Raw genomic sequence first — 70,710 nt, 5'->3', positions numbered from 1 at the left:
GTGTGTTTTGAATGATAAAAAAAGCTGACCAAAGTACGAAATAATATTTTTTTAATCAGGAGAGAGAACATCCATATTCCCGTTGCTCCTCTCTTTCCTTCTTTATCCCTTCTCTTCCCTGAAAGCAGAAAACCAAATCCACGCACAGTCCTCATCTCCATCGACGCCAAAGAAGATCCACGGCTGGGCTTCACGTTCCTTGGATCTCATCTCCACTGTCAGCACTCCAAGACCCAGCAACTAATCGAGCTTCTATCGCCACCAAGTCGCCAACCCATCACTCCAAGATCCAAGTTCGAATCTCACTTTCACCGTGCTTGTCAATGGGTTTTTGTCTAAAGACCGAACCGTTCCTTCTTCACTCACAGATTTCTCACTTTTTTGTTTTTTTTTTTTTTCCTGTTTTCCTCACCAATCGAGAAAACCCCCAATTTTTTTACTCTTTGTTTGCTGTTGAAACAATATTTGATTTACAATCCAAACATACACGCCCTATATTCTCGAAATCTTTTAGGTACATTCTCATCCTTTGCTGTTGAAACAATGTTTGATTTACAACTCATTCGATTTTTCATTTTTCTTAACACTCTGTTTGGTTGCCAAGAAAGCTGATTATTAGTTTCGTTTTATTGTTAGTTTTAGTTTATTGGGTATAATTTAATTATTCATGAATTTAAGCTTGGTGAATTTGATGATTTTATGGTCGGTTTGACTGAATTTCGTTAGTGAATTTTTACTATTAGTTTTAGTTGATTGGGTTTAGTTAATTATTCATGAATTTAAGCTTGGTGAATTTGATGGTTTTGTGATCGGTTTAACTAAATTTCGTTAGTGAATTTTTACTATTAGTTTTAGTTGATTGGGTTTAGTTTAATTATTCATGAATTTAAGCTTGGTGAATTTGATGATTTTTGTGGTCGATTTGACTGAATTTCGTTGAATTCAATTTGGATATGATGGATATAATGTGGTGTTGTTCGGGCCAATTCCTCAATTATAGTGATGAACAGAAAGGTTTTGTGAGGTTACTTTTGGTTTTCTCTGTTCTAGTTCTGTGAATGATGGTTTTCTAATTCCAAATTTTGAAAGTTTGTATTAATCTTGCACCGAAAATTGAAAACAGTTATAGGAAATTGCATAGCCATAGGGCTGCTTGGATATGTTGCTATATTTTTTGTTGCACGAATTGATAGCATGTTCAAATGGTTGTTTAATAGTGTTGATTACATTCTGTAATGTGTAAGAGAGTAGGTTTGTGGCTTCTTCTTGCTGATGTCGAACGTAATGCATGAGAATATTGACGATGGCCTTCGGTTCATTAATTCCAACTGTTTTTGTGGCTTGAGAGCAAGTGTGAGGATTTCGGATAAAAGAAATGAGAACCGTTACAGGCTATTTCAATGTTGCCCAAAGGATGCATGTGGGTTTTTTCAATGGTGTATTCCCTTGAAGACGCCATTATCATAATGCAAAGGATTTCCAGCTACTACAAGAAGAGTTGTGTGTATTGCGAGAGGAATTGAGGGTCATGCATGACAAGGTCCACTCCTTAGATCAAACCAAAAAAATTGTCAAGATAATGTTCATTGGATGGTGTTTGTTATGCACCGCACTTGTACTACTGCTAACTATGACAATGGTCTAAACCAAACTATTATGATGATGTCCTGTAACCATATTATCTTATTATGTACTACCGACTCCTCATGAACTTGATGCGCTGTGTACTATTTTTGGACAATCTTGAGTCATCCATTTTGCTAGTGCTAGGTATATGTATGGGGCTGACTCTTGACTGTTACAACCGTATGTTATTGGCTTAATAGTACTTTTACAATAGTATGTTATTGTCGCATTCCTCTAGCTTTCCTTTTTCCTATATATATATATATATATATATATATATATATATTGTACCAGCACAATAGTGATGCTTAAAATTTAATTTTGTCAAGAAATTGTTAAGTTGTTAAGTTGGAAGCTTCTGGTTAGCCAATTGTTGGAATTAATGTTTTAAACAATAGACCAAATTTACTATCTTTTACCAACAATTTCAGTCCAAAAAACAGTCTCAAGTTAATTGCCACAATACCTATAAATAAAAGAAAACCAACAATGTCAATAACAGTTACAGCTTGCGTTATACACTTTCCAATAAATACAAATGGTTCATAATTTTTGCATCTCAACTGCTTCATTATATATTAAATTGCCTTCACACAACCTAGAAACTATATTACTAACCTTCATTTAGCACTTTTACTGTATCCCTGAACATAATAATTTCATCACAATACTTGATAGGGTCTTACACCCATCTTTCCTTTCAATAGGAATGAGAACCATATCAAACCTCAAATAGAGTACTTTGGTGCCTTGATAAGGGAATAATATCTTATGGGACAATCACATAAGATATGACCTCCCTGACAAGAGTGGTCCAATCTCAAGAGATCTTACAAACCACTTGAGAAGCACAAAATGAACAAACCAAAAGGAAAGAAAAAGCAAAGTCCAGTTAAAAATGCAAACATAGCATGATGTCATTGCCTAATGCCTCCATAACTAGCATCTATTTTTGTCACAACATATTCTTCAACAAAAAAAAGGTTAAAACTTAAAACAGAGTTTGAATACTGTAATATCCACATTTTTTACAGTCTATTCCCAAAAAGCTCAATCACGGTTGCCTGTGTAATCTGCCCACATAGCAGCAGTTATCGCATCACGATACTCCAACATCGCTCGTTGTGCCCGAGTATTAAAAGTTTCTTCAGTGCCCCCACTACCTACATGTGCAGCTCCCGCTATGGTTGTGTCGCTGTTAAGCACAAATGATCCTTCCCACACATGGAACATTTCATTCGCCCGGTTATACATGCGGATAAAGTTGTGCAGTGCACAGCAAGCGGTCACAATCAGTCGTTGTCTAGAGAGGGAGAAGAAGTGCATTTCATTTAAGATCGGGAACCTCGCCTTCAACACGCCAAAGCATCATTCAATCACCATCCACAATGACAAATGCCTATAATTGAACAACTCTTGCGGGGTAGTAGGCTGCCAATTCACACCCCGAAACTCTTGGGCATGGTAGCGTGCGGACTCATGTAGGGGGAGGAATGCACTGCCTATTACGTACCCCGAGTTAACGAGCTAGTACAATCCTGCAATAAGAGTAATAACCAATGGCAATTAATGTTACACAACACAACTATTTTTAAGTGACAATAAAAGAAAAATTGCAAAAGGATCATCATACATAGAAACATAGTTACCATTTATAGAAGTGATGACCCTTTAATCAAGAACCTCCCCTGATATTTACATCTTTATTTATAAACATGTATAATTTAATTAATATTTTGATATTATAATGTGGCCACCCAATTGGAAGAGGGCAAACAATTGTGACACCAATTGATATGAGACTAGATTCAAACGGCTGTGACAACCTTTTGAATTTGGCCTTGTTTTAAAAGGGAGATGATCCTCACTGAACAAATATGAAAGAGGAACAAATGACTATATCAAAATTTATATCAAAACTGGCCTCTAGCCTTTATGGCAAGTAAGGGCCATTAGATTCACTTCTTATCATCAATATTGACAATAGACAAGAATAGTGGGTAAAAAATAACCTCAAGACAATTATATGTTTATAATCACATTTTTTTATATATAATATGTTTGTAATTATTATTCATGTAAAGTATACACAATTGTATAAATATACAATGTTGTGCACATTTAATATTTAGTCTATAATGTAAATAGAAATATAAAACTTAATTCAATGCAACTAGAGATCCCCACACGTTTTGACAACGCCAAATGCATGTACAAACCTCTTTATTACCATCATTTTTCTCGGTAAGAGTTTTGCAAATGGCTAGATTTAATTTTATTTAAAATTTACACCAAAAATACTTCTTGTCCACATGTAAAATGTGTCATTGCTTGAAATTTTTTCAATGCATAATTCTCAATGTTAATTACTACAAACATGATATAGAAAATAATATTGCTCATTTTAGGCAAAGCTGAAATGACTACTTGTCATATCCAGTGCCTGATGATCAACACCAATACATGTATCATCAGTATAGTTTTTGGAACAATTTAAAACAGATGCATTGCATCCAAAGGTATTAAGATTGAGAGAGGAATGGGCCATGTTATGCTCATAAGAGAATGGAACAAAGTGGGTTCTCAAATTTCTTTCATCAAAAGGCTATTGAACTTTTGAAGTTTGTAAAATTTAAAATGATCTTTTTCTTTGACTCTTTTTTTACCATTTCTCACTTGGCATTTTGTAAGTTCATCCACTATGAACAGGGAATTGGTCGAGTGCTGAGGGCATTTCGATTCAAATGAAATAAAAGAAATGAAAAACAAGAATGATTATTGAAAAGTTTTAGTTTTGGATTTTACCTTCCACCATGGAAGTTGTAGAGCTCATATATTTATATCAGTTAGGTACTTTGCTTGCTTTACTGATTTTTCGCAAATATGAAAGAAGAACAAATGGAAGGAAAAACATCTAGATTTTTATCAAAAGTTAAGAACCACACTTAATCAGATGACAACATGCTTAGTATAATGTTTGTTGAGCAGATTTACCACAATAATTACTTCTTCACTTTCAACTATCACAGCAATATTTTGAATTTATAAGAAACAACTCAAAATCACAAGAGTGATAGAATTTTATTCTACATACTGTGGAATGCATTAACCACATGTAGAAACTATTTTAGATATCTCTGGTATGACTTTAGTTCTCATGGTATAAGATAATTCAAATTATTGGCCAAAGATTATTATTATAAGTTTAGCTATCTGTTCAAATTTTTGCAAATCTAATCAGCAATTCTATCAAGTTCACGACATGTAAGTGCAACTCATATATTGAAATTTTGCCAGCCCTAGTTCTGCAATGCTGCGGCTACAATTATGAAAGCTATCATACTGATGCAAATGCCCAAAGAACAAATCCAAAACCAAATGCACCAAAATTTTTTTTTACCTCTAGGCGGTCAAGGGAACTCATACTCAACATGTCCAAGTGCGTCCTGCATGACTCGTGAATCATTCGCACTCCCTTCCCATCCATAATGCACATACATAAACCGCATATCGAAGTTGCATGCACACATCACATTTTGGGTGATGTCACTTCATCTATCTATGAATGCGGTGGTCATACCGGATGGGGCAGAAGTACTTATGTGCGTCCCATCAATGGCCCCCACACATTTCTATTAAAAATATAGGTAGCTCTAATTAGGTAAATTCAACTTATGTGCAATCAGCTCTCTTTCTATTTTCTATTACAAATTTTTTAGATTTTAATCAATCAAAGTGATAATTTATCTAAGAACTAAAAAAAGAAAAATCAAAGCATACCTCAAACCATGGGTAATATTTCTCATTCCCTCGAAGTGAATGAGGAACCTCAGCTGCATCAGCATTGTGTCCGATGATAAATAGCATTGTCCCAATGGCCTCCTCAACTGAAACAATACCAGTGTCCTCCTCTAATAGGTGCAGCCACTTCAACTCATTACACAAGTGCCTAAAAAGGGTCTTGTCCATGCAGAATATGTCGTAACACACTTGGGGATTTCCTTCTAGTACTTCAATCACATATGACCTCCCACTTAGGATACTAGTGCACATAGGTCGCTTCATGTAGTACTTTTGCACGTACTCTATACATAGCTGAACGTAGGCTGTGGCAATCTCAAGTTCTACCTCACTATCGTACTCATCTGAATCGGGATCAGTCATGACTGAATCACGATCTGAATCGGTATCGGCCATAACTGAATCACACCTGTGGGCAGCCAAAAAGTTCACATCAGCCACTATAAAGAAGTACATATATATATATATATATATGTTGCTATATGTATATATATCTATATTGTTGTATGTATATATATATATATATATTGTTATATCTATATATATAAGTCAGTATATATATAAATGAGTATATATGGCTGTATGTATATATAAGTGAGTATATATATTTCTACATAAGTGAGGAAATAATTCTACATAACAATTTTTTTTTTTTTTGAGAAGTGATTCTGCATAAGTGAGTATATATAAATGAGTATGTCAACATAAGTGAATCTATATGTTGCTGGAAGCACTACATATATATATATATATATATATATAGATGTTATTGTGTGTACCAAAGAAATTTTATAAATATATATATATATATATAGGTGTTACTGTGTGTACCATAGAAATTCCATCAAGAACACATCTGATTTTCTAAAATATATATATATATATATATATATATATATATATATGTCACCAAACAAAATAGTACAAAGCCACAACAAAGCAATTGCAATTTAAATAGCACAAAGCCACAACAAACTAATCTCATATTTCTTACATAACTCGCATAGATGTCCAAAGCATTATATAGCACTAATAAAGAAAGGTTGCATGCAAACATTGTCCAAAATATTAACATAATACAGACTTTGCTTATTCACATTAAAGCAAAATAACTAAACTAATTAACTTCCTACCAGCTCTTTAAACATCGCACATTCTCAACCACCCCCACAACTATTGCAATCCAACCCCAATGAACTCAATCCAAGCCCTTCTCCTATTGACCGTCATAGCAAAAAAAGCAGTTCTACTCTTGAAGTTATGAAGCTCCTGCACGACCTTGCAATATGTGACATGATCCATATTGGTGTACTGGTTGAGCAGTGTTATAGCTTCTGTAACTGACTCAGTGTCACCCCCCACACCAGAGTCTTCGGTGTCAATAAACCTTTTCTCCCTCCGGTTCCTCATGTCAATAAACCCCCAAATAGCTTCAATCATGCTTTCAAGGGAGTGCTTTTTCTTCCTTTTTTCGCTTGAATGAGATGGTTCAACTGGCCGCTTTTCAGCTTGCCTCCGGCTTTTGGCTTCACTTGGTATGGGCAGCTCTTTCACATCGTCCACACTATCGGTATTGACGTTGACATGCACCCTCAATGATAGGAAGGCTGCATCCAGCTCTCTCTCTTCATCACTGTTGGGAGCTGGTTGGGCAGATGAAATTTGGAGGAAACTCGTGGCTATGTTTGAATTGAAAAGCCTGCCCAATAGGTCGTAGTTGATGAAGCGTGAATTCGTTAGTCGAGGTGGGCAGATGGAACTTCTTGTCAGCGCGAATGTATCTTCTATGAGGGTCACCGGTGTGGTGCCTGCCACAACGCCTCTGATGCCAAAATTAGAACAGAAAAGCACTTTGTGAAATGAAAATAGAGGAACAAGATAATAATGGGTGCTTTCTTAGAGTGTGAATATTTGTACCTTCTGTTAACAATGTGAGGGCTTTATATATGTGGTTTTGGTTGTTAGCCGTTAGGGTGTTAATGTCTTTCTTAGTAACACCTCCTGCCCAATAATGGGGCTTTTAATAGGCTCCCAACGGTCTGCTTGGCTGGTTTCGTAACTACTCGAGTCACTGGCTGGCTTCATTGAATGATTTTCCTGCCCTCGTCAGTGAGGACTGGTTTCCTCGTCACTAGGGATGACCTTGTCATTAGTGTTGACTTCATCAAGGAAATGTAATATCGTCACTCCCATCAGTTGCCCCCCAGGTTCTGTGATCGTCTGTGACGTGTCATGAGGACCATAGAAGATAAAAAGTTTTCCTGAGTTGTCTGTGACTCTTGGGGTTCTACTCCGAATTTAATGCATGGTGGTGGTGCAACACGCAATGTGGCCACGTGGCGCGTGCTGATTGAGGGCGTTAATGGCATGACCCTTGGGTTTCCCGCTATTTTTCAGTTTCCTTGGATTTTTGGTTTCAAAACTTTTCTTTTCCTTCACTTTAATCATTTGCTCTGAGTTTTATTTTTCTCGTTTATTCCTACGATCGTTCTGACCCTGCTCCGGCGACGTTTCTCTTCGAATTTTCCTGGCTTCAATCGTTTTACTCTTCAAGGTACTTTTCCTCTTCTGTTCCCCTTTCCTTAATAATCTTCTTATGAGTTCCTGATTTTTCCTTTGCCCTTTGCTTTTGTTGTTGTTGTGTTTGATTTTTGGGTTTTTAGGATTGTATTCCCTTTTCATGGTCAGTTCTTCTGAGGTTAGAGTAGCTTGCCCCTTGGTCTCTTTCTTTTTTGCTCGCTTAGGGGTGGCTTTGGGCGTTTTCGGTGACTTTTTCCCTTTGGTTGGGGACTTTATTTTTGAAGGTTGTGGGTTGAGTGTAGTTTTAGGGGAACTATCTCCAATATTAAGCCAGTCACTTGCTTGGTTTGAGGGTGAAAGGAAGAGGATGTCGGAGGTGAGATCTAGCAAACTAGAAACTGGGTTGTCGTCCAGCGAAGGCCTGGTGGAGGGTGATACGGCCATCTCTGTCCCTTGTCCGATTAAGGCTTTTTACGCCCTTGGGGAGGAGTGTGGGCTGGACGCTGACACTGTGGCTAGGTTCAAGGATAGATTTCAGTTTCCTGCGCGAGTCCGTGTTCGTCGGCCCGGTAGTGAGGATCGGGCCTGCCACTTCTTCCCTGGTGAAGTATGCTTCTACGAGGCTGCTTTCACTTGTGGGCTTAGACTACCCGTCCATCCGTTGGTGATGGAGCTTTTAGGTTATTTTGGTATTGCTCTCAGGCAACTTATGCCCAATTCATGGAGGATAGTGATCAACTGTATGGAGATATGGTTGGCCGCTAACGAGGATATGATCAAGGTGAGCGAGCTCGTCTACCTTTACCGTCTAAAAGAGTCAAAAGAGTATGGGTATTATGAGTTAGTCCCATGGGCAAGGAGGACTAGAATCGTCAAGGGTTTAGCCTCGTCATTCAGGTATTGGAAGTCCCATTTCTTTTTCGTGTCCGGGGACGATTTTGAGACCCCTTCTAGCGAGGCTTAGGGTGATATCCCAAAGTTGCTCCGTCGGTGGGGAACCCCAAACTTAGGTGCATCAATGTTTCTCCTCGTCTGTTAATCTTCATCTTGCATATGTGGTCATCCCTAACCCCTTTGGTCATTTCTTTTGGCAGTTAAAAGACGCCCTAAGTTAAAAAGCAAGTACCAAGGTCGTCTTGAAAAGGCGATAGAATACACCAATTCGATTGAAAGTTGGGAGGACCTTGTGGACCCGCGGACGCTTGCATTCTATTGCTTAGGCTCGGACCCATCTCCCTACGTCTTGCGCAACATCAATATTGAGGAAAAGAAGAGTAAGTATTGACTTCGTCAGTATTGATTTTCTCGTGTGTACTTGGATTTCTAAGTTTTTTTTTTTTTTTTTTTTGGTAGAGATGACGACCAGGTTTAACAAGGACATGTACGCTAAGATGAGGTCCAAGAAGGACGAACCTTTGGCGAATATTGGGAAGAAGGTGGTCCGTGTCACGGGGAAGGGTCCGTCCGTTCTCCCAGCTACAGACGCCACTCCCATCGTCTCTAGAGTTGAGAATGTACGGACGGCTTCTTCAGCTACCTCGGTTGAGGAAATCCCTACCCCTTCCTCTAAAAGGCAACGAGTGTCGGGTAAGGAGAAGGAGAAGGAGAAAGTTGGTTCGTCTGTCTGGGATAACGAGGGTGTGGCCGTGGAGCGGGCACACGGTGCTGTGAATGCTGAGGACCTCAAGGTCTTTTTCGGAGTGCCCCTCAACGTAGTTGCGAGTTAGCACGTGCACAGGATCGTCCAAGTGAAAACACTTCTGCATTCTCTTTGTTCCCCTTCTTTTCTTTTTTTTTTTTACTAACGGACTTAGTTTCCTTCATCAGGTGTTGGGGGAGAGTCTTCACCTTACTTCAAAGTGTCTTACTCAAGAGGCTAAGGTGGCGTCTCTGGCATTCAGGATGGAGGTTTTGGAGAAGGAGAACTCCACGTTGAAGAAGAAGCTTATCGATTCAATGGAAGAAACTGCCACTTTGAAGGAAAACGTCAAGGCCTTGAATGCCGATCTTAGGGTTGAGCGTCAGCTAAACCTGGAGAAGGACGACCAGCTTTAGGCGGCCAAAGAAAAGCTCAAAACCATTGCTGCTAGGTCCGTCGAAGCCTTCCAGCAAATTGAGGAGTACTCCACAGTGCTCTTTAGTTGGTACTTCAAGGGTTTCGAGCTCCTACGGAGGTACCTCATCAAGCATCCTACTGGAGTTAACCTACCGAGCCTGGACCTTGAAGTGGTGGATCAAGAGATGGCTGTGGACAAGGTTGCCCAGTCTTCGGCCCCTGAAGGTGATGCCCTTGTTGATACCCTCCCATCTGGTGACGTTCCTGCTGCTGATGATCCTTCTGCTGATGCTCCTACTGAAGCCCGGGCCTGACACTTGTGTAAAATTTTATCTTTTTGTGTATGCCCGTTATGTTTTGGGCTTTTTGATAGCAGTTTTTTTTTTTTTCATCTATTTTGAGAACAATGTTCCTTGGCCCAATGTTTATGGGTCTTTAGAAAGAATAAGGATAATTGCCCGCTGTTTTTGGGCTTTAATTGACTTTATGATTTCGCACTTACCTGCTTGTATGATTGTGCACTTGTTGGTACCTGACATGTTTGTGGTGTTTTGAGTTCATCCATATCTTGCCCTTAGCAAAACTTTTAACTGTGACCCTTTCCCTTCTTTCATCACTGATTTGGTACTTAATCTGTAACTTGCCATCCTACAGAGAGGTTTCAGTACAGCTTGAGTCTTATTTTGATTTGTTGCAAGGTTCTTGTCCCTTTTTTCTTTTTCTCTCTCTTTTCTTCTTTTTCTTTTTTACGTGGATTCGTCGGTACTTGTGCTCGCCAAAACATTCTGCCTGCGTCAATAACTTACATCCGTCAAGGCGGAATCTTGTTACTTGCCCTTTCAAGGGATTTCGTCATGCCTGTGGCTCCTCTAGTAACTTACATCCGTCAAGGAGGAATCTTGTTACATAGCCTATACCCATTTAAGGGGTTTTGTTAGGTTTATGGATTCGTCAGTAACTTACATCCGTCAAGGCGGAATCTTGTTACATGGCCTATATCCATTTAAGGGGTTTTGTTATGCTTGTGGCTTCGTTAGTAACTTACATCTGTCAAGGCGGAATCTTATTACTTAGCCGTTCTGTGACCTTCACCCATTGTAGGTATCGTCAGTAACTTACATCCGTCAATGCGGAATCTTGTTACTTAACCATTCTGTGGCCTTCACCCATTATAGGTATCGTTAGTAACTTACATCCGTCAATGCGGAATCTTGTTACTTAGCCATTCTGTGGCACCCATTATAGGTATCGTCAGTAACTTACATCCGTCAATGCGGAATCTTGTTACTTAGCCATTGCATGTCATACGATTGATTAGACCTGCTTATACAAAGACATTAGAGGAATAATTCTTTTATTAATTTCAAGAATGAACATATTCGTTTGTTACATCTACTGGTGGTACTTTTTAAAATGCTCAATGTTTCATGGTCGAGGGAGTCTTTGTCCGTCCATGGTTTCCAGGTGGTAACTGCCTTGTCTTGAGTAGTGAATGACTCGGTAAGGCCCTTCCCATGTGGGACCCAGCTTTCCTTGGGTAGGGTCTTTAGTTGCTGTGGTGGTCTTGCGCAGGACGAGGTCTCCTATGTCCAGTCGTCTGAGTTTAACCCTCTTATTGTAGTATTCGGCCATCTTCAGCTGGTACTTCGTCATCTTGCTGGAGGCATTGTCTTTTACTTCGTCCAGACAGTCTAAGTTGAGTCGCAGTTCATCGTCATTACACTCTTCGTTGAACGTCCCTCGTCTGACGCTTGTTACTCCCACTTCAACCGGGATTACTGCTTCTGTGCCATAAGTAAGCCTGAAGGGGGTCTCTCCTGTTGGGGTTCTTGCTGTGGTTCTGTAAGCCCACAGGACATTAGGTAATTCTTCTGGCCAAGCACCCTTCGCATCGTCCAACTTGGTTTTGATAATCTTGAGTAGCGTTCGATTTGTTACTTCCATCTGTCCGTTTGCCTAGGGATGCCCCGGGGATGAGAACTGATTCTTGATTCCAAGGTTTAAACAAAAGTCTCTGAAGCCTTAGCTGTCGAACTGCCTCCCATTATCTAATATAATCGTCAAGGGAATCCCGAACCTGTAGATTATATTCTTCCACACAAAACTCCGAATTCTTGCCTCGGTGATCGTTGCTAGAGCCTCTGCTTCAACCCATTTTGTGAAGTAATCAATAGCAACTAGTAGGAACTTTACTTGACCTTTACCTTGGGGTAGTGGGCCAACGATGTCGATCCCCCATTGTGCAAATGGCCACGAGGAGGATATCATCGTCAGTTTCTCTACTGGAAGCCGTTGTACATTCCCGTATCGCTGGCACTTATCGCACCTCTTGACGATTTCAACAGCGTCCACCTGCATAGTCGGCCAGAAATAACCTGTTCGTATTACCTTGTTTACTAGGGATCTGGGGCTAGCATGGTCGCTGCAAACTCCTGCATGGATCTCTTCCAGTATGTATCTAGCTTCTTCTTCGTCAACGCACTTCAAGTAAGGCATGGAGAAGCCTCTCTTGTATAAGGCGTCATTAAGGATCATGAACCTGGCCACCCTCTTCTTGATCCTTTTAGCTTCTTCTTTGTTCTGAGGGAGGTGCCTGTCCTGGAGGAAAGACATTATGGGTGTCATCCAGCCGTTTGCGCTCTGGATGGGAAATGTTGGGACCTCTTCAATACTGGGGTGTTTCTGGACTTCCATCGCCAAATCCATGCTAATCTCCCCTTTTTCTGACAATGCTAACTTCGAGACTTCGTTTGCCCCCATATTCTGACTTCTTAGGATTTACACGAACTCCACTGTATCGAACTCCTGAGTTAGATGTTTCGTCAGCCTGAGGTATTTCTGCATCCTCTCTTCCATCGCTTCGTACTCCCTTCTGATCTGCCCGATTACCAGCTTTGAATCATTTTGGATTAACAAGTTCTTAGCTCTAAGTGCCTTACCAAGCCTCAATCCCGTCAGTATCCCCTCGTATTCAGCTTCATTGTTGGTAGCCAGAAATTGTAGTTGAACCCCATATTTGAGCGTCTCTCCGTCGGGGGTGGTTATGACAACCCCTACTCCCCCCCTCCTTTGGGCTGACGAACCATCAGTTTGTATTATCCATCTCTCAACTACGTCGATAAGGCTATCTTCGTCTGGAGGGGTGAACTCTGCGATGAAGTCCGCCAGAGCTTGCGCCTTGATTGCTGTTCTGGGATGGTACTCGATGTCAAATTGACTAAGTTCAATTGCCCACTGGACCATTCTTCCGGCTGCCTCAGGTTTGTTCATTGATTTCTTGATCGGTTGGTCCGTCATTACGAGGATGGGGTTTGCCTGAAAGTATTGCCTTAGCTTACGCGAGGCTACTATTAATGCAAATGCGATCTTTTCAATCTGTGGATACCTGGACTTAGCCCCTTGGAAGGCCTGGCTGACGTAGTAAACTAGGAGCTGCTTCGTGCCTTCTTCTCTAATCAAGGCTGCACTCACTGCTGAAGCTGACATTGCCAGGTATAAGTATAGGTCTTCCCCTTCTTTAGACGGGCTTAAGAGGGGTGGACTACTTAGGTAACGTTTTAGTTCCTGGAACGCTGCTTCACATTCGTCGGTCCAGGCGAAAGCTTGCTTCAAGGTCTTGAAAAAGGGTAGGCACTTGTCTGTAGCTCTGGAGATGAACTTGTTTAAAGCTGCTATCCTTCCTGTGAGTTTCTGAACTTCCTTGACGGTCCTGGGTGATGCCATGTTGATTATAGCTCGCACTTTCTCTGAGTTTGCTTCTATTCCTCTTTGGGACACCATGAATCCCAGGAATTTCCCTGAAACTACCCCAAAAACACACTTACTTGGATTCAACCTCATCTGGTATTTTTTGAGGGTGGCAAACGTCTCCTTCAGGTCGTCCAGATATGTGAGCTCTTCCTTACTCTTGACGAGCATATCGTCCACGTATACTTCCATGTTCCTTCCAATCTGTTGGCCGAACATTTTGTTCACGAGCCTCTGATATGTGGCTCCGGCATTTTTTAATCCAAAAGGCATGACCTTGTAACAGTAGAGTCCTTGGCTCGTGATGAAGGCGGTCTTCTCCTGGTCTTCCTCAGCCATCCTTATCTGGTTATATCCCGAACAAGCGTCCATGAACGTCAGTAACTTATGCCCGGCTATAGAGTCCACAAGCTGGTTTATTCTCGGTAGAGGGAAGTTGTCTTTTGGGCACGCCTTGTTCAGGTCTGTGAAGTCTACACACATCCTCCATTTTCCACTTGCTTTCTTCACTAGGACGACATTCGCGAGCCACTCAGGATAGTACACTTCCCGGATGAACCCTGCCGCCAATAATTTGATAACTTCGTCTGTAACTGCTTGATCTCGTTCTGGGGCAAAGACTCTTCGCCTTTGCTGGACGGGTTTCCGCTCCAGATCCACATTCAACTTATGCTGGATGACTTCTGGAGTTATACCCGGCATGTCCTCGTGGCTCCATGCGAAGACATCTATATTCTTTTTAAGGAATTGGATAAGTCTTGTTCTCATCTCAGGGCTTAGCATCGTCCCTATCTTTGTCGTCCTTTTCGCTTCTCCTTCAGCCAGTTTCACTGTTTCCAGGGCTTCCATTTTGTCTTCGTCCTTCTCTTCAATCATCCATGTGTGGTTCTCCTTTGCAGCCATGACAGTTTGATAAAATTCTCTGGCCAGGACTTGATCTCCGTTTACTTCGCCGACACCGTTATCTGTTGGGAATTTCACCTTCAAACAATAGGTGGACGTGGCCGCTTTCCATTTGTTGAGCGTAGGCTTGCCAATGATGACATTGTAGGATGAGGGGTAGTCCACCACTAGGAAGTCTAGCTGACGGGTCAACTGCACCGGGTAGGCCCCCACCGTCACTGTCAATGTCATTATGCCCTTGGGGTATACCCTGTCTCCGCTGAAGCTGACGAGGGGAGAGTCAAATGGGCACAATCTCCTTGGATCTAGCCTCAACTGCTGGAAGGTAGGGAGGTAGATGATGTATGCGGAGCTACCGTTGTCGAAGAGGATCCTCTTGGTATTGAATCCTTCTATATTCAGCATTATGATCAAAGGATCATTGTGGGGCTACTTCACTCCCATGGCGTCTCCTTCATTGAAGGACATGTCCCGGTTTGTTCGTCGTTGCTTAGACGGAGGTATGGTGTGGACACTATTTACTTGCCTCTGGTATGCCTTCTTGAGGGATTTAAATGATCCTCCTGAATATGGCCCTCCTGTAATCGTCTTTATCTCCCCGATCACCTTATGCGGAGGTTGGGACGGGCGGTCGTCATCCCGGGAAGAGGACCCATGCTGGTTTTTATTATCGTCCCTGAACTTACTATATTCTCCCTTCTTCACATATTTCCGTAATTTTCCTTTCCGTATCAACTCCTCTATCTACTCCTTTAGGTCTCTACAATCTTCCTTGTTGTGGTCGTGATCTTTGTGGAACCGGCAGTACTTGTTCTTGTCATGGACATTGGGGGATGAGTGCAATGGTCTGGGCCATTTGAGATAATGCTCATCCTTGATCTGCGTTAAAATTTTGTCAACAGGCATAACCAAAGGAGTAAATCTTACCGTCTGAGGACTTTTATCATCTTTCCTCCTATTCCCGTCATTGTTCCGAGGGCCTGGGTGCTCTCTCTTTTGACCCCTACGGTCGTCTTCTTTCTTTGCCTTGTCTCCTAGCCTCTCTGCATCCTTTATGGCTGCTAAAGCATCTTCAGCATTCATGTACTTCTGTATTTTCAGGAGCATTTCTGCCATCGTCTTTGGTGGATTCTTTGCGAGGGAGGCCACGAGATCTCTGGACCTCAGTCCCGCTTTGAAGGTCGTCAGCTGCATCTTGTCATCTGCTTCATCCACCTCCAGAGTCTCCCGAGTGAAGCGTTTGACGTATGACCTCAGAGTTTCTTTCTCTCCCTGTCTAATGGTGAGTAAGTAGTCTGCCGGCCTCTTTGGACGTTGCCCCCCTATGAAATGGCGCAAGAAGGCATTACTCAATTGCTCGAAGTTGTCTACGGACGAAGTCGGCAACTTTATGAACCATTCCCTTGCAGCTCCTTTGAGAGTGGTGGGAAAGGAACGACACAGTATCTCGTCAAGTGGCTGTTGAAGACCTAGAGTCGTCTTAAAGGTATTAAGATAATCCTGAGGGTCTCTAAGTCCGTCGAACGGCTCAAGTTAAGGTAAGCGAAATTTCAACGGTACAGGGCATTCAAGCACCGCCGTGGTGAAAGGCGAATCTATGGCCCTTACCATCCTATCTACACTCCGATTCGTCTTCTCCTTAATGGCGTTCCTCAGTTCGTCCATCTCCTTCCTCATTTCTCGAAGGAGATCTGAATTCTACTCGTCCAGAGTGGTTGGCCTCTGATGGGTACTCCTCCTGTGGCTATCCCCTTCTCCCTCCGGGTTATCTTTGGACCTGTTCTCTTCCTATTGGGCCTGTTGGACCTGTTGGAGTCGTAGCTTCATTTCCTAGTTTTGCTTGGTGAGTTCTTCAATGGTGGCCACAAGAGCTTGAACTTGCTGGGCCAAGACTGCGAAATCTGGATTGGGTTCCATCTGAATGTAAAAGGTTGATGGAAACTATGTTCTCAAATATGAATTTGAAAATGTCTTTCCCACAGACGGTGCCAAACTGATGAAGCGTGAATTCGTCAATCGAGGTGGGCAGATGGAACTTCTTGTCAGCGCGAATGTATCTTCTATTAGGGTCACCGGTGTGGTGCTTGCCACAACGTCTCCGATGCCAAAGTTAGAACAGAAAAGCACTTTGTGAAATGAAAATGGAGGAACAAGATAATAATGGGTGCTTTCTTAGAGTGTGAATATCTGTACATTCTGTTGACAATGTGAGGGCTTTATATATGTGGTTTTGGTTGCTAACCGTTGGGGTGTTAATGTCTTTCTTAGTAACGCCTCTTGCCCAATAATGGGGCTTTTAATAGGCTCCCAAAGGTCTGCTTGGCTGGTTTCGTAACTGCCCGAGTCACTAGCTGGCTTTATTGAATGATTTTCCTACCCTCGTCAGTGATGACTGGTTTCCTCGTCACTAGGGATGACCTCATCATTAGTGTTGACTTCGTCAAGGGAACGTAATCTCGTCGCTCCCATCAGTAGTATTTCGGCCCCTTTTTCTTGAACTCCTTGAATTTATGATTGACCTATTAACAACCATATATATTGGGTTAGATGACTTATTCATATAAAACCTAATACAAATTAGATGGGTAATTATAATAACCCTATAATAACCATCCACTCTTAGATACCAAAAACAAAAAGAGTAACAATAATAATAACCCTATTAACTTTATACCAAAATCACATTTTTGTTTTCTACAGTAATAAACCCCTTAGATCAGATTTTATTCCATTCCTAAAAGCATCATCATGAGAAAATGCTACAAAAAAACTATTTGAACACACTATTTATTAATACACCATTTAATAAATCTCATATTCTTGATATGCAGGGAAAGGTAAACAAAGATACGTATACACTTACAACATAGTGCTGGTCCATATGTATGAATTTTTGTTTTTGCCTTATCACTATCTTTTTTAGTTGTGAATACATTCAGTGTTTAAAAGATGGGCAATGCTATTATAAACACAAGGTAGATTTCAACATCATTTTAATTACAACCATAAACTATGCATATAACTAATTGTAATAAATTTTGTTTGGAGTATGTTAAAGGACTTACCGCAAATGCAGCAGCCCAAGCTTCCTCACTAGCCGTCATAGTATTTGAAATGGGGTCCCATTCCATTCCTGTACGTGCGATGAGCTAGGAGAATGTGCAGTGTCGACCTTTCATTCGTTGATATTTTTGTGTAAGTTGTGTCTTGTTGTAATTTTTATTCGCGCATTTGTTAAACTCATTCATAACGACTGTCCAAGTTTCAGTCTTGAACTGGCCTTGGGGCATATTCCCTTTAGCGTCCTCTTCTAACAAGATATCAATGAAATGTTTCTCGACTGCTTCAGGCCACAACTTCCTATCCTCAACATCAGCTGTTCTCTCTTCCATCTAAATAAATTTTGGTATACTTACATAGACTCGTCATTTGAAATTGTATGATATGGATTAAAAAACATTAACTTCCTACTCACTAAAAGACCCAAGCAACAGGCATATAAGAGAAAATTTAACAAAACTAAAGGAAAAATACATAGGTATGCATTGTATACGAATCAGTTTATCATACACTTGCAGTGGCATTGTATATTTATATAATTGTAAGTGATTATCCCTAAGAAAAAATTATAGTGATGTCAATTTAATTATAACATCGACCCTTTTATTTTTTACTAACTAAAATGATAGTAGAACTAATTCAACCAAAATCCTTGTACAAAAGGCAAGAGGAAATTAGGACAATCTCTATCCATATTATGTACTATATTTGACACTAGCCTCTTATTTTGGCAACACAACGTACACAGAGACTATAATAAATACATATGAAACGTACACTTACACCTACTGATCTCAAGTTCACATCAGCAACAACAGAGAGGCCACAAAATGAAGAGAAAATGCATGACCTAGGTACAAAATTATAATAGAACAAGCAAAAATGATTCACTATAATTTTGTCAAATGAAACTTACACTTACACCTACTGATCTCAAGTTCACATCAGCAATAACACAAAGGCCACAAAATGAAGAGAAAATGCATGACCTAGGTACAAAATTATAATAGAACAAGCAAAAATGATTCACTATATTAGACAGACCTACCAGTAAGGGAACATGGTGAGAGGAGGAAGCAGATGCTCTGTATAGCACGAGAGAGGTGGATGAGGATGAGAGCGAGGCTTCCATCTGAATGAAGATGTGGGATTAAATAAGCCCTAAGCTAGATTAATGTGAAATGGTCTGAATTAGATTGGGATGTGAAAGAAAGTTGCAACAAGTAATTAAGAAAATTACAAATCTTTACCTGACCAAGCCCTTCGGACTGTGTGAGTTTGGCTTTCTGTTAGCAACAGAGCTTCGTAGGTGAGGAATTAATTCTGAGAAAGGGATTAATGTGATTGATTGAGGTTGGTGATGCGGTGTGTGTAGAAGATGCGTTTATGATGGGTTGGTGAGGGGAGTTATGGAGGTGAGGGGAGTTATGGAGAGTTCTGGGTTGCTCTAACTGTTGTGTGATCTTCGTACTAGGTAAAGAGGATTCGGGCGTGAAGAGATGAGAGTAAAGAGAGGAGACAAACTTGAAAAAAAGCTGACCAGGTGGGCCCCATAAGAGTGTTCAATTTAATTACCGAAGTGCCACTGAAACTGCATTTTTGTTGTTTAAAATTAGCTCCAAGGTGATTCCAAAAAACTATGTTTAAACATGGGTTGTTTGAGCAATATTTTTCAAACAACCCTGAACAAAAAAGGGCAACCAAACACGTTTTTTTTAAATTTTGGACACTAGTGTTCAGTGTTTAAACACTGAACACTATGTTTTGAAAAGGGTGACCAAACGGCCCCTTAGAAGTTGTAATTTGTAATTTAATATCTCTTTTTTCTTATATGTTTTTCCTTTTGCTAAAATATAATTTATTTCCTTAAAATTTAGTATTAATTTTGATATGTAATGGAGATATCCAAATTTCAAATTTCCCTCCCAACTACCAAGTTATCAAAATGAATAAAAGTTAAACTTACGATTTAGGCCTTTGACTATTACACCTATATGAATGTATCTATTAACATTAGTTAAAATCTAGTCTCTGACCCAAGCAAAAACAATGTTGTTTTCATGCGAGTTAATGGCAAAAATGTGACGAACCATAGTGAAAGATGTACATTGATATTGTTGTAATAAACAAATGTGTAAATTAATTGCAAGTTTTGAAAGTTGAGTGACTGATTCAAGGGCAACCCCAACTATAGATGATGTAAAGTGCACTTTTAATCTTTTAAAACATTTTATAGTAGGCAGGCAATAAACTTAGGGTACGTTTGGTATATTGAATGAGGATTACGATAGGAATTGTAATTTTTATTACTAGGAATAAAATGTATTGTAATGTAATAACTAAACCTATTAATTAGTTTGATTGTAAGTTATAACATTAGAATGAAATTTAACATTTATTTTAGGAAATTTCTTACTTATACAATTATATTTCCTTAAAAATTGTTATTTTTAAATTTAAGAGAGATATGTATTATTTTTTATGATTTTTTATTTTTATAATTATTAGATGTGTATAGAAAGTTTGTTTACTTGGAAATATATTAAGTTTTGAAATTATTGCACTTACTAAGGAATAGCTAATACAACCTTTTAAAGATGAATAATTATTCCTTATTTTGAAGAATAGCTATTCATAAGGAATAATTATTCCTTGTAATAAAAACATAACCAAACTAAAGAATAACTAAACCATAGGAATAACTATTACATTACAACACCTATTACAGTCTACCAAACATACCCTTATATGTACTATTCAAATAAGCTTAGGGTTACAAGCCTATTGAAGTGAAATGCTGTGGTTGTCGACCTGTCACCAATAAAACTAATGTTAGTAGTGGACTCATATAAAAAAGGATATTATTCCAATTCTTATTTTTGTGAAAATTATTGTGTTCTTTGCATGATTGTTAACTGTAGGGACACGGTTTGCGGCCAAAGCCCAAGTTGTAGGGTCTTGGCCTAGTGAGCCCAGTACAATGAATTTGTAGAGATTGGATCAAAGAACTAGGCCTTAGTGAGTTTGGACAACGGCTAATGCTGAATTAAATGACAATCAAACACTAATAAGAGATCCTGATATCAATAGACTTATAGTCCGAGGAGGTCTCCCTTTTATAAGTTGATCACAATTGGATACAAATACAATTTAGATTGCTACAGTACTTTCTCTGATGAATTTTCCGATCCTTTCTCATGGAGGGTCTCTTACATTATATAGCTTTCATTGGACCATCTTGATCCTACACTTGTTGACCATATGAGTCCTTACTTAAGTACTTATCCCATCGAACACCCTCTTTGGCTTTTCTATGAGTTGTGATGGCCAAAGCAGTACTGTTCAGAGGTCTTCTCCACATAAATGCGGCTAAAAAAGTAGCTGCAGTGTATTTAATGTGATGGTAGCAGCTTTCCCTTAGATATTTTTGGGTTTTCTTCTTTCTCGTATGTTCATGAGGCACATATTTATCACTAGAGCTTCCTGGAAGGTCATTGTGATTGTTGGAATACGTATTTGAGACGAATTTATCATATCCGAGGAGATATTCCTCCTCGGACTATCCTCCTATCTGTATTTCGCTCATTGAATCCTAGGTTTAAACCATTCATTATCATTCACTCATCCTCGGATTGCTCATGTCCTCGGTCAAGGCCCAAAGCCCAATACATGATTTGGGCCCTTAACCCTACATTAACTATTAAAAGTAAAGATATATACAAAACATGATTATTCCACTATTTTTTTATGCTTAAAACGACCGATATGTACAATTACATCAATATATTTTCTATATTCATGCACAAGTGTGTTATCTTCTCACAATAACAATTAATTCAACTATGAGATTTATTGGCCAATGTACAACATGGTTAAAATTAATTAATGAATTGTACCTAATTTTGTCGTATAGATTTGAAGAGGTTTATGCCACTATAATATAATGTAGTCTCCTTTTCAAAAGGATCAAGATATAATTAACATTCATTATCTTTTTGTGTAAGAAAAATCTATTTCTAGTCCGTCAAAATACAATGACAAAAAAAATTATTAAAAAAAAAAAAAAAAAAACAATGATAAAAAAAATTCAACACTCTTCTTATCCGTTACTTTTGTAAATAATACCTTAATTTTTATCAGAATAAAAACCAAATGTTTATAGACATACTTAAAATATGATAAATAAACAATATCCAAGCATTTTTCATTTTTGTTTATAAATCAACTTTATGGGTATAGATAATTTTGATTTTTGATCAATGAAAATCTTCAGATTTTAACACATAAAATTGGAGATCCTTTAGCAGCATATGGAGACTTTAACTTTACATTTTTATGGGTGTGCAATAGTTAATTTTAAATTTGAAGGTTCTTCTAAAAGTATTCTTCCCATGCGTTGGCATGAACTTAAAGTTAGTGGTTACAAAATTGCATTTCACAGTAAGACAACATGATGCTACAAATGATCCTCTGGTTTTACTGATCCATATTTACACCGCAGTGCTTCCTACATAAGACGAAGTTAGAAACTATTGTTGGTTAGAAGTTATCTTGTGCATCCAGCATATGCATCATCTCCCTCACAAGTGAGTCTCACATAGTGTAGGGTCCAGACTTTTGTGACAAAGATGATGCATGAGATAATTATTGTGTTGATGACTTGGTGAAGCCCCTCATGTAGCTCCCTAGTGCCATCTCCCAACATGTGAATCAATTGGGACCTTGTTGAACCAAAGGAGGTGTAAAACTTTATCCCTTTGCTTGTCAATGCATTGATATCTTGTTTCACCATGTTTTAAGCAGCCCTGACTTAGGAACTGAGTGATCAAGAGAGAATGCTCCCCAAGCATTTGATGAAGGATGTAATCCACATGAATCTCCCAATGCTCCAGCCTCGGTATAATGAATCACCAGGGAATCAAGGAATATCAGTCATGCAGTCGGAATTGAATGGCCCTAGAATAAGAAGATTGCATATGCCTGTGGAAGAAAGCTATTTCCTTCATAACTAATTTCTGAGTGAAATTTATCCTACAGATGGTAAAATCCTGGCCTCTATATTTCCACAATATTAGAAATAAGTAATCTGAAATAGATGTGCTGAGATTGCCAGGGTGGCTATACTTACATCTGTTTTATGAGGCTCGAACTAGACGAGCTGCAAAGGCCCCATCAAGTAAATGTTTTACTGGGTTGGAGGAATAGAAACCATGTTCCGTTACAAAATCAGGTGGCACATATCTGTCAACAGGATCTACAGAAAATTCCTGAGACCCAAAAAAAAAAAAAGTAAAGATAAACACACTTTTCTAACTCCAAAAAGTACCATATATGAGTGCATGTCTTTATATTTGTATTTATAAACATGCATGCTCATTTTTCCTTTTCTTTTGGTTTCAACTTTCAAAAGTACATATTGAGTTTGATCAATTATCCCAGATATCCAAGGAGAATGATGGCATACAACAGAAATTTCATCCTTGGTACGTTCTCTGACATATTTACAAGGAGTATCTGACATATTTTCTAGGAGTATCTAACATATTTACAAGGAGTAGCTGGAAAAGTACATGTGATTCTTCGTCTAAGCTTTTGATTTACCAAATAAAAAATGGATTTGCAGGGAAGTTCAATATCATCCTCTTGAAACTATGGGGCAGTTTGCACCTTTCTTAAAAGTATTAGCTGGAAACATGAACAAAGCATTTAAAAAAATCATGTGATAAACCTACCGGATGCCTGAGAAGAAATGAAGCCACCCTCTCTTCATTCTCTTCAGGATCTATTGAGCAGGTACTGTATATTAAAACTCCACCAGGATTTACCAATCTATAATGCACAATTAAAACAGATAAAAAAAAAAAAAAGTTGATCAAAGATATGAAAATTTTCTCTTATACACCCTACATGTGTGTGTGAGAGAGAGAGAGAGAGAGGGAGAACTTCTGGTCATACATGGATGCTGCATCCAACAGCTCATCCTGTAAATTCTTCAGCTGTTCCATATCCTCTAACTTCCTATTCCAGCGCAGGTCTGCTCTCTTCAAAAGTATAAGGTACACAACATTTTGGTAAAGTCAAGCAGTCAAGAATTGAAAATATAATAGATACTGAATGCAAACAAACATATAAAGATACATGTGGTTCTTAGACAATCACCTTCGAGAGAACACCCAGTCCAGAACATGGGGCATCCAACAAAACCTTATCACCTTTCACTGGATTCTTTTCCTGTAAAATGGGTTTTCGTAAGAAATTAAATGTTTGAAACAGGGATCCAGATTTACATAAGATAATAACTTACAGCAACAATACGAAGATCACTATGGATGGTGGTGATGACACCATCAAATTGGTGCAACTTGGCTGCCTCTTTAAGGATTCTTAACCGGCCTTTGTTTATGTCAATTGCAGATACCATACCTGATACACCATATTGCATTTTCAGTATTATTTATTATTGCTCAAAAGTGGAAGTAAAGAAAATAAAAACTTAAACTTTTGTCACTTAGATCAAGCTATTCCACCATCCTGGTATAATTTTTTTATTTTTTATTTATTTTAAAAAGTCCAATTTATTATTACAAAAATAAGATTGTAGATATTTCTTACTACAATACATTATAATAACAACAATCAAAATAGCCACCAAATCAGCTATACTGCAGCTTGAACTTGAGCTTTAAGGAGGCTATCTTCCATCTATAACTGGAATACTCCAAAGTGAAAAATGTAAATTGAGGATCTAAAGTGCTTCACCTAAGAACTTAACTCAGTTTAGGAAATCTGAGGTGTGAAAAAGGTTCTGGGTTTGAGTCTTCCAATTAAGTTCTCATTTCTCACATATGCCCCTCTCTTCACCCCCCAAAGAAAAAAGGTTCATCTAAGCAGTCAAAAAGGAATAACATGATATTTCGTGTTCAATTGTAAGAATGACTGCAAACCTCTCATGAATCATCTTATGATAGAGTCAATGGTTTTGCTATAAAAAAAATAAATAAAAAACAATGATTTTCATTTCTGCTCTCTCTGCTGAGAGAAAATGAATAGGCATTACATGAGTCCTTATTCAAGCAAAAAGGAAGATTTTAAATAATTCATATGTAGCAGAAATCACTTCAACTGACCAATATGACTTTTCTTTCAATGAAGAATACCTTGGCCACTTAATTGGGATGCAATGTAAAGAGTCTTTCCTCCTGGAGCAGCACAACAATCAATTATTCTGTCACCGGGTTGAGGATTTACAACATAAACAACCATGCCTGCAATGAGTTGTAATATAATATTAGGGGCATCAATTTGCACACTCCACACAGTTGAACGGAAAAGTTAAAGTCAAATCCTTGAACTTTTCCATACACTGTTCCCAAGAATTGAAGAAAAATAGTGCATGGTCTAATACGAAAATAGAAATGTATCCATGTACATCTAGGCATGATCTATAAATATATAAACATGGACACTATCGGTCTTGGAAAGACTATCAAACACCCATTCATCTTTGACCAGATCCATCATATTGGCCACAACATGTCAGGGAAAGATATATTTATGAAACTCCACTTCCTTTTTTTAGTGGAAGCCATAATTTGACTCATCCCAATTAAAGTTAGGATAAAATGACCTGCACTCTCATCCTGAACAGAACATAAACCTTCTTTGAGTAAGCCAGCTTGTATGACAATCTGAAATGAAGACATGTAAGTAATTAGAAAATGAAACAGAACTTGAGCGCTTCAGTAATGACTGATATTAATTGGGAAAACATCACCATAGTTCCCCTTTCTGTAGGAAATCTTTTAATCACCCCCCCCCCTTCTCTTAACACACACAATATGCACATCAGTTTTTACACAAAGATTGGTGATTGCCTACAGTTAAGAGACAACCAAGAGAATGCCACATGGCCGCATAACAATTAGAATTAGTGAATTACTGATCTACATTGGGCCCCCATGAATTTTTAAGAGTAAAAAATTATGTTAACCACAATTGTTCTGCCAATGAAATGTCATCATCTAGCAACTTCTCAGTAACAACCCTAGTTGGCATCAACTTGACAATATAGCAGGAACACTGAGTGACTGTCCTCCATTTAGATAAATCTATGACTGTTTGAAAGAGACCATATATCAAACTCAAACCTGCATCCCAGTTTGAATACGGACAAAATCATCCAAATGCAAAGAGAGCTCATGTGGGACCTGTAGCTCAAGAGAAGAAAAATTATCAATACATTTCTAGCACGAAACACTCTAAAATACTGTGTTGTGTGTGTGTGAGAGAGAGAAGATCTCAAAATGAGGATTAAGTAGTTGTAAATCCAAACTTCAAGGAAAGTGGTCCATCAAATCATTAGTCAGGAGGTAATACAACACAAAGTGGTATACATAAAATCATTAAGCACCTTAAATCATCTGTAAGGAAATTTCAAAAAGTTATCAAGCACCTTCAATGAATTAAGCTGCATCACAAGGTCATCTCTTGAAACACCTTTCCCACTGTTTGCCCTGACATTACCATCAAAAGAGGCAGCTATGATATCTGTTTCACATCAAATACTGAGGAAGAACAAAATATTGTAGCCAAAAACCTCAAGCTGAAACTGGGATCACTATTGTTCCAGGTCATCAATTTAATGGCTTCTTCTTGCCCAATATACTTTGTCCATCGCCTTACCATCCACTGGAAAGGAGAAATTTAATGAGCACTAAGAAAACATACATCGATTGTTGATAGCCTTTCATTCTAACATTCCAATTTATCTTCATGTTTTTTAGAAAACAATAATAATAAGTTTTGTACAGTAGTACAATGAAGCATGATTCTCACTGAAACAGAAAATCAAATATGATGCGGCAAAAGGCCTTGACAAGTAGTTAACAAATTGTTCAAAGATATATGAAGCATCGACACATTCATGTGGAAAACCCTTTCAACACTTTTTCCATATAACATGGAATGTCGATATGAGAGTTAAGTCCAGAGTTTGGCCTTTTAGTCCAATGAATTGGTCTTCATTAATGATATAGAGAATGGTAGAATGGTAAGGTTAAAGCTCAGGTTAAACTTGAGTTACCTGCAATTATTTTCTAATTTAAGGAAGTTAATGAAGTTTACAACCAATACTTCAGCTACAGATACAAAATTTGGTCGGCATTAATTTTGCTTCCTTTGGAGAAATTAAATCCTTGAATTTAAAAAAAAAACTTCATACATTTGACTGTATATTGCTCCAGAGAACTTTACTCTGGCAAAATGTAAATCTAATAGAAGGCCCTTTGATCAGGATATTTACTTGTTAATATAGATGGCAATCCAGGTTATCTTATAATAACATTTTTCATAGAAGTAAAAATGTTGCACCATGTACTTACAACAGGATGAGAGTGCAGAATGGCAAGAGCACGTGCTTGTGCACGTTCATCACCCTCCACTTTGGGTAGAGGAAGAGTGTTACTTTCCTGCAAACCAAAGTTTAAGGGATTCAAACACAGTAACCATGTAACAGCAGCATGTATTAATTGATAATGGCAAACCTTAAGCAAAGCAAGCTTCCGCAGAATCCCATTGACCATGTTACCAGCACCTGGTCTAAGGGCAACCTTTGCAAGCCTCACATTCTGCAGTTATACATAACAAATGTGTCAAAAGATAAACAACTTGATGAAACATTTAAACGATAGTTACAGCCAAAAGGGTGAAAATTATGAAGTTATAGGGCCAGAACTGAAACTAGGTCACACCCAACTAGACAATAATTTGTCATATTCAAAGGTTTGACCCTATATATGATAGGTGCCACATGGGTGATCTTCATGTCAAAGGCAGAATGGTAAGATCATGAAAATAATCAGATCTTTCAGAAAATTCACCAGTCACCAAAAAGGGTCGGCAAAGAGTGATCACTGAATCATTTTCATGTATTTTCAACACCCAGCACACATTTCACAACAAAATGCTCAATCTACATATATGATATATCAACTTTTCATTATTCATAGAAGAAAATGATAAACATATATCTTCAATCAGTTAATCAATTATTTTAATATATCTAAGTCCTAAAAATCAATGGCCAGCACACATGTCACAGCAAAATGCTCGGTCTACCTATATCAACCTTTTCATATTCATAGAAGAAAATGATAAACAGATATCTCAAATCAGTTAATCAATTATTGCTGATAATTATCTCTAGCTGAAATAGATTAAAAAAAACCAACTATAGAAATTAGTATATATTAACCTTACTAAAAGTATTAATTAAATATAAGCAAAAGTTTACCTCGTCAACAACAGCATAATGTGGCATATCTAGCTTGATAATCTCGTAGAAACCAATTCGGAGAATCTAGAAACAGAGATTAAAAACAAAACCATAAGTAATTGAGATAATTATAAGTACAGGGTCAAACTTTCCAAATATAATTTCAAAGAATCTTTTAATGGTTTATATTTTCTTTGCAACCCTGAACCCTCCAATTTGATTCAACAGCATTCAAGCATAAACTCTTTAGAATACAGATGAAATATAAGTCCACATATCAATAAATTATTAGCAAGCATACATGCAACCAGAGAAAGGTATAAATGTAGGGTCAAATTCATAAAATCTGCCCACTCAACTGGCTTTTGTTACACCATAGTTGGTTGGTGCATGCAAAAGAGCCAACAGGATGCGTGCAAAATCAAAATTACCTGTAAGAGAAGAGGCTCCATGTGTCTAAATGTGCTATCATCATGGCATATTGAACAGATTAAATAATCAAGATATCTCCTCCAACGGATGGTGCCGCCAACAATATCTGTAACCTATATAATTTTTTAAAAATAATATCAAAAGGGAGAAGGAAAGATATAAATGGAAGAGTTTTTTGCCAAGATAGACTTTTCAGACTACAAGAGAGTATTATTATCCCACTTTCACTAAGAACATCAAACTTAAACAGTTTAAACCCTTTAGGTGGACCTATTATATCAATATTTTCCTGCATTCCTTTAAATTTTGAAATGAGATTAAGGAAAAAGGTCTTAAAGAAATTTTGAATATTAATAGAAAGTATATATAAAAAACGGCAGATAAGAAATAGAGAGAGAACCAATCTGAGATCCCGATCCTCTAACTCCCGGGTGCGAAACCCAAGAGTTCTTTCAACATATCCCATCTCATTATCACCAGAACCCTTCCCTTTCTCATTCAAAAGGTCAGCAAAAGCACCACCCAGCTCTATTCTCATCAATCTCACTGCAGAAACTATATAAAGCCAAAAACAAATTGACATTAGAAATCCAAAATGGCACAAAAATTCTGACCAACTATTCTTATAGCCAAATATAGATGAACTGCAATATTCCCAAACTTAAGCGCATAACAAAAACACCAATATCCAATTCTATCATACACTAATTCTACAACATACACAGAGACACACAGAGGAGCTACAATTACCAGCCCTGTGAGGTGAGACCTCCAAATTCTGCTTCCGGGTCTTGTTAAAAGAACTGTCAGAACCTGAAATTTTGCATTTTTTTCAAGTCCATCACAGTAACAAGAAGGTAAACTAGAACCAAGTTAAACAAATATTATACTGATATTACTAAACACACACTCCCCATGATTTTTAAGAAAGAAAAACAAAATTTTGAACCACACTAAGCACAATAGTGGCATTACACTCATCTATTAGATGAACGCTTATTGCTTTCCATTGAAAACCATCATGTTCTATTCTATCATTACACTTCCTAAGAAACCAAACCCAAAAGTTTTACCTTTTTTTTTCTCAATTAACATTAAACAAAGCCAAGCCCTCTCTTATATTACTATAACACACCTTTCCTTTGGCCGCTGAGAAAGAAAATACAATTTTTGAAACTTAATTCAAATTCAATGATAACCCATTACACTAAATTAAGTGTTTGTTTTTAGAGAGCCCATCATTTCACTTTTCTTGAATTTTCTCATGAACCAAAAGGAAGGTTCTGAACTTTTACCTTTTCTGGGATTGTAAATAGGTGTCTTGGTCTTTGTCTCCCGGGAGGTCTTGGCAAGCTTCAGTGGCTTTGAAGAAGCTTTGTGGGTCTCAGCTGCACACAGAGTTGCAGTGAGGGAGAGAACTTGCGCCATTGTTAGTCTAACTCCTACGTTTGTCTTGGATAATATGCAAACGTGCCACTGTGCAAGTGTTTTTTTTTTTTAAGAAGATTGTTCCAAGTTAATATTTGATTTTTGGTATTAAGAAAAAAAAAAAAAAACTAAAAATATGGAGTACTATTAGATATTTGGGTCTAACTCCTATTTAATATTTATCCCTAAAATCCTTTCCCAAAAAAAAAAAAAAATTATCCCTAAAATAGTAAAATCTGAATGGTTATATTTTATTCATTCATATTTGAAAAATATTTTAAAGCCTTTTCCTCTCCCAACAATCATGAGTTGTTTTAAAATCACAACTTTTTTTTGTCACAACTTTGCCATAATCTTGACATGGCAGATTTTGAGTGATTGTCTATCACTTTCACATAAACTCAATTTTTTTCTATTACTCAAAAATCGGTCACATAAAAATTATGACAAAATTGTGATTAAAAAAATTATATTCCTAAATTTTCTCAACAATTATAGGAGTGCTATATTGCTTTGTCAAATTTTCTAATGTAAGTAATCAGAATTATAACAACATGATCATGGAAAGACTAAGTATCCGTTTGGATACACATCCACGTCCTAGCGTTTGGCGTTTTGTTTTTTTTTTTTTTTTTTTGAAGTCAGTTTTCACGTGATTATGCACTATTCAGTGGGTCCCATGCACGGTTTACAGGACCCACAAACCTTTTTTTTCAACAAAACTTTCATTAAAAATAGGTTCCACTACACTATTTACATATTTAAAAATTATTTTATTACAAGTTTCCAGTTTTCAGCAAAATAAGCGGTATCCTGACAAACCCTAAACGGTTAACAAAGTGTATTTGCAAATTTTTAAAAGAAAATATTATAAATTTTATTATATAAAATAAAATTTACAAATTAATGTGGTAATAAATATAATGAGTGGACTACCACTTAGTAATTAAATATGTGAATTTTTTATTTGTAATTGGTTATTGATGACATATTGGTCGAAAAGTTAATTATAATAAAAATATGTATTTTTTAATTAAATAGTAAAATTTGTATTACCCCTACCACTACTCATTTTTAAAATAATAAAAGTGAACTCTTTCTTCTTAAAAAAAATGGACTGTTTGAATTGAGGAACTAAAATAAAAAAAGGACCCCCAAATTTTTGGACCAACTATATATGTTTTTTTCTTTTTTTGAGAAACAAATATATGTTTTTTCCTTGATTCTGTTATCAATATTTTATTTGTCTAAACGTTTTACATAATCATGAAAAATAAGTTCAATAGAGGACCTTTCTTTAAAAACTTTTTAAGAGAAAAAAAATATATTCTCAAAATATTAGATACTTTTAATAGACCATAAAGAAATTCCCAAAAAATGAAAACAAGATGTCAACTTCTCTCTTCCGCCCTTTCTCCAAGACCAATGTTTTTTTCTTTTCTTTTTTAATGAAACTCTAAAGAACCATTTTTTTTTTCAACTTATGAAGTCCGTTATTGGTGATAACTTTATATCTCTATAATAAAACATAAATTAATTTTTAGTATAGTCAAGGACTAAGCCTCAAATACCTTATTCAACGATTAAAAACTTTATCAATTAGGTTAAATGTAACCCATCAAAACCAATGTCTACCAAGGTATTCTTCGCTCATTCCTTTTTTTTTTTTTTTTGAGAAACCTCCCTTCTCAGGGAGGGAAGAAAAACAACTACTGCAAATCTTTAACAACAAAGCTGAAAACATTTGGAGGCACTTCCTCCATCCAAACTCTTAAAGGAAAAGAAAACCTAGCATCCCTAGTTAGAGCATGGACTACATGATTGCCCTGCCGCCTTACATGGATGATAGAGGAGGACTGAAAATACCCCCTTATAGACATAAAGTCTTTTACTAAGTGCCCTTTTTTTATTTTTTATTTTTAATTGGGGTAAAAAAAATGTCCTCAATTGTCCATCCAAAAAGGTAAAAAGGGGCGAAACCCGACCCAGCAAGTTCTATGTACAGGTATGAATGTACATCTTTTTCTAAAGGCATTTATAACTCATTGCCTTCTCTTTTGCAGTTTCTCTCTCCCTTCTTCACAGCTCTAATGGCTGCTTCTACTGTGGAAGTACCAATCTTCACAGAAACTAACTTGGGCACTCGCATAGCAATGGCTGTCCCTCCAGATATCACTGCAAGAGACTTCAAGAGTGAGCAAAACTAAATTATCTCACACCCATTACCCTCTTTTTTTTATATATCAATTTTTCTCTTTTTATACTATCCACAATTTTCTGTATAGCACAATTTGCTTTTAAAAATAATGTAGCTTTCATGTAAAATGAGCAAAATAATCTCACACCCATTACTCTCTTTTTATCAAAATTATATCTTTTCTCCTCATTTATACTATCCACTCTTTTCTGTATGACACAATTTTTATTTTTATTTTTTGGTAATGCATTGTGAAAAAACCATAAGGTGAATTATTCTGGGTGGTAGCCATTTTTGTTTCCAAATTACTTTCTTTGTATTAAAAAGGCTTCCTTTATTTGGTTATCTCTACTTGGCTCTCTGGGATTGAGTAGAGTTTTATACATTAATATAATTATTTATTAAAAAAAATTATTTATTGTATTTTATTAGCTGATTGGTAAGATTATAAATTTTTTTTGGGGTCTAAATCATTTTGCTTTGTTTTGATTAACTTAGATTTATTGGTTTATAACATTCCTTAATAATGCAAACCATTGGTGCTATTGGAGAAGGTTAAATGTGATATCCAAGTTAATCTCTTTGAAGAATTACTTGTATGAGGATATTAGTACTGATCAATTTAGGGAGTCTTAGGTTTGCTGGTGAAGATCCTATTAATATGGTCTTTGAGAATGTGTGTGTGTGTGTGTTTACTTCCATATTGTGAGTTTGTATACTTGCCCCATGTTATGTTTCATAGAAGAGCTTCTAGTTCATTTGTATTGTGTAAGCTTGATAAATGATGGCCATATCTAGTTTATGGAATGATAATTTAGTCCAACGTCTCTCTGTAGGAGAAGCTGAAAGAGTGCACTTCAATTGTTTCCCCAAGTCAGGAGAGATCATGATCCAAGGATTAATGGTGCCTTATCATATTTATTTTACTCAATACCCATTTCTTGTTTTCAATTATACTATTGAATTCTTTTCTTTATGATCTACTTTTATTATATAAAAAAATGCTTCTAATTCTGTACTCCATGTTCTAGTAGGTGAAGCGAAAGTCATTCTTTTACCATCTGCCTGAGTCAATGCCAATGAAGTATGCTTTCCAGGGTAAGAAAGGAACATGGTTTCTGCATGTGGAAGCACAACCTTTGAGTGATTTAAGTAGGTCTGGTTTACCCAAGGGTGTGGCTACTAAAGTTGCAGAGCATGTATTATACGATGGTAGCAAAGATACCGTTTATTTGAAACCACCAAACTTCCTTACAAACAATGTTCAGACTGATACTAGAGGAGAAGGAAAGAAAAGGAGTTCAGAAAGATCAAACTGCGTTAAACCTTCCCTACAAGAGCTTCAGAGCACCGTCTTTATTCCAAAGGAAAAGACAAATAAGAGATTGAAGAAACACCATCTTTTGGAGTGCAAAGCAAGTGAAATAAAGAAGGGATGTAGTGGTAGAAATGAAGACGCTCCTGGTGTTACTGCCAAAGAGAGGTCTGATATTTGTCCATCTGCACATGAAGTTGAGGCTAGAGAAGGATTGAGCACCAGTGCAATAGTGAAGGCGGCCGCAAGTGACGTGTCATCAGAAGTAGTATCAGTTACAGCTATCATTAAGAGGTATTTCCCAATTTCCAATGAGGTGAGCAGTTTTAGCAGCCCTTCAATCTCTGATATTGATGTCACACATAGAACCTTTCAAGGTCAAATGGAAGAACAATTGAAGACTAAAGCAATTGATAAATGCTCAAGCATACATGTTGATACCCTCCCTGGGTTTGCAGTCAAAACACCACCAAGGATGTTGCCATTGCAAACTGCTAGAACTCCAGACTGTTTGGGGAATAAGCCTGGAAGATATAAAGTTGGAAAACGTCTCATTCTGGCCTCATCTAATCTCAGGACTTCTGGAAGCAAGCAAAGACCTGCAATTCCACTTTGCAGATTCAAAGATGGAAAAGTGTTAGAATCCTCTATGGTTAAAAACTCAGTCTTTGAGATTACTGACAGTGATGACTGACACTACTTGGAGGCCTCTTGCTGATTGGGACTACTATTGCATTAAAATATTATGGTCATGCTGAGGAGAAGCTACTAGGCAGAAGGCTCATCCACATGGTTGGGGCAAGTTATTTGCTGAGCAAGTGAAAAACAATGAATGGATTATGAGCAATTCTTTCTATGAACTTGGATAACCACCTGCTCATCGACAATCAGAGTCATGATTCAGTTCAAGCAACAACAACAGAATACTTTGAGAAACAAACTAAAGAACAACGAAACTCATGGTTTAGGTTGACCAGCAGTTTTTGATGCTGATATTTTACGTGAAGATGTTGGTCATCCATGTAAGCATTGCTGGGATTGCCAGGCATAGATGAAAATAGAAGATAGCTATTGTAAAGGCTTTTTGAAGAGAAACTGTCTTCAGCAAAGAAATGCATACTGGAGCAGGTAATTGAAGTGAATCAACTTGCAGTGGTACATCTACAGTGAGATCAGTAGTAAGTTTACAACTAAACGAGATTGAAGACAGTTCTTTCAAGTAAAGCATTAGTTTTTAATACTCTGGTGTGGTGTGGTGTGGTGTAAGATTGCAATGTCTTAGAAATTTATTTCAATTTTCACTGTGTTGGTTCTAGCGATAAGAGAAAGAGTGAAAGTACTTTAAATTATTTTTTTTTTTATTTATATATATGAAGTATTCAACGATGAAGATTTATTCTGTTCAACTGCATGAAGTTAATTATATGCTTTTATCCGTTGGAAAACAAAGGAATAAAAGAAGCAACAAAATGAACAAAGAACAATGGCTTAGAGGCACAAATGGATGGTGTCCTTAGACAATATTTGCCCCCACGCAAGTGGAATTGCAAATTTTTTTCCCGAGATACAACTAAGTCTGCTGAGTTCTACAAATAGCAATTTTAGAAAAACCCAACAAATTTCTTGTGTTTTTGAAAATTTGATTATCATGGGATAATAATTATTCTTACTTTAATAATGAGAGTTTAAACAATATATATAGACCATGAAAAGTCACAAATAAAGTAATATCACGGTTAGAAAACAATTAGATACAATCTCATAATGTCCACGAAAGTTTAATTATCAAGTGATGCAACTCTTGAGTTTTGACAATAAGTACTATAAAAAATGCAATTTTGCATAATCTCGTCTGCTACTCATATCTAACAAAACACTTTAAACCGTCAGACATAGAGTTTCGTTAGTTCCTTATTAGACACAACAAATGCATTTTACACATACTTTCTTTTGTTTCATTCACTCTATCCCCTCTAAAGTAATAACAACACTCTTCCTCTTCCAAAGTGAGATCAAACTTGTATTACTAATTCAACCTCCTGCTTTGATATATAAAATATCAAACTTGTATTACTAATTCAACATAGATAATGTTGGATAAATAAAATATCCAACATTATCTATGTTTTTTTTTTTTTTGAGAAACCAACATTATCTATGTTGATTCTTGATGTCTGATGATTTATTAGTTTATTGGTGTCTTCAGCTGTTTGCCTTCAATGGCATTACAAAACACTACTTCAGGAAAAATAATCCAAATTCCATTTTTGTTAGTGTGCAAAATTGTAATTGTCAACCTAGTTCCCTTTTGGTTAATTGTTTCTCTTTTCCTCAAGTCAATGAATTCCTTTGCCGATATTCTGCAACATCAAAAGCATAAAAGAAAACCCACAGTTTTCTCGGCTTTATAAATTATAATATAATTCTCAAAGTTCCAATCCAAGGGTCAGGTTAACCAAAGTCCTACTCAATATGTTTGTAAAAGAAACTTAAAGCCCAGGGCTTGTCCAATCAAGTTTTCAGATTATTTTCCTACCCCAAAAAGAAAAGAATGGAGAGTAACTATGAATTGGACCCAAAGAAAGGAATAATTTGCTTTAATTTGGTACTCCTTTCTCTCCCCTTTTTCACTATAGGATGAAAGAGAAAAGGATTCTTTTGAGGATCCTCCTGCTTCCCCAAAGTGACAAGAAACCTTTGGATTGGTTAAGAAAATCCTAAATATTTTTTATGAGAACTTCTTTTCCCATTGTTAAAGCTAAAATCAACAACTTTGCAACAGTTAGCAGTAATTAGGTAACCTTAATTGTTCCTTTATAAAAAAGCAAGATGGAATATATATATATACTCTTTCTTTTGCTATTCATAAAGGCTGGTTTTGTACTTCCCTATCACAATATGGATTCTACATATGTCAAAATAAAAATTATATTTCCCCATTGCTATATTGTGTAAAAATTACATGCAAATTAATATATTTATTGTAGCTCAATTGCATGTTTGAACCTTTCCCATTGAAAGAGTCAAGGTATGTTCCAAAGTGTCATCACTTGTTTAATGTAGTCATTAGTCTCAAATAGATGGAATCTCATGACTATGAGTCACATGAAAAGAGAGTTTTGTTTAAATGTGAAGAGAATTAATGAAATTGCCTATTGATGCTGTCCCTATTCATGGAGGAAGTAATGTGCCTTTTCATTGAAAGTTACAATTCTATGGGTTGTTTACCCTCGGCCAAAGCTCCCTTATTCGACAATAAAATAGTTTGGCAATTAAATTAATTAAAACCCACTAAAAACTTATATTTTTGAATACCATAACTTTGCATTTAATTATTTTTTGGAGCCTAGAGTTCTTCTTTTATTCATAAACTTCAAGCTTTATATATATAAAAACAATTGCCCTATCTAAAATTTCAGTTCTTTAAAAAAATAATTATGCGATACTTTAGTAATTTGACTTAAACTTTAGTAAATGTATAAGGAATAAGACAGTGACGTACTGAAGTCTAACTATATGATTTAGACTTTGACTTATAGTTAGAGTTCAGTTACTTCAGTGACAGTACTTCACTGTTGTACATGCAAAGCAACTATACTTCCTTAAATCAGTATGGGACATGTTACAATAACAAAGCAGAATGAGTGTGTGGGAACACAATCTATTTGTCCGCTTTGGGGATTTTCACCTCACCTCAGGCCAAGGGCTTACCTTGTAGCCGATATTTGGGGATTTTCACCTCACCTCAGGCCAAGGGCTTACCCTGTAGCCGATATTGGATTTTGGCTTGACACCCGCACGGCTTTGTTCTCTTAGTGAGTGTGGGCATGCTCATTGTGCAAGAGTCCCACATCGCTTAGAGAAGCGCTCCCCCTATGCCTTATAAGTGGTACCCTATTGCCTTTAGCACAAGCTTATAAGGCATAGGGGGAGCGCTTCTCTAAGCGATGTGGGACTCTTGCACAATGAGCATGCCCACACTCACTAAGAGAACAAAGCCGTGCCGGTGTCAAGCCAAAATCCAATATCGGCTACAAGGTAAACCCTTGGCCTGAGGTGAGGTGAAAATCCCCAAAGCGGATAAATAGATTGTGTTCCCACAGAGTAATTTAACAGAATCCTTTAGTTTTCAAATAAAAATTACAACCTAATTTAATAATAATTATATTATATGAATGGGTAAATTTAGTCCAAGTAATAAAGTTTTTCGCTGGTTTTGCCACTTTCAGTTAGACTTTATAAAGTCCTTGTTATGTTTTTTTCTTTCTTATTTTCCAGTCTTGTCCAAAAGGCATATTATGGTTTTTAATAGGCGTTTTTAATATTATTGGTTCATGGAATAAAGTTGAAGTGGGCCTCAAGCCCTCCAAAACTTCGTCGTGAAGAAAGTCAATCGCATTATTGGTTCATGGAATATTGTGGAGTTTTTAAACATTAATAAAATATTTTGCAAGTTATTTTATGTAAGAATTATTTTTCAAAAATTCTTTTTTCATTAGTTAATTGCATATTTAATGGTAATATTTTTTAATGAAATTTGATAAAATGCCTAAATTGAATAGTTTTGAAATTTAGAAGATTGAAATAAATTTTAATCAAATTTAAATAAAGAACTTTTTTTTTTGGGTAAAGAAATAGAGAACTTTACATCTTAACCTTTCTTTTTCAAAAATAACAAAAATAAATACACCATGGGTCATTAAGAAGTCTTTTTTTTTTTTTTTTTTTAGAATTTCAATTTATGACATCCACTCCTAATGATAACTCTTTATTATCAGATCAATACACCAAATCAGTTTTTGGTGTAGGCGAGAATTGAACCCTATATCTCTTATACAACCATCAGAAACTTTACCAATTGAGTTAACTGAAACTCACCATTAAGAAGTCACGTTAACCATTATTAACACAAGTAAAACTATTTTTTTTTTTTTTTTTGGTTACATAAAACTAGTTTTTTTTTTTTTGACGTGTGCTCAATAATTATAAGTAAGGGCCTTGATATATGCAACTGCTGTTAAACCGTAATTAATTAGTGGGATACATCTGTCACCTACTCAGCTATTACACGTACACAGATTTCAACTCTAATAAAGACTATTTCTTTTTTCTTATTTCTTTTTCTGAGAATCATTAATAAGAAATTAATTGATATAACTAAATCTATTTTTCGTTAAACCAAATAGTAGTATGTATGTCCTTCTCAAATAAAAAATTGTACTAGTATGTAAAGGTTATTGTTTCTCCCAAAAGAAAAAAGAAAAAAAGAGAGTATGTAAAGGTCATTACTCATTAATGTGAACTTTACTAATGCTAGTATTTTTTTTAAAGCAAACATTTATTAATTTATAAATAAAAAAGGAAAAAAATAATTTACATACTTCCTTCAAAAAAAAAACCAAACAAACTTCAAAAAAATTTATAATTTATTTTTTATGATAAAAAATAAATTAATTTTTTAATTTTTTTTTAAAAAAAGAGACAATTTTCTTTGCATTATCTATAACCTCAAATCGTGGAAAAGAATTTCTAGCAGTATATAAAAACCCCAAAAAATCTAGCGATCATTTGAAGGGAAGACCATTATTTTTGTTTCTTAACTTGCAAGAAAGCTTTTTTTTTTTTTTTTTTTTTATTCATTTGAAGGAAGACTGAAAACTTTTATTAATAAAGAATGGCTAAATCAACCTGAAAATACAAAAAGTAATTGAGGTGGAGTATCCTCCATCCATATTGAAAAGTCTGGAATATTACTAGCATATTTAGCCAAATTATGAGCAACTGAGTTACCTTCTCTCTTCATATGAGAGTAAAGTAATTGAACAAAACATTGGGAAAAGAACTTCACATCTTCAACCAGTAACTTGTGGGGGGCCAAAGAACCACCATCATCATGCAACGCCTTTATAACGAGCAAAAAATCTCCTTCTAGCACAGCTTTGGTAAAACCCAACTTTAGAGCAAAGGATAGAGCCTTTGTCGATGCCATAGCTTCAATTTCCTCACAAGTGTAGGCTTGAGGCAATTTTTGAGAGCAAGAGGCAATGGCTAAACCGAAGTTGTTCCTGATGACCACCCCTATATCAACCTTGTTCTCATTGGAAAAAAATAACGCCATTGAAATTTATAATGCTAATAACCCTAAAATGCTAGTTTTATATCACATTAATTTTGGGCCCTTGCATCTAATGTTACAAATGAAGAGTGCTAGAAACCAAAACAAGATAAGTTATTATATTAATTACTAAATTATGAAGTATGGTTCAATTCTGTCTTTGAACTATCATGTTAATTTAGTCCCTCACATCTTAATCGTTTGTTCAACTTATATATATATATATATATAGTTATTTTTATTATCAAAGGTAAGCCATTAATTTTAAAAATTGATGTACAAACAAAATTCAAATTGAATCCAAATTAATTTATAATTTTTGCTTAATTTTACACTATGTGTTCTTTTCTTTTCTTTTATTTTTTTCATTTTTTTTTCTTAATTTTGATGTCAAATGACCCATTCATGATACTTAACATGAAAGTGTGTCTTACACATCTAAATTGAACCACCTCATCATTATTGGTGTTAGTTTTTTTTAGTAGGTACATATACATTGCTTAATTGTTTTCAAAACTTTATGAACAAATTAACAATCAAAATTTTAAATAAAAAAATAAACTCTAAACTACATCATTCATATACCCAAATAATGGTTATTTAAATTAAAAAAAAAAATCTAGAGACACAAAGAATTTCACAATTCACTAATGTGACAAGTTATAATTGGTGCAACGTCTTTTTTATATTAGTGAACTATTGACTGAACTTTTAATACACTAATAAGCCTGACCATTCAATTTCATACTCGACAAAACTCATATTATTTGGAGCTATCCAATTTGAAAAAACATAAAATCCAACTATTGGTTTAATCTAGAGTTTGTTGGCAATGGCACCAATAAAACCTTGATGAGATTGGATTGAGTATCAAGTTTCCTCCATGGAATTTTAATAGACTTTACCTCTTTAAAGAGTTTTCCCAATACCTTGCTTTCTTAGTTATCATCACGTCGTCAATCCTCTCCTCGACTCCATTCTGTGTGTTGTTGTCCCTCGCACTCCCATCTCTAACTTGATTTAAATGAAATATTATAATCTCTATTAGCTTGCTTGCCAGTTAGTTGTATTGATGAAACAATCCACGAATATGACCAATCAAGTCATCAATTTAACCTTAACAAAAACACTCTACAATCCTCCCGTCCATCCGTTATCAATAATTTGAATTCATTCGACTCTATCATGATCAAGTCAAGTCGGATGATATATTACTGCTAAACCCGAGCCCAACCCACTTGTAATCACATATATACCACGATCATAACATACAAACTCAACAATATTTAAAAAAAAAAAATTTAGTGAAATATTTATAGTTTCCTAAAAAAAAAAAAAAAAAATCCCCAAAGCTTAAAAAAAAAGAAAAAAAAAAAGGAGAAAATATCTAAATTATAGTTTCCTTTCTTTCATACTTCTCTCCGAATATATCTCTTTCTAGTTTTTCTCTTCTTATTCTCTTCCTCTTCCTTTCTCTCCCTATATATATATATACACACACATACACACAGCACTTTAGCTCTCTTCTTTTAAGTTATACACAATTCTTTCTCCAAAACTCTCTCTCTCTCTCTCTATATCTGTCTCTCTACCTATTCGATCCTAATAAAAAACCCTAAAATTCGCAATCTTGAAATTTCAAGAAAATTATCGTTCTCTTTCTTCAAATTCCATCGGATTTCTATTTGTACGATCCGATCATTGTGAATACTTCAACTCAAAACCCTACCCTTTTCATCATCTTTTCCTGTTTGTGCGATCGATTCTCGGGTTATTAGGGGAATTGATCGGTTTCTACAAAGGCTTTGGAGCCGTGAAATGCTTTTGATTCAAAGATGAAGTTGAAAAGAAGGAGAGCATTGGAAGTGGTTAGTGTTTTTTTTCCCCAAATTCAAAACTGTTATTCGATTTTTGCTTATTTATATAAATATATGCGCTTTTATGATCAATTTTGTTTTTTGTTTTCTGGGAAATTTTTAATTTTTAGTTGTGTGTGTTTTTTCTGTGATATTGGAAGTACAATGAGTGTGTTTGTATTGGGGTTTAGGCGAATTTGATTGGTTTGTGATGCTCTGGGACCGATTTGGATGGATTAAAGATTTGTTCTTTTATTGGTTTTTTTATGGCCATGCCTTGTTTGGTTGCTTAGAAAGTCCGGGAGAGAGTTCAGAACTTTGAAACTAATGTCTTTTATTTTTTTGTTTTATTTTTAATTTTTAATTTTTAAGTTTGATTTATTGTTGGGGTGTGTGAATTTGAAAATGTTCAGTTTATTGAGCTGAAAGACTCTACTGCTTCAGTGAGAGTTTTGATTACATGGGGTTCAGTTGTTTCTAACTTTGTACTTTATGAGAAGCCCATTAGAGCTTTGATGTTTATAACCATGATTTTTGGGTCATTTAGTTGTTTAAGTTGAAAGGAGTCTTTTCCTGTCATCACTTGAATACTTTCTGATTATTGCTTGTTGTGGAGGTAGGAATGTTATTTGATGGAGTAAGTACATGGTCCCAAGAAATATGAAACTGCCAAGCCAAAAAAAGTGAGAGCAAAAAAAAAAAAAAAAAAAAAAATTAATCCTTTGTATGGTTGCTTAGAAGTTGTGGGAATATTGGATGAGAATGTTTTGATTGCTAATCTGCTACTGCTACCCGACATCTCCCTTTTTTCTTTGTTGGGGGGCAGGGGTGGATGCTAAATGACATATCAATAGGAAAAAAAGAAGAGGTGAAATGGGCGTTAGTGCAAACTGAAATCAAGAGAACCTAATTTGTGTAGAAATGTAAAATTTTCTTATATCAGGATAAATATGATGCTTGATTTATTTTTTTAGTTTTAGATATAAATTAATTATGTTACACAGAGCGGGATTTAAAAAGAAAAGAAAAGAAGTAGGGTTGTTCATGCTTATATAAGAGTTAAATAAGGAAGGTGTCATTCATATATTATCGGTAATTGATAATAGGAAAGCCTTTTAGGACCTCTGGCAGTGAAATTTATTAGCTTTTGATATTGGAAAATCCTTTTAGGAGCTCTGTCTGTGGAAGTTTCATGCCTTTAGCTTTTGATATTGTAGACCCATTTTAGGTGTTAGGCGAGGTTTAGCTCAGGAGTATGTACTTCACAAATTTATCTTCTGTACAATTCATCTGTTTTTGATCTCTAGTTTGCGATGTGTTTATCTTAGTGAGATACAAATACGTTATCCAGTAGTGTTGTGACAACTGTACATTAAATTACTATATTTCTCTGTTGTTTGTTTCAGCCTCCAAAAATTAGATCATTCATCGACAGTGTCACTGCGGTTCCACTCGAGAATGTAGAAGAACCCCTCAAAGGTTTTGTTTGGGAGTTTGATAAGGTGCTTTTTTTTTCCACCTTACTTTTTTTAATGTTATGATTGCTGTTATGCAGTTTGATTTATGTTTATCTTGGTGGTGCAGGGGGATTTTCATCACTGGGTGGATCTTTTTAATCATTTTGACTCATTTTTTGAGAAACACATAAAATTGAGGAAGGATTTGCAGATTGAAGATGATTTTCTGGACTCTGATCCTCCCTTCCCAAGAGAAGCTGTAATTCAAATTCTCCGTGTTATAAGAATAATTCTGGAGAATTGTACAAATAAGCACTTTTATAGTTCTTATGAGGTACGCTTATATTTCTGTTTTAGAAGTATTTTTGCAATTTCTTTTTTAGTCACATTCATGTAAATTAGTATGTCTTGCTTCATGTAAATTTCAGTTGAAGTTCTCTTCTTCTTTTTTATCTTTCCTTAAAATTTTTGCTTTTGGTTTGTATGAAATTGCAGCAGCATCTTTCATTACTGCTTGCTTCCACCGATCCGGATGTCATTGAGGCTTGCCTGCAGACCTTGGCTGCTTTTTTGAAGAAAACAATTGGCAAGTACTCAATTAGAGATACTTCCCTGAATTCAAAGTTATTTGCTCTTGCACAAGGTTGGGGGGGAAAGGAAGAGGGACTTGGATTAATTGCAACTGCTGGACAGGATAGTTGTGATCCAATTGCCTATGAGTTGGGTTGCACACTGCATTTTGAATTCTATGCTTCCAGTGATTTGTCATCTGAACAACCTGCTGCAGAGTATTCGCCCCAAGGCTTACAAATCATCCATTTACCTGACATCAATACTCGCCTAGAGACTGATCTAGAGCTTTTGAGTAATTTAGTTGCTGAATACAAAGTACCCACCAGTTTAAGATATTCTTTATTGACAAGATTGCGGTTTGCAAGGGCATTTGGCTCTTTAGCTTCTCGGCAGCAGTATACCTGCATTCGTCTGTATGCCTTCATAGTTCTTGTTCAAGCAAGCGGTGATGCAGATGACCTAGTTTCTTTCTTCAACTCTGAGCCTGAGTTTGTCAATGAGCTGGTATCTTTATTGAGCTATGAAGATGCAGTTCCTGAGAAAATTCGAATTCTATGTTTGCTTTCTTTGGTTGCTCTTTGTCAAGATAGGTCTCGCCAGCCTTCTGTCTTGACTGCCGTCACATCTGGTGGTCACCGTGGCATTCTGTCCAGCCTCATGCAGAAGGCCATTGATTCTGTCATTAGTGATGCCTCAAAATGGTCAGTGGTTTTTGCTGAGGCTCTGTTATCTCTTGTCACTTTTTGCTGAGGCTCTGTTATCTCTTGTCACTGTTTTGGTCTCATCATCGTCAGGTTGCTCTGCCATGCGTGAAGCAGGATTCATCCCTACACTTCTACCTCTCCTTAAAGATACAAATCCACAACACTTGCATTTGGTAAGCACAGCTGTGCATATTCTAGAAGCATTTTTGGATTACAGTAATCCAGCTGTTGCTTTGTTCAGAGACTTGGGTGGTTTAGATGATACCATCTTTCGTTTGAAGGTGGAGGTGTCACATATAGAAAATGGTTCAAGGCAACAAGGTGAAAGTTCTAACAGTGGTGGGAAGGGAAAGCAAGTTGTTGCAAGCACCTCCAGTGAGCTAGATGACATGCAGCCTCTATATTCGGAAGCATTAGTTTCGCATCACCGGCGATTGCTGATGAAAGCTTTACTGCGTGCTATATCCCTTGGAACTTATGCCCCTGGAAATACTGCACGTATTTATGGCTCTGAGGAGAGTTTGTTACCGTATTGCTTATGTGTAATTTTTAGAAGGGCAAAAGATTTTGGTGGTGGGGTGTTTTCACTTGCAGCTACTGTCATGAGTGATCTGATTCACAAAGATCCCACTTGTTTTCCTGTCTTGGATGCAGCTGGTCTTCCTTCTGCCTTCTTGGATGCTATAATGGATGGTGTTCTCTGCTCTGCTGAAGCCATAGCATGCATACCTCAATGTTTGGATGCTTTGTGCTTAAACACTAATGGCCTTCAGGCTGTCAAAGACCGAAATGCTTTGAAATGCTTTGTCAGAATATTTACTTCAAGAACGTATTTGCGTGCCCTTACCACTGATACCTCCTTGTCTAGCGGACTAGATGAACTAATGCGCCATGCTTCCTCATTGCGTGGGCCTGGAGTGGATATGTTGATTGAGATCTTAAATACCATTTTGAGAATTGGATCTGGGATTGATGCTTCTTACTTGTCCACTGATCCCTTGTGCTCTTCTACTCCTGTTCCCATGGAAACTGATGGTGAAGAGAGGAACCTGGTCCTCTCTGATGATAGGGAAGCATTGAAGATGGAAAATTCAGAGCAGACCACTGAGCCATCCGCTGATTCCTCAATAGTTAATTTAGAGTCATTCCTCCCTGAGTGCGTGGCCAATACTGGTCGGCTTCTTGAAACAATTCTTCAGAATGCTGACACATGTCGTATATTTGTAGAGAAGAAGGGCATTGAAGCTGTTCTGCAGTTGTTTACTTTGCCTTTAATGCCTCTTTCTGCATCAGTTGGTCAGAGTATCTCTGTTGCCTTTAAGAATTTCTCGCCACAGCATTCTGCTGCTCTTGCTCGGGCAGTATGTTTATTTCTGAGAGAGCATCTGAAGTTAACGAATGAACTCTTAGCTTCAGTCGGAGGCACTCAGCTTGCTGTGGTTGAATCTGCGCTGCAAACAAAGGTTTTGAGATATCTTTCAAGTCTTGAAGGTATTCTGGCTCTATCTAATTTCTTATTGAAGGGGACTACTAGTGTGGTCTCGGAGCTTGGCACTGCAGATGCGGATGTATTGAAAGATCTTGGGAGCACATACAGGGAAATAATCTGGCAGATTTCTTTATGTAATGATTCCAAAGTGGATGAGAAGAAAAATGCTGATCAAGAACCTGAGAGTTCAGAGGCAGCCCCATCTAATGCTGCTGGTAGAGAAAGCGATGATGATGCAAATATTCCAGTGGTGAGATATATGAACCCTGTTTCTGTCAGGAATGGTTCCCAGTCCTTGTGGGCTGGAGACCGGGAGTTTCTGTCTGTAGTTCGTTCTGGTGAAGGTTTGCACCGTCGTAGTCGACATGGGTTGACACGCATACGGGGAAGGACAGGTCGGCACTTGGAGGCTTTAAACATTGATAATGAAGTTCCATCTAATGTACCGGAGACATCTTCCCAGGATTTGAAAAAGAAAAGTCCTGATGTTCTTGCTTCAGAGATTCTTAATAAGCTGGCTTCTACATTGCGCTCTTTCTTCACAGCTCTTGTCAAGGGATTCACGTTACCAAACCGTCGTAGAGCTGACACAGGGTCATTGAGTTCAGCTTCGAAGACCCTTGGAACTGGCCTAGCTAAAGTATTTCTTGATGCTCTTAGTTTCTCTGGGCATTCTACTTCTGCTGTGCTCTCAGTAAAGTGTCGATATCTAGGAAAGGTAGTAGAGGACATGGCATCATTAACATTTGACAGCCGGCGACGTACTTGTTATACTGCAATGGTTAATAATTTTTATGTTCATGGTACCTTTAAGGAGCTACTGACAACATTTGAAGCCACTAGTCAGTTGTTGTGGACACTACCATACTCTATCCCAACATCAGGTATTGATCATGAAAAGACAGGTGAAGGAAGTAAATTGTCACACAATACATGGCTGCTTGATACATTGCAGAGCTATTGCCGTGTGCTTGAGTATTTTGTTAATTCTTCTTTACTTCTATCTCCAACCTCTGCATCCCAAGCGCAGCTTCTTGTGCAGCCGGTTGCAGTTGGTCTTTCAATTGGGCTATTTCCAGTTCCTAGGGACCCGGAAGTCTTTGTTCGTATGCTGCAATCTCAGGTTCTTGATGTGATACTTCCTGTCTGGAACCACCCAATGTTTCCCAATTGTAGTCTGGGATTCATTGCTTCCATTCTTTCACTTGTTACACATGTATACTCTGGTGTTGGAGATGTGAAACGAAATCGTAGTGGCATTGCGGGTACCACAAACCAGAGATTCATGCCCCCACCACCTGATGAAGGTACTATTGCTACCATTGTTGAAATGGGTTTTACAAGGGCTAGAGCAGAGGAAGCACTGAGAAGAGTGGAAACAAATAGCGTTGAAATGGCCATGGAATGGCTGTTTAGTCATGCTGATGATCCTGTACAGGAGGATGATGAATTAGCTCGGGCACTTGCTCTGTCACTGGGAAGTTCAACAGAAACATCTAAAGTTGATAATGTTGACAAGTCCATGGATGTCCTGACAGAAGATGGGCAGACGAAGGCACCCCCTGTTGATGATATTCTTGCTGCGTCAGTTAAATTGTTTCAGATCATTGATACTATGGCATTTCCATTGACAGATTTGTTTGTTACTCTTTGCAATCGGAACAAAGGAGAAGACCGTCCAATTGTGACATCTTACCTTATTCAGCAGCTAAAGCTTTGCCCATTGGATTTTTCAAAGGATACCAGTGCATTGAGTATATTATCACATATTATAGCATTAATTCTTTTTGAGGATGGAAGTACACGAGAAATTGCTGCAGAGAATGGTATTGTATCCGCTGCGATAGATATTTTGACTAACTTTAAGGCTAGAAATGAATCAGGGAATGAGCTTTTGGTCCCAAAATGCATTAGTTCTTTACTTCTTATCTTGGATAACATGCTGCAGTCCAGGCCCAAAATTTTTTCTGAGAGTACAGATGGAACTCCAGCTGGGTCTCTGCTGGACTCTTCTGGAGAACATGCTTCCTTGTCAGTTCCTGCACCAGTTCAAGAGAAAAAATCAGCTTCAGATGCTCAAGAAAAAGAATCTGGTTCAGCATTTGAAAAAATATTGGGGAAATCTACTGGTTATTTGACTTCTGAAGAGTCTCGTAAGTTGCTGTTAGTTGCTTGTGACTTGATAAAATTGCATGTCCCTGCTATGATCATGCAGGCTGTTCTGCAGTTGTGTGCGCGCTTGACAAAAACACATTCGCTAGCTTTGCAATTCCTTGAAAATGGAGGCTTGGCTGCTCTTTTTAGTCTCCCAAGAAGTTGTTTTTTCCCTGGATATGACACTGTTGCATCTACTATTGTCCGGCATCTCCTTGAGGATCCTCAGACACTGCAAACGGCTATGGAATTGGAGATACGACAAACTTTGAGTGGAAACCGGCATGCTGGGCGTGTTTCTGCACGAACTTTTTTGACATCAATGGCACCTGTTATCTCTAGGGATCCTGTGGTTTTCATGAAAGCTGCTGGTGCTGTTTGCCAGTTGGAGACATCTGGAGGTAGGACTTTTGTTGTGTTATCAAAGGAGAAAGAGAAGGAGAAGGACAAATCAAAGGCATCTGGTGTTGAAGCTGGATTATCTTCCAATGAATGTGTACGGATTTCTGAAAATAAAACACATGATGGATCAGGTAAATGCTCTAAAGGCCACAAAAAGATCCCTGCCAATCTCACTCAAGTAATAGATCAGCTTCTTGATATAGTCTTAAAATACCCTTCTCCAAAAATCCTGGAAGTTGGTGCAAATAATTCCATGGAGGTTGATGAACCTGCAACCAAGGTTAAGGGTAAATCGAAGGTTGATGAGACAATGAAATCAGAGTCTGAATCTGAAAGGTCTGCGGGGCTTGCAAAGGTGACCTTTGTTCTGAAGTTATTAAGTGATGTTCTTCTGATGTATGTACATGCAGTTGGGGTTATTCTTAAGCGGGATCTGGAAATGTGTCAACTCCGGGGATCCAACCCTCCAGATAGTCCTGGAAATGGTGTTGGAATACTTCATCATATTTTACATCGGCTACTTCCACTCTCTACTGATAAATCTGCAGGACCTGATGAATGGAGAGGCAAGTTGTCTGAAAAGGCTTCATGGTTTGTTGTAGTTCTGTGTGGCCGTTCTGGTGAAGGTCGTAGACGAGTAGTTAATGAACTTGTGAAAGCCTTATCCTCATTTTCAAACTTAGAGAGCAATTCCACTAAGAACATATTGCTGCCAGATAAGAAGGTTTTTGCTTTTGTTGATTTGGTGTACTCTATTTTGTCCAAAAATTCGTCATCCAGCAACTTACCTGGTGGTTCTGGGTGCTCACCAGACATAGCAAAAAGCATGATAGATGGAGGAATGGTTCAGTGCCTGACTGGCATTCTTCAAGTGATTGATTTGGACCATCCTGATGCCCCAAAAATTGTGAATCTCATACTTAAGGCATTGGAAATTTTAACAAGGGCTGCTAATGCTAGTGATCAAATTTTTAAATCTGATGGAATGAACAAGAAAAAAACCATGGGGCTAAGTGGAAGACCTGATGACCAGTTAAATGCACCATCAGCTGTTCAGGCTGTGGAGCATAATCAGAATACAGCTGGACAAGAGGAAGTCAGAGATGTGGTGGAAAATGAACAACAGAATCAAAGAACTTCTCAAGGTGAAGGTAATCAGGATGCAAATTCCAATGAGCCTGTGGAGCAAGATATGAGAATAGATGTGGAGGAGACGATGGCTACAAATCCACCTATGGAGATTGGGATGGATTTTATGCGTGAAGAGATGGAAGAGGGTGGTGTTTTACACAACACTGACCAAATTGAGATGAATTTTCATGTTGAGAATAGGGCAGATGATGACATGGGTGATGAAGATGATGACATGGGTGACGATGGTGAGGATGATGAGGATGATGATGAGGGGGAGGATGAGGATGAGGATATAGCAGAAGATGGTGGTGGCATGATGTCTTTAGCTGATACAGATGTGGAAGACCATGATGACACAGGCTTGGGAGATGACTATAATGATGAGATGATTGATGAAGAGGATGATGATTTTCATGAGAATCGTGTCATAGAGGTCAGATGGAGGGAAGCCCTTGATGGGTTAGATCATTTGCAGGTACTTGGTCAACCTGGGGCTACAGCTGGTCTAATTGATGTTGCAGCTGAACCTTTTGAAGGAGTTAATGTGGATGACCTTTTTGGTCTTCGCAGGCCTTTAGGTTTTGAACGCCGTCGTCAGACAGGTAGGTCTTCCTTTGAGCGATCTGTTGCAGAAGTAAATGGTTTTCAACATCCTCTCCTTTTAAGACCATCCCAGTCAGGGGATCTGGTCTCAATGTGGTCATCAGGTGGGAATTCATCCAGAGATGTAGAAGCTTTGTCATCTGGGAGTTTTGATGTATCTCATTTCTACATGTTTGATGCTCCTGTTCTTCCATTTGATAATGTACCAAGCAGTCTCTTTGGTGACCGGTTGGGTGGTGCAGCACCCCCTCCATTGACTGATTATTCTGTAGGCATGGACTCCTTGCAGTTACCTGGACGAAGAGGGCCTAGTGATGGTCGGTGGACTGATGATGGTCAGCCACAAGCTACTGCTCAAGCTGCTGCTATTGCACAGGCTATAGAGGAACAGTTCATTTCTCAATTGCGCAGTATTGCTCCTGTGAACAGTCCTATTGAAAGGCAGTCCCAAAATTCAGGAGTGCCGGAGAAACAACCAGATGCCCCTCCATCTGATGACAGTCCGGTAGTAGCGGTGGATGGTGCTAACACCAATAGTCATCAAAGTGAAGGGCAGCCTCAAGAAAATGGTGATGAAATCACACATCATCAAGTTAACCCTACTGTTGAGAGTGTAACTTCTGGAGAACAAGTTAATCCAGAATCCATTCTTGAACATGCAGGCGAACTTTTACAGGCACATGAACCTATGTTAATCCAACCATTTTCACTGAACACTACGCCAAATGTGCATGATAGCATGGAAATTGCTGAAGGAAATGGCACTGCTGATGTGCAGGTGGGGACAATGGCAGAGTTTGTCAATTCATCTACAGACTTTCATGCTGATCTACAATGTGATGGGGGTTCTGAAGCAGATGCGAGTCTCCATGATGTTCCAGTTCAGGCCACAGGTTGCGATGGATCTTCAAGAACAGATGATCAGGCCAGTACTCATGGTCTGGCAGTTTCTGGATCACAGATGCTTAATTCAGATGATTGTCCTGCTTCTTCTGTTCGTGCAAGTGTTGATGTTGATATGAATACAATTGATGCTGAAGGAAATCAATCTGAGCAACCTGTGCCTGCATCCGAAGATGGTACAGATGATCCATCATCAGGGCAAAACACACTGCTTGCTATGGACAATAATCAGGCTGAGCAGACTAGTGTGAGTAGTGAGGTGCCTGGCACTAATGCTATTGATCCCACCTTCTTGGAAGCACTACCTGAAGATCTTCGAGCAGAAGTGCTAGCTTCCCAGCAAGCTCAGTCTGTTCAACCTCCAACTTATGCACCGCCTTCGGCAGAAGATATTGATCCAGAGTTTTTAGCTGCTCTTCCTCCAGATATTCAGGCAGAAGTTTTGGCCCAACAAAGAGCTCAGAGGGTTGCACAACAGGCTGAAGGACAACCAGTTGACATGGACAATGCTTCAATCATTGCTACTTTTCCTGCTGATTTGCGTGAAGAGGTTTGGATCTTCAACTTTCCTCCTCATTATAGACTTGTTATGTGTATTTGTCTTTTTCTATTTAATTCTAATAACCCTCATCTTTTGCTTCTGTTTTCAGGTACTTCTGACTTCATCAGAAGCAGTTCTGTCTGCATTGCCCTCTCCATTACTTGCTGAAGCCCAAATGCTAAGGGACCGAGCAATGAGTCATTATCAGGCTCGCAGTCTTTTTGGAAGCAGCCACAGGCTGAATAATCGGAGGAATGGGTTGGGTTTTGACCGACAGACGGTGATGGACAGGGGTGTGGGAGTTACAATAGGCCGGAGGGCAGCTTCTGCGTTTTCAGATGGCTTGAAGGTGAAGGAATTTGAAGGCGAGCCACTTTTGGATGCAAATGCATTGAAAGCTTTGGTTCGGCTCCTACGAGTAGCACAGGTATGCCATGTTCCATTCTTGGGTTGTTTGGGTAAATATTATTTCTAGTTGGGAAGTTTTTGTGTATCTTTATGAGCTTACCTGCAAGTAGTAGTTATAGATTGTGTGATAGTTGAAAATAAATTATAGTTCTTTTATACAAAGGAAATGGTGTCAGCACCTACGTTGGAGGTTGGTTTGTCAAATCAACAAAGCTTAAATGAATGTGTAAAAGGAATTATGAATTTCTGTTGTGATTAGGTTGGACTTTGAATTGATGATCTGGACTTCATATATCAATTCTTATCCTGGACAAATCCAAATGCAAAATTTTGTATAGAAAGAATTTAAAATTGTTCCAGATTTAGTATGTTTATATATCTCAATTTTTGAAGAAAATTCATTACTTTTGGAATTCTTTAAAAATTTGACCCTGAGTAAAGATGATTACAAAATTTTCCTGGCAGTGAGATGTATTTGTGTGTGCTGTGATATCTAGCTAATTGTTTTCTTTTATTGGGTTAGCCCCTTGGCAAGGGCCTCTTGCAGAGACTCCTGTTAAACCTTTGTGCACATAGTGTCACAAGGGCAACTCTAGTTCGTCTTTTGCTTGATATGATCAAGCCTGAGGCTGAAGGTGCAGTCAGTGGATTGGCAACAATTAACACCCAGAGGCTTTATGGTTGTCAATCAAATGTTGTTTATGGTCGATCGCAGTTGTTAGATGGTAAGACTTTCATCTGATGTCACTAGAACTATCATCTTATGTTTTTAACTTATTAATTTTTTTAATTATTAAAGCTATCTCAACTTTTTACCTTAACAGGCCTCCCTCCACTGGTCTTGCGTCGAATTTTTGAGATTTTGACATATTTGGCTACTAATCATTCTGCTGTTGCCAATATGTTGTTCTACTTTGATCCCTCACTTGTTCCTGAGACTCTAAGTCCAATATGTATGGAAACCAAGAAGGATAAAGGGAAAGAGAAGATTGTGGAAGGAGGACTTTCACCAAAACTTTTGGGAAACTCTCTGGATGGGGATGTTCCATTGATACTGTTCCTGAAGCTTTTGAATCGACCACTTTTTCTTCGCAGCAATGCTCACCTTGAGCAGGTTGGTCTGATTTCCTGGTCAAGTGATTTCAAACATCTTAGTTTGCAATCTTACCCTTTTGAATATATATATATATATATATATATATACACACATAGCTTGTTCCATAGTCTTTTTATTAATTTAAGTATAGTAACCTGGAGTCCATCTTGCTTTGATTTTATATAGTGGATTTCTTTATTTTTCTAAATGCTGCAGGTTATGGGTCTGCTGCAAGTAGTTGTTTATACTGCAGCATCAAAATTAGATTACCAGCCTCAATCTGAACATGCAACAGCAAATGCCTCAGATTTGTCAGTGAATGAAGCTTCTGCTGATGTCCAAAAAGATCCTCCCATATCGGAACCAGAGTCTAAGAAAGAGGATAAATGTGCTGGTGCTGACTCATCCTCTTCAGATGGAAAGAAGAGCATAGATACATATAATACTTTTTCTCAATTGCCACAATCAGAATTGCGCAATCTGTGTAGCATTCTTGGTCGCGAGGGGTACGATGCTCTGATTTTCATTTCTCAATGGTTTAGATGTTCTCTTAATTTTTATTACCTTGTAGCCTCTACAATTTATTTTGATGTCCTGTCAACCCTATGTTATTTGTGTTTCACTTTATGTATGCATCCACTTGATGTCCTCTTCTCTTTTCCTTTTGTTAAAAGAGTGACTAACCTTTCTCATTAACTTATTTAGGCTTTCAGATAAAGTTTACATGCTTGCCAGTGAGGTGTTGAAGAAGTTGGCCTCGGTTGTTTCATCCCATCGAAAGTTCTTTACATCAGAGCTTTCTGAATTAGCCGATGGGTTGGGCTGTTCAGCTGTTGAAGAGCTTGTCACTCTGCGGAAAACGCACATGCTAGGTTTGAGTGCTGGTTCCATGGCTGGTGCAGCAATCCTACGCGTGCTACAAGCACTTAGCTCACTAACTTCACATAGCATTAATGAGGGTGCAGGACTAGAGAGTGATGGGGAGCAGGAGGAGCAAGCTATTATGAAAAAGCTGAATATTGCACTTGATCCCTTGTGGGCAGAATTGAGTGAGTGTATAAGTGTGACTGAGACACAGCTGGGTCAAAGCTCCTTCTCTCAGACTGTGTCAAATATAAATGTTGGGGAACATGTCCAGGGGAACTCTTCATCTCCTCTTCCTCCTGGAACCCAGAGACTCTTGCCTTTCATTGAGGCTTTCTTTGTTTTGTGTGAAAAGCTACAAGCAAACCAATCCATCACACAGCAAGATCAGGCCAATATAACTGCAAGAGAAGTTAAAGAATCTGCTGGGAGTTCATCCTCTTTCATCATTAAGTGCAGTGTAGAATCTCAAAAGAAGCTTGATGGTGCCGTCACATTTACAAGGTTTGCAGAGAAGCATCGCCGGCTCTTGAATGCTTTTATTAGACAGAATCCAGGTTTACTAGAGAAATCACTTTCTATGCTGCTGAAGGCACCAAGGCTGATTGATTTTGACAATAAGAAAGCGTATTTCCGATCAAGAATTAGGCAGCAGCATGAGCAGCATCTCTCTGGCCCACTGCGGATAAGTGTTAGGAGGGCTTATGTCTTGGAGGACTCATACAATCAGTTACGGATGCGTTCGTTTCAGGACCTGAAGGGTCGGCTGAATGTGCAATTTCAAGGTGAAGAGGGTATTGATGCCGGAGGTCTGACAAGAGAATGGTATCAGTTACTTTCAAGGGTTATATTTGACAAGGGAGCATTACTTTTTACTACAGTGGGAAACAATGCTACATTCCAACCAAACCCCAATTCTGTCTTCCAGACAGAACATCTTTCCTACTTCAAGTTTGTGGGCCGTGTGGTAATTTTTTTGGGAGCCGGTTTAAAATTTGATTTTTTTTTTTCATTCATTAATGTACCATAATTTTTCTGCTTCCAAGGGTTCCTATAATTTTCTTTGATCCTTCGTGCAGGTTGCCAAGGCACTCTTTGATGGGCAGCTTTTGGATGTTTATTTTACTCGATCATTCTACAAGCACATACTTGGTGTAAAGGTGACTTACCATGATATAGAGGCAGTTGATCCTGATTACTACAAGAATTTAAAGTGGATGTTGGAGGTCAGTGGGTTCATCTACTTAAAGTCTCGTGTCTTTTCTTCTTATATATTTTGACCTTTGTGGTTATAATGACTTTTTGCTATGTTTTTTTACTATTGTTTTATATGGAGTCTTGCTTTTTGTCTCATTTTCTATATTTTTCCTATTTCAGAATGATGTGAGTGAAATTCCCGATCTGACGTTTAGCATGGATGCGGATGAGGAAAAGCTCATTCTGTATGAGAAAAATGAGGTATGTAATTTACAAGTTATGATCTGTAACTTGAATTGTATTAAATTTGGCTATTCTTCAGGACTTATGATCTGATTTTCTTATGAAAAATAAGTTTTAAAGTTTTTATCAAGTTGGCTAATATATTTGTTCTGGTTCCCCCCCTTGAAAAGGTTACTGATTATGAGCTTAAGCCTGGAGGAAGAAATATTAGGGTTACAGAAGAAACAAAACATGAGTATGTTGATCTTGTTGCTGAACATATCTTGACCAATGCCATCCGTCCTCAAATCAATTCCTTTTTAGAAGGCTTCAACGAATTGGTACCACGAGAACTGATTTCTATTTTTAATGATAAGGAGCTTGAGCTACTTATAAGTGGACTTCCAGAAATTGATTGTAAGTTGGCTTTCCTTTGCAGTTATTTCTGCATTGTGCTTGTGGTTTTCTTAACAAGTTTTTGGTTGGTGTTATTGCTTTTGCAGTGGATGATTTGAAGGCCAACGCCGAGTATACTGGCTATACAGCAGCATCTAGTGTTATCCAATGGTTTTGGGAGGTTGTCACTGCTTTCAACAAGGAAGACATGGCAAGACTGCTGCAATTTGTCACTGGAACATCAAAGGTAATGTGGTGCAGTGTACATAAAATGGTAATTTAATATGCAATGTAATATGAGTTGACTTGTATATTTTGCAGATTTTTTATTTTCTTTTATGCCCTCTTTGCCGCCACTTCTTCTGGCTTCTTTTGTTTCCCTTTCAAATTTTACAAAAGACTCTTTTGCACAAACGTTAGAAGTCATTGACTACTAAGTGGTTATGTTATGCTTGCTATGTGTCCTTTGCCAGTCTTCATCCAATGCTTTGTTTTGCTGCTGTTTTTCTGATGCTGATCTTACTTTCTTGTGGAAAATGGCACAGGCAGAAGTTTGATTATTTTAGTTAATTAGATATTGGTTTATTTTATTTTTTTTGGGGTAATGCATGTTACTATGGTTGTTTCCTCATCTGAAATGTTACGTTTTGGCATGGAAGTAGTGGTTAGTGTATAGGAGAAGCTGATGTCTTGCTGCTGGTCATGATGTATTCTGCTTCTTTATCTAAAATGCTTTATGTGGATGCATGGCTTTTAATAAAAGAGTTGGTTATCTGAATCAATTAGTTGGGGCAAGGGTTTAAGCTGGTTTGGGGTTTTTGTTTAATTAGAGCAGCTCATGTATCTACATTATTTTTGGTGGTAGGTTGAATTATATGTTTTGACATGAACCCATTATTTATTTTTGACTTTTCAGGTTCCTTTGGAGGGTTTTAAAGCTTTGCAAGGTATATCTGGTCCTCAGCGATTTCAGATTCATAAGGCCTATGGAGCTCCTGACCGTTTGCCCTCAGCTCATACATGGTCTGTATTAAGATATATGTGCACCATTCATTTTATTTTATTTTTCAGCCAGATGGTCGCGTAGAATTAAATTTTCTGCTTTTAGGACTTAAACTAACCATTCATTCCCCACCCCCCAAAATGCTTCAGCTTTAATCAACTTGACCTTCCTGAGTATACCTCCAAGGAACAGCTTCAAGAACGTTTGCTGCTTGCTATCCACGAAGCCAGTGAAGGGTTTGGCTTTGGCTGACCTGAGTTTAATGTGATATTGTGGCCCCAGCAATGCCAGCAATCAACCTTTAGAGTTGCCATTACATGTCAGTTATCTTTTTCATTTAATTTATTGTATAGAATTTCTTATTGATCCTCTGCTCTACTTCTGTTTTATTTGTCAAAAAAGAATCTTTTTGGTATGATAAGCAAGGCATGTTTTCTATAGGATTCCTATAGCTCTTCATTTGCGGTCATAGGGAATATATCCATGCAAGACACCTTTTTTTCCCTGACAGGCAAGAATATTTTATTTTCAACATGTTTTGGGCTTGATTAGATCTAGAAAGGAATTGACTGTTAGGGTGGGGGGTTATTAGATTGCTTGAGAAACGAAGCCATTCCCATAAGAATTATGTTTTCTTTACTTTATCTAGTTCTGTTTGACAACAAAGTGGTTGAAAATGCTAGTTTCTTTCATGTATGGGTGTGCATGTCTGTCTGTGTCACTGGTCCATATTAAATGTTGTATATTTATTGCTAAACCTTTTCTTTTAATGCCATCTCCTCTGTGGTGCCAGATAAAAGGCTTATTGGCCCAAGTCGTCAAGAATAAAAAAGTAGGACTTGGACCGCGAAAAGTTTCTTGAAAGCATTTTTGTTTCAAGCATTTTTGTTCCATTGAGGCTGGCATTCGGTGCTTCTATCAATCTATATATTCAACAGATGATGATTATGCTTTTAAGGATTGGTGGGCTCCTCAGTTACAGTTGGCTAGGAAAATGTTGTTTTTTTGGATTTTTGCCATGAAAACGAGTATTGGGGGAGTGTACAAATGTAATAGATAAATATTTCATTGTTCATATTAGGTTTTTTTTCTTGGGTTCATTTTTACATTATTTAGCATTGAGCTTTATCCCTAGCTGCCTTATATATTAGTTTCTGTAACTACGTAGTAGTTGGTAATAAGCTAGGAAATGTATATCTATGGCACCAATTGTAGGCAAATTTTTCTTTTGTTTCTTTAAATGGTAAATTATATCTTCTCAACTTGTTTGTTCGTAACAAGTTAAATATTTAAAAAGCATGGAGGGGTTTAACTTCAGACACATTAGTAAATTTCTTTTGCATTTTGAAAGCCCTTTTACATCTCACCAGTGTATACTGAATTATGAGCATGTATTGATCTCGAATCTTAAGAATGTGATTGTGAAGAGTGTCTGTGCAATCAGTGAGATTTTGAAACAAAGAAAGAAGCTAAAAAAAAGAGAAGAGAAAATGACAACTACTAGAGGAGAGCGTATCTCCATCTTTATTCTTTTCCACAAAAGCAGTATATAGCCTTTGACCCCATGAATTTGCTCTGCTAAATCTCCCTGCCACTATCAGTATAAGTTCCCATTTGATATCAAACAACCAAGTAGCCAGCTGAGTAACCATTGCAGCCTTCTCTGAAGTCTGCACTAATAATCTCTACTTCAAGAGATTGACTCAGCATTTCACAATCATACTAGGATGCAAGATTGACTCAGCATTAATCATTATTTAGGCCCTCCAGGACATGTTTATTTTTATATCCGCATAGCCCACAAGGTTATAACCCCAGTCAGAAAAATCCCTGAACTCTTATTTTCTCAAACTTGATCATGAAGATATCCATCCTCAAACTGATCGAATTGTATTAATTAATGTAATACAAGAAGAACGATAATATGAAGTTCATAGTAAACACTGGCACACAACTTTTATGCCAAAAGCAGTCTTATTAATATTACAACTTGCACTAAGAACCTTGTATCTCAACTGATACCTTTTGACATTTCTAACAAAAACATTCAAGATTCAAATCCTCCCATCTCTAATTATTGATATATAAAACCTACTGCAGTTAGTTGTGGATTCAAAGTCATTTAGAATTGCCTGATTTACTAGACTGCAATATTCATGACCTTCAATATTATATTGATTGCCAAAAAAAAAAAAAAAAAAAGCCGAAGAAGAATACCTATTATTAGGTTTAAAATTTATTTTCATTTCCCAAATTTCATAAGTTAGAATTTTTTCCCAAAAATTTTACAAGGCATCAATTTCATTCTTCCTTATATCCATAGATAAAGAAATTGCACATGTGGAAATTGGACTAGAATAAATTTAGTAATAAATAGACAGAATTATAAAATTGATGCTTTTCATTTTTTTTAAACTGTAATTTTTTAAATTTAATGAATTAAAATTGAATGTATACCAAAATTTAGATTTTGTGGACTAAACTCCTATGCGAACCAAATTTTCAGAGGAAAAAAAAAAAGTATTCAAGTAAGAAAACAAAATCTAATCAGTAGATCTCATTATTTGTGAACTCACATATTTCAATATACAAAGATCTAAAGAAGATTTTTGTAGGTATGTGGAAGCAGACACTACATGTTATAATATAAACTTATCTGTTGTATGGTTGATGAGATTGCCAAAGCTCTCTCTCGCTCACTCTCTCATATAACTTTTATAATAATTTGTTTGGTTCGGTTAATTTAATTTTGAGAACTAGTTTGTTTTATTTGGGAGGGTGTAAAATAGGGTTATTAAACATTTACATTGGTGTAGTGTATAAATTTTGAAAAAAAATCCAGTGTTGCTTAAAAAAAAATTTTGAATTTAATGAAAAATATTAACAAATACTGTAACTTCAATTTTTGAACAAATGCGAATATTTGAAAAAATATTTGAGGAAGAGCCGGTGATTAAGTTCTTCATCACTTTTAGACCTTTTTCTCGTACCATATGTGTCATAACCTCATTCCAATTATATAGATGATTTATTTTTATTTATATTTTTTATAGAAATTGATGGGATTGATCTTGGGCCTGTAAATGAACCAAACTGCATAAGAATAGCTTTAAGCTCAGCTTGAAAAAAAGAGTTTGTTTGTATTTGTTTATTTAATAAACAGGGCAAATTACAAATTACGGTTCTGTGGTAAAATTTAAGTTGCTTACTTGTGATTTGAAATTTGATACTTTACCCACCTGAGGTTAGCTCAGTTAGAGTTCTATAAACCACCATTGTTAAAAACATGGTTAAAAATGTAATTTTACTCCACTTTTATGTCTCTCTCCTCCAAAAATATAAAAATACAAAATCAAATAAGATAAAAATAATCCAGTGGAACACTTGCATTATAAGATTTCAAACCACATATAAAAAACTTAAATTTTGGTTAAACCTCAGATGAGTAAAGTGTCAAATTTCAAATCATAGATAGACAACTTAAATTTCAACCAAACCACATGTGGGTAAACTGTAATTTACCCTAAAAAAGTCAAGCTCGAACCCAAGTTTAAGCTCGATTATTAAACGAATTAAGCTAAAACATAATAATGTGTTCTTGAACAACTCGTCAACATAAGACTTGATTTAATTATATATAATATGATATTTTTATATGTATATTTGTCTAAAAATATGTTTATATAGACTTTTTAAGAATAATGTATTTATAGAATTTTTTTTTTGGTTGTCGTTGATAGAATGTGCTTATGGACTTCAAATTGAATTGTGGTATAAGTTTGTGTAAAAGTTATGTTTATTTATGGATATCCATTACCTAGGCCCAAATAAGGTAGCGATGAAATTCTTACATTTTCATTATTCTTATGATTCCAGAGCAACAGCGATGTTGAGGAAAAGCCGGTGAGTTCTTCGTCAGCCACAACCTCTCTAGTTTCCCTACAAAGCATTAAACTTTAGACCCTTTTCTCATATGGGTGTCTCTAGTTTTGCCAATATACACACTTCTAGCTGCAAAAAACACAGCTCCGCTGCACACACAGAAATGGCTATGAATATGATTAGGAAGAGCCAATGATGCCTATAAGTTTCCCACAAAGTTTTAAACTTTAGACCCTTTTCTCACATGGGTGTCTCTAGTTTTACGAAAGAAAACAATATACACACTTCTAGCAGCCAAAACAAAGCTCTGCTGAACCTACAATAATGTGTTTTAGTTCTATATCAGCCAAAATTTCTCTGATTTCACACCGAGTATCAAAATTTAGAGCCTTTTCTCACATGGGGTTCTCTAGTTTTGCCAGAGAAAGGAATACATGCAATTCTCGTAGCCTAAATGAAGCTCTGCAGAACATACATACCGCTGGTATGCCTCTCTCTTCACGTGTGTTTGCCTCTGTGTTTGAATATATATACATATATATGCGCTTTTATTTATTGTAAAGTTTTGATTTTGGGACCAATAGGTGCAGAAATGGAGAAGAGCATATACACACTTCTCACTATAGACCGTTGGGAGTCACTGAACCACATGGAATATAGGTTGGCTTCACTTAGACCAGTTCATGGGAGGCTGGCCTTGAAATTCCTCAACTGGGTTATCAAGCAACCTGGTTTGGAACTCAATCATCTTACCCATATACTTTGCATTACAACCCATGTACTTGTTAGAGCTAGAATGTATGACTCTGCCAAATCAATTTTGAGGCACTTATCACAAATGGGTATTGGGACTAATTCAGTTTTTGGTGCTGTTATGGACACTTACCCTCTTTGTAATTCAAATCCTGCAGTTTTTGACCTTCTAATTAGGGTTTATATTAGAGAAAGGATGGTTAGAGATGCTGTAGAAACTTTCTATTTGATGGGGTTTCGGGGATTTAGGCCGTCGGTTTTCACGTGTAATATGATTCTAGCTTCAATGGTGAAAGATAGGAGAGCCGGGATGGTTTGGTCTTTTTTCAAGGAAATGCTTGGAAGGAAGGTTTGTCCTAATGTTGCTACTTTTAATATATTGATAAATGCCTTATGTGTGGACGGGAAGCTAAAGAAAGCCAGTTATCTGTTAAGAAAGATGGAAGATAGTGGTTACATTCCAACTATAGTTACTTATAATACTTTGCTCAATTGGTATTGCAAGAAGGGACGATACAAAGCGGCATTTGAGCTCATTGACTATATGGGATCTAAGGGTATTGAAGCAGATGTTTGTACATATAATATGTTTATTGATGATTTGTGTAGAAACAGCAGGAGTGCGAAAGGTTATTTACTGCTAAAAAAGATGAGGAAAAAGATGGTATTTCCTAATGAAGTGACTTATAATACTCTGATTAATGGGTTTGTTAAGGAGGGAAAGATTGGAGTTGCTACTCGGCTTTTGGATGAGATGACACTACTTAATCTTTCACTGAACTGTATTACTTACAATTCTTTGGTTGATGGGCACTGTAAAAAGGGTAGTTTTGAGGAAGCATTTAGACTTTTGGATATGATGGAAGCAGAGGGATTGCAGCCTAATGATGTCAGTTATGGGACTCTTTTAAATGGGCTGTGCAAGCATGCCAATTTTGAATTAGCAAGAAGTGTTCTAGAGAGAATGAGGATGAAGGGGATGGAGGTTAATTGTATTTCTTACACTGCAATGATTGATGGATTATGCAAAAATGGGTTGCTTAATGAAGCTGTGCAGTTGCTCAATAAGATGTCCACGGAATGTGTCAATCCTGATGTTTTTACATTTTCAGTGCTCATAAATGGATTTTGCAGAGTGGGGAAGATAAAAAATGCAAAGGAGATATTATGTAAAATTTATAAAGCTGGACTTCTACCAAACAATATCATATACTCAACATTAGTCTATAATTTTTGCAAGATGGGAAATATTACAGAGGCATTGAGAGTCTATGCAGCTATGAATATCAATGGCTGTGATGTGGACCATTTCACATGTAACATGTTGGTTACTTCTTTATGTGGGGTCGGAAAAGTTGTAGAGGCAGAAGATTTTATGCATCACATGAGTAGGGTAGGCCTTGGTCCTAACTCTGTCACTTTTGATTGTATCATAGATGGCTATGGAAATTTGGGTGATGGGTTAAAAGCATTTTCTATTTTTGATGAAATGAATAGATTAGGTCATCACCCAAGTCCTTTTACATATGGGAGTTTACTGAAAGGACTATGCAAGGGGGGAAATCTGGGGGAGGCAAAGAAATTTTTGAATAAACTCTACCACATTCCTTCTGCTGTAGATACTGTTCTCTACAATACAATACTTGCTGAGACATGTAAATTGGGGAATTTGCAGGCGGCAGTGGTCCTCCTTGATGAGATGGTCCAGAATGGCGTGCTGCCTGATAGTTATACTTACACTATTATTCTTTCTGGGTTATGCAGGAAAGGAAAATTGGTTGCTGCTATCTTGTTGTTGGGGAAATTGATGGAAAAAGAAACTTTATCACCAAATATGGTATCATATACCTGTTTGGTTGATGGCCTTTTTAAGGTCGGGCAATCAAAGGCAGCATTGTATCTTTATGAAGAGATGGAGAACAAAGGCCTGAACCCTGACACTATTGCACTTAATGCAATTTTAGATGGATACTCAAGGATGGGGAAACTGGTGCAAGCAAATAGTCTTTATTCTACTATGAGGAGCAAAAGTTTGTGTCCTACCTTGGCTACATATAATATTCTCTTGCATGGGTATTCAAAGAAACATATTTTGGTAGCATGCTCTAGGTTGTTCAGTATTATGATGAGGACAGGTTTTCTGCCTGACAAATTAACTTGGCATTCTCTTATTTTTGGACTTTGTGAGTCTGGCATGTTGGATGTTGGTATCAAAATGCTGAAAAAAATGACAATGGAAGGTGTTATAGCTGATCAGTTTACATTTAACATGCTTATTGCCAAGTGTTGTGAAACTGGGGAGATGTCAAAGGCCTTTGATCTGGTTAATATTATGAATTATTTTGGCGTATGTTCAGATGTAAATACCCAAAATGCCATCTTAAATGGACTGGTTAGAACTTCATCTTTCCGGGAATCTCATATTCTTTTGCATGACATGTTAGAAAAGGGTTTCATTCCAAAGTGTACACAATATATCACTCTAATCAATGGTATGTGTAGAGTGGGAGATATTCAAGGAGCATTCAAGCTGAAAGATGAGATGGAAGCACTGGGTATCAGTTCCCGTGATGTTGCTGAGAGTGCTATGGTTAGAGGGCTTGCACGAGGTGGGAAAATTGAAGAAGCCATGCTGGTTTTTAATTGCATGCTTCAGATGCGACTCATTCCAACTACTGCAACTTTTACATCTTTGATGCACATTTTGTGCAAGGATGCAAACCTTAAGCAGGCTCTAAAGTTGAAGGGCATTATGGAGCATTGTGGTCTGAAGCTTGATGTTGCTGCTTATAATGTTCTCATTTCAGGTCTTTGTGCTAATGGTGATGGTGTGGTTGCATTTGAACTTTATGAAGAGATGAAACAAATAGGTCTCTGGCCCAACACCACCACCTATGCTGTTCTCATTGAAGCCATTTCAGCAGAAAATAATATTGTCAAGGGTGAAATGCTCTTGAGGGACTTGCAGGAAAGGGGATGGATATCTTGGGATTGGGATGGAAGCACCCAACAATTAAATGAGGGATTGATAATTGCCATGAAAAAAATAAGTTCATTAAGGAAAAATAGAAGGAAGCCAAAAATAAGTAGGAAAACAATTTAATTTGATTGGGTTCACAAAACATAAATCCCTTCTTCTGGACTTCTGGCAGATGAGACTGACATTGGACTTCCTTTATGATGACAGTTGTGGTACTCATGAACAGATGAACTGCTACTTTTTTTAAATAATGTCCGTTATCATGTGGTTCATATGGAGGTGTTTGGAAGGGACACAGATCTCGTCTGAAAAACAGAAAGAATAACGACTATATGGTTTTTATTCCTCGTTATTCACTTTTTGAGTTTGACCGAGAGATGGGCTTTCAGGAGCAATAACAAAAGGATATCTCGGTATCTGATCTTCTACTTGGAAATTCATCTGCTGACCTCATGGTTGCCAAAGAAGCCCCAAGAAGCATCAAACATTTCCAATGAGACCCATGGAGCAATTCTTAGATAGCAAGCACTAGCTCCCGGGAAGCATAAAGATTGATCAATGTCCATATTGCAAACCCAACAAAAAAACCACCATAACACCACAGCAGCCACGATGTGGTTCAACCACGAACCCAATGATGGAGACGGCCTTCTGGGCATGTCAGCTAGCTGCCTGTCAGATATTCAACTACTCACTTGTCTGCTTCCAATTTGAAAAGTCATGCCACTTTTTCAGGGAGCCTCTGAATGTGTCCTTCCTTCTCAATGCCCATGCATCCAATGCTTGCATTTCAATCTTGTACCAAGGTACACTGACTACTTACTTTAGTATAGCTGCACCTAAAAAATTATAATTTTACCTCCTTTTCTCTCCCTTCCTGTCAATGTTGCCAATTCCGCTTGAGGTTATAAATCCAAGATGGAATCTTGATGCATAAGATGTGATTCGAATATGTTGTGTCCTTCAGTTTTGTTCTTTCTAATTTGTTCCTCATTTATTTTTTTAACCAATTTTACATTTTCTGTTCTGTTTAGGTGACACACACTGCGCTTCATGCTTGGACATCATTGGAATTACTGAACCCTGGGGTTGATGGCATGGAAGGTTTTACTCTTTGATGTGTTGATGCTGGGTTTTGAAGCGTATACACAAGAAGTAAGACATTAGATCAACATTCTGAGCTGGTCTTGTTATGCCAACATGAGTTGCATTGCATTCAGTGTAAGTCCATTTTCTTTCTTCTTCTTCTTTTTTTTTTTTTTTTTTTTTTTTTTCAATAAATGTGTGTGTGTGTAGTCCTTTAATTTCTTTGATATTTGAAGCCTTAAGGGTCCCACATTGGTAAGGATCTGGATATCTTGGTTGATGTGGACTCTGGAGAAAAAATGTATAATGAAGTTTTGGCCCCATTACCTTTGTTATATTCTGTGGAATAAAAGGACGGTTAGAATTCAAGGGTCCTACCAAAAATAATCATTTATCCTTTTTCTTTTTTCTGGTTCTTTTAACTTTTAGAGCAACTTTCAGAAGGAAACTACAACTTGTTTGTAGTCATATCAGAGCATACAAACAATAATGCTTGTCCGTATGTTAATCATTTGAATTAGCAGGAGTACTGTATTTGTAGGGAACCTTTGGTATACAGCCTCAACCTGTATGCTCCACTGGGAGACTCCCATGTATAATCTTGTTTCCTCCCATTTCTTTGATATTGGTATGCTAAGTTATTAAAATGTTTGGATAATTCAATTTGGAGAAACATGAATTTTGTTATTGACAAACTATAATTCATCTTGACAGACCGTACAAATGTAATCAGTTATCTTGTTCTGTGTTCTTTGGGTCTAACTTTTCTCTTATTCCAAGCTCCACTTCACATTATTACCATTTGCTCCTAATCAATTAACTTCTGACAGAATATGTTGCACTCAGAAAGCCTAAAACACAACAATCATTTTGTGAGCAATGAAACTACAAAAGCTTTTGGTCATAACAATGCCATGGATGATGAGCTGGAGTTTTAGTTTTCAATGTGGGGGTAATTTGCTGATGGCCAGTTGGAGTAAGAGCTTTTGAAGATACTCAGACACGATATGATTAAACTTATTTCCAAAGGATATTTATCAGATTTTATGTGAAGAAATGTGGGTATGATTTCATTTTTGTTATGAAAATATATGCTTTCTCATCTACAGGTTTCTTTCTTTATTCCCACATTTTGCTACTTAATGAGCATCTTGGTTTAGATATTTCTTGATAAGTCCTCTTACTTTAGATTTGTTTCTCACAAATACCGCCAAAAACAGAACTAGAAGATGGAGCCTCACAGCAGGGGGTGTCAAGCAATAAGGGCACATCTCTTCACATGCTGCTTGAGAGAATCTTTTTTTTTTTTTTTTGGTGGGGGGGGGGGGGGGGGGGGGTCAGGATTTTGAGAGAACTTTGTCATCTGGTCTACTGCTTGGAAGATCAGGACAAAAAATCAGTGGCACATGGTGACCAATATGTAAGTTAATCTCACACTGAAAACACATGATTTGTCAATGGACAAAATTTAGATGCAGTTCATTAGGTATTGTACTTGAAGTTCCCCAATTAAATTCAACACATGGTTGCATTGACCAATGCAACACAAACAATGTTATTTTTTTGAAGCACAATTTAATTCAATGTACCTATATTTGAATATAATTGGAGAACCTAAGTTACAATACCTAAAGAATTGGACCTAAGTATCACCCTTTGTCAGTATAGATTTTTTCCTGGTAAATGATTTTTTTTTCCCTTCTTTCTCCAGGTCATGATTTTGGGAAGGCCAGATTACTCAACAATAAAGAAAGCAGCCCAACAAAGGTGGATGAAGCAACTTGTTTGTGAAACAAGTTGGCCTGTGTGGGAACCATAATAGTAGTGGTGTGTCTAAAATTTATTATAGTGTGCCTCAATATTTCTCTTTAATCTGTACCCTATAGTGGAGGCATGAACTAGGTTGTCATAAAAATTTGTCGAGGGACTACCATTTTACAAAAATATAATGCATTGTTATTGCGTGGCAGACAGAATCTAACAATTTTATCAGGGGTGGACTTACTATTATTGACTTCACAATTATAATTTATAGTATAACCATGATTGGAGCTCCTGTAATTGTTGTCATGTATCGTGCCTTGTGCTCATAAGCCAGATTCTTTTCTTGATTATCTCATCTATAAGTTTCTTGGAATTTTACAAACTAAAAATTGAGTTTCCTTATTTTACATTTAAGCTATACCTCTTGATTATGATTTTGAGAGCTTATAACTTGTTCTTGCAAGTCTTGCAGTTTGGATGGCAAATTTTTTTTGCTGAAAATTAGCAAAATTACATTTATACCTAGAAAAAGTGAGATTTTAAAATGTTGTACATAAGTAAATAATTGATAAAATGAAAAGAATTTTTTTTTTTTTTAAACTAAGTTCACTGTAGATGAGTTTTGGACAAAACACATATAGCCTTTGGTAGCCCCCTATCTAGATGAGTAATAAAACTAACCAAAACCTAAGACCATCAACAAGAACTCAATGCAATCCCAATTACATAAACAAAGAAGCAATGTCTATTCTTGTTGTGGTATCTATACTTGGGGTAATTTGCAGAGTAACATTATCGTTAGCAACTACTTTTTTAGTTAGCATGTTATGGAAACATTTTATCAAACTAGCATCTTGAGCGTTAAAGGGTCGAGATCAGTGACGAAAATTGAGTCCTTCATACTTGAGTTCAAATCCGATGTTGAAGAAAAAAGACACGTGGAAATCGAGTTTGTAAAACTCGAGTTCCACAGAGAGGAGAAGAAGAATGAAGAAGGAAACCCAGCAAAACAAAGAAGATAAACCTAGTAGAAGAAAACCAGCAGAACAAAGAAGAAGAAACCCAGCAGAGCAACGAAGAAGAAACCCAGAACATCACAAACCCACATGAAATTTTTTTCAAAAAACACAAGAAAAGCATCTACAAAAGAAAAAAAACTCAACCTTAACGATGAAATTGTGGACTGATTCGGCATGGGATTGTCTAGCCGTTGCCCAAATTGATTGAAAATTAAACAACAAGGGCCTTGAATTAACGGGTCCCAAAACGAAGAAAAAGCCTAGTAGAAGATGAACCAATTGAAGATGAAGAAGAAGAAAAAACCCCAGGAAAATGAAAAAACCCAAAACGAAGAAATGTAGGCGAATGGTATTTCTTAATGAAGTAACTCGAGTCTTAGAGACTTGAGTTCCATGTGGATGTTTTCTTCCACCTCATTTTGGAACTCGAGTTTTATAGACTCGAGTTTTATATTGAACTTAAGTTTCAAAACTCGAGATGCTAGTTTGTTAAATAGTTTTGCAAACTTGACAACTAACTAAAATATTCCAAAATTAATGATAAATGCAAAAAAAATTCATCTATACTCAATAGTATTAAATTTAATGATATGTTTAAAACGGAGAAAGATGGAAGAGGATAAATGAAAAGTGTCATTAAAAAAAGAAAAAAAGAAAAAAAAGGCAGGAATGTACTAATGCATAGAGTTGTAATATATGGTTAAGCGAAGATTCTTCATCTCCACCACTCTTTGAGGTCAATATGCTCAGTTGTCTCTAATAACATTCTTGTTCTGTTTTAGTGTTCATTTTGTATGGCTTAATTTTGTAGTTTATTTAGCTTATTTTTAAAAGTAAGATTCATGTGAAACTAAATAAGTGATAAAAAATGAATAGTGATACTTTAAAAAAACTGTACCTAATGATTCAATAAAACCAAATTAGCATATTTTAAGCTTAAACAAATATATGCTTATTTTTTAAGGGACCAAATATATACTTAAAACGACCAATCCAAGCCAATCCCCTTTTTTTATTCGAAATTATTTCCATTTAGATTCTATCTATATAGTCTCAATGTCTAATATGTTTACTTATTTTTGGTTTAAGTGTAGGATTTGTAAGCCTAAACCATCACACCATGTACTTTCAAATCTTTTTTCATTTTTCCTTTCTTTTGGGTAATCATCTCTCTTTTAATTGAATTGACTGTTGTTCAATTACCTCTACCAACAAATCTTTCATGGACCCTTGGTGAGGAAGTAACGTGAGTCACTTTTCAAGCTCGACACTCGTAAAAACGAATGTGAAAAATGCACACCAAGGTCATTGTCACTCCTGAATCTTTTTCCCCCCCTTTAGATAAAGTGCAACAAATGCCACATGCCCACATGCTTATGGAGGATAATATTTGTCTTAAGATCAGTATTAGCCATAAAAAGAAAAAGAAAAAGAAAAGAAGCGCAAGATAAAAAATAAGTGAGAGATTGATAGAAAATTTATATGACTGGAACTGGATACATTTTTCCAGCATTTGCAGCAAGGGAGATTTGTGAGAATATATATATATATATATATATATATATATATATATATATATTGGCAAAGCATAGATAAAGAATTTGAGCCTGATTAGTCCGTCGAGGATTAGCAACTGATCCTATGATTTTGGGACTAAAGTTTTGTTATTGTAGGTAAATAAATTTGACCTTTGGAACTAAACACCAGAAACATTGGTGAATGCAATTTTTTGTTTTTAAGTGGAATACAAGGTTGTCATTTCATATTTACGGCATAACTTATTAATGAACATGGACATTACTTATGATGACTTGGGTATAATCTAAGTCAATGTAAAAGCATCTAGACTTAGAAAGTAATAAAATATCTAAAGAGAATCAAGAAAAGAAGAGAGTCGTTAAAAAAAACAAAAAGGAGAGAGAAAATGTAGGTTCATGGATCTTCTTGTTTTATTTTGTAGGAGGATGAAAAAAGTGAGGAAGAATAAAGAAAAGAAAGGAAAGAATAGATGTCATTTTCAATTTTAATTATTTGATAGAAATAATGAAAAGTGGAAAGATATAGAAGCATCTTGCATTAAATTCTTATTAATATCTTTGCTTGAAATTACTTTTGATAAATTAGAACAGTATAATTATTATACCACTTTGTTTTTTAATAGGAAATTATTATCCCACTTAAACATAACATTTTTTTGTTGTCTTTTTCCCCTCCCATTTTGAGATGATCACAAGGGACAAGCCCTGTGTTAGACGTATAGTGATAAACAATCTTTTTTCTTTTTCTCACTTTTCTATCTTTACTTTCCTTCCACACTTTGTTCTATCTTCCAACTTTTCCTCTCTACCAAAAATGCACAATCAATCTCAATCTACATGCTGAGATAGGTACAATATTTATGCAGATTATCAAAAAAGGTTACAATATTTATGCATTACAATATCATATTGATAGATCTAGAAATTAGTGTCTTTTTTTTTTTTTTTTAATCTAACACTTATTTAGTATATTTTTATTTAAGTTGAAGGTGCTAAATTGGTAAAGGGATTAATTAGAGCCTAAGGGTATAAACTATTCTCGAAATTAATATTTGTGAGGTTGCATTGGTTTCGTATTCCTAAAGCCTAGTTTTAAAGAGAGAAGTATGTACAAAGGCTACCTTGCTAGCTGTCATGACAAATTAGGTAGTAAGAGAAGGACTTGGTTTAGTGGCATTTCTCATTCTACAAATTGACTTATTATTATTATTAT

At 36.9% G+C, this 70,710-nt stretch overlaps 5 protein-coding genes and 1 long non-coding RNA gene across 9 annotated transcripts; 4 read left to right on the top strand and 2 right to left on the bottom strand.

Moving 5' to 3' along the window:
• Window positions 1–15,397: 15,397 nt before the first annotated feature.
• LOC115956129 lies at window positions 15,398–16,330 on the bottom strand. The gene is made up of 2 exons (XM_031074598.1): window positions 16,262–16,330; window positions 15,398–16,111 (listed from the first exon to the last, which is right to left on the bottom strand). The coding sequence occupies exons 1-2, from the start codon at window positions 16,328–16,330 to the stop codon at window positions 15,398–15,400; spliced, it is 783 nt and encodes a 260-aa protein (XP_030930458.1).
• A 5,694-nt stretch (window positions 16,331–22,024) lies between these two features.
• On the bottom strand, window positions 22,025–29,917 carry LOC115957326 (probable ribosomal RNA small subunit methyltransferase B). Its single transcript, XM_031075546.1, has 18 exons — window positions 29,714–29,917; window positions 29,169–29,231; window positions 28,819–28,973; window positions 28,418–28,531; window positions 28,005–28,070; window positions 27,256–27,339; window positions 27,094–27,180; window positions 26,310–26,401; window positions 26,166–26,226; window positions 25,861–25,920; window positions 25,341–25,401; window positions 24,871–24,978; window positions 24,018–24,136; window positions 23,873–23,944; window positions 23,669–23,754; window positions 23,446–23,542; window positions 22,842–22,980; window positions 22,025–22,693 (listed from the first exon to the last, which is right to left on the bottom strand). The coding sequence occupies exons 1-17, from the start codon at window positions 29,844–29,846 to the stop codon at window positions 22,849–22,851; spliced, it is 1,590 nt and encodes a 529-aa protein (XP_030931406.1). The 5' UTR covers window positions 29,847–29,917; the 3' UTR covers window positions 22,025–22,693; window positions 22,842–22,848.
• A 1,639-nt stretch (window positions 29,918–31,556) lies between these two features.
• On the top strand, window positions 31,557–34,733 carry LOC115957489. The gene is made up of 3 exons (XM_031075739.1): window positions 31,557–32,039; window positions 32,880–32,947; window positions 33,078–34,733. The coding sequence occupies exons 1-3, from the start codon at window positions 31,844–31,846 to the stop codon at window positions 34,050–34,052; spliced, it is 1,239 nt and encodes a 412-aa protein (XP_030931599.1). The 5' UTR covers window positions 31,557–31,843; the 3' UTR covers window positions 34,053–34,733.
• Window positions 34,734–40,952: 6,219 nt separating this feature from the next.
• LOC115957488 (E3 ubiquitin-protein ligase UPL1-like) lies at window positions 40,953–57,737 on the top strand. 2 transcript variants are annotated; one of them, XM_031075738.1, is made up of 17 exons: window positions 40,953–41,341; window positions 42,736–42,831; window positions 42,914–43,120; window positions 43,285–44,079; window positions 44,111–51,298; window positions 51,399–51,716; window positions 52,221–52,422; window positions 52,522–52,811; window positions 53,010–53,299; window positions 53,499–54,624; window positions 54,737–54,883; window positions 55,035–55,115; window positions 55,268–55,493; window positions 55,580–55,719; window positions 56,389–56,495; window positions 56,625–56,794; window positions 57,269–57,737. In XM_031075738.1, exons 1-16 carry the CDS (start codon window positions 41,309–41,311, stop codon window positions 56,725–56,727), a joined length of 11,349 nt encoding a protein of 3,782 aa, XP_030931598.1. In that variant the 5' UTR covers window positions 40,953–41,308; the 3' UTR covers window positions 56,728–56,794; window positions 57,269–57,737. The 2 variants fall into 2 exon arrangements, with proteins under 2 accessions (XP_030931598.1, XP_030931597.1); XM_031075737.1 differs by having other exon boundaries at window positions 43,282–44,079.
• Window positions 57,738–60,320: 2,583 nt separating this feature from the next.
• On the top strand, window positions 60,321–66,505 carry LOC115955784 (pentatricopeptide repeat-containing protein At5g55840). 3 transcript variants are annotated; one of them, XM_031074121.1, is made up of 6 exons: window positions 60,321–60,378; window positions 60,780–60,841; window positions 60,942–64,896; window positions 65,125–65,311; window positions 66,007–66,238; window positions 66,397–66,505. In XM_031074121.1, the coding sequence occupies exons 1-3, from the start codon at window positions 60,362–60,364 to the stop codon at window positions 64,211–64,213; spliced, it is 3,351 nt and encodes a 1,116-aa protein (XP_030929981.1). In that variant the 5' UTR covers window positions 60,321–60,361; the 3' UTR covers window positions 64,214–64,896; window positions 65,125–65,311; window positions 66,007–66,238; window positions 66,397–66,505. The 3 variants fall into 3 exon arrangements, with proteins under 3 accessions (XP_030929981.1, XP_030929980.1, XP_030929979.1); XM_031074120.1 differs by having other exon boundaries at window positions 60,321–60,841; window positions 66,007–66,234; XM_031074119.1 differs by having other exon boundaries at window positions 60,321–60,841.
• Window positions 66,506–66,507: 2 nt separating this feature from the next.
• On the top strand, window positions 66,508–67,145 carry LOC115955785. Its single transcript, XR_004084196.1, has 2 exons — window positions 66,508–66,596; window positions 66,888–67,145. It is a non-coding gene; the product is annotated as an uncharacterized LOC115955785 (long non-coding RNA).
• Window positions 67,146–70,710: the final 3,565 nt, after the last annotated feature.

Source organism: Quercus lobata, chromosome 8, assembly GCF_001633185.2.
Source record: "Quercus lobata isolate SW786 chromosome 8, ValleyOak3.0 Primary Assembly, whole genome shotgun sequence".
Classification (NCBI taxonomy): domain Eukaryota; kingdom Viridiplantae; phylum Streptophyta; class Magnoliopsida; order Fagales; family Fagaceae; genus Quercus; species Quercus lobata.
The sequence above is the reverse complement of the archived record's forward strand: the minus strand, read 5'-3'. Positions and strand labels throughout refer to the sequence as shown.

Bases quoted from the DNA above. Each gene is read 5' to 3' on its own strand.
- LOC115956129 (XM_031074598.1), bottom strand. From the start codon at position 16,330: ATGAGGAAGGAGATGGACGAACTGAGGAACGCCATTAAGGAGAAGACG. The intron at 16,112-16,261 runs GTAAGGGCCATA...GGTCTTCAACAG, and splicing joins ATCGGAGTGTAGATAGGATG to CCACTTGACGAGATACTGTG.
- LOC115957326 (XM_031075546.1), bottom strand. From the start codon at position 29,846: ATGGCGCAAGTTCTCTCCCTCACTGCAACTCTGTGTGCAGCTGAGACC. The intron at 28,532-28,818 runs GTTCTCTCTCTA...AAAATTATATAG, and splicing joins AGGATCGGGATCTCAGATTG to GTTACAGATATTGTTGGCGG. The intron at 25,921-26,165 runs GTGCTTGATAAC...CTTGAGCTACAG, and splicing joins TGCAGCTTAATTCATTGAAG to GTCCCACATGAGCTCTCTTT.
- LOC115957489 (XM_031075739.1), top strand. From the start codon at position 31,844: ATGTACAGGTATGAATGTACATCTTTTTCTAAAGGCATTTATAACTCA. The intron at 32,040-32,879 runs GTGAGCAAAACT...GTCTCTCTGTAG, and splicing joins CACTGCAAGAGACTTCAAGA to GAGAAGCTGAAAGAGTGCAC. The intron at 32,948-33,077 runs GTGCCTTATCAT...ATGTTCTAGTAG, and splicing joins TCATGATCCAAGGATTAATG to GTGAAGCGAAAGTCATTCTT.
- LOC115957488 (XM_031075737.1), top strand. From the start codon at position 41,309: ATGAAGTTGAAAAGAAGGAGAGCATTGGAAGTG. The intron at 52,812-53,009 runs GTTGGTCTGATT...TAAATGCTGCAG, and splicing joins GCAATGCTCACCTTGAGCAG to GTTATGGGTCTGCTGCAAGT. The intron at 53,300-53,498 runs GTACGATGCTCT...TAACTTATTTAG, and splicing joins AGCATTCTTGGTCGCGAGGG to GCTTTCAGATAAAGTTTACA.
- LOC115955784 (XM_031074120.1), top strand. From the start codon at position 60,682: ATGTGTTTTAGTTCTATATCAGCCAAAATTTCTCTGATTTCACACCGA. The intron at 60,842-60,941 runs GTATGCCTCTCT...TGGGACCAATAG, and splicing joins GCAGAACATACATACCGCTG to GTGCAGAAATGGAGAAGAGC.